This window comes from Silene latifolia, chromosome Y (genome assembly GCF_048544455.1).
Source record: "Silene latifolia isolate original U9 population chromosome Y, ASM4854445v1, whole genome shotgun sequence".
Lineage (NCBI taxonomy): Eukaryota > Viridiplantae > Streptophyta > Magnoliopsida > Caryophyllales > Caryophyllaceae > Silene > Silene latifolia.
In genome coordinates this window covers 144,439,729-144,511,817 of record NC_133538.1, presented here as the reverse complement: position 1 = coordinate 144,511,817, position 72,089 = coordinate 144,439,729, and the positions used below count along the sequence as shown (strand labels likewise).

The window sequence follows — 72,089 nt, the reverse complement described above, 5'->3', positions numbered from 1 at the left end:
TTGTTCTTGAGCTTTCCTTTTGGATGAACAAAGACCCAAGTGTAGGATCTCTCCCAAGGATTAATACCCAAAGCACACTCTTAATAAAATTAATATTATGTATACTAGATAATATTAATTTTGTGAGAAAAATTGACCCAAAATATTTGGTTTTTGCTCTCAAAACCGGTTGAGAGAGAGGAGAATGGAAGGTGATTTTTCTCTTTCTAAAAACTCTTGTTTTTGTGTGATGAATGAATAATGATCACTAGTCTCTATCTAAGTGAATATTAAGCAAAATAATAAGAAAAACCACAAGGGTTTTCTACCCCAAAACCGGTTGGGAGAGGAGGTACAAAAGAGCCAATGCATGCCCTAGTTGTTCTTCACAATGTAAACTAGGGTTGCATGGCTAGACTATTAGTGAATGATTATGTTTTCCACTAATTTAAACAACACAATATTAGCCTAATTCTTCCCCTTAATTTCGGTACATATAAAATGGAATCCATTTTATTTTTGTCAATTTGTCTTATGTCACATGTCATATGTTACATAAATTTGTTATGTATTTTTAACATATTAAAAATCAACGTATTAATAAAATACGTCATATACAAAAATCGACTTAGTAATTCATAATTACTTGTACCAAAATATTTTACCAATTTATAAATCACAATAAATTGTATTTATAATAATTCATTCAATTTCAATTGTTTCTTTAAACAATAATTTCATCTGAGTAATGATACAATTCAATTACTCAGACCGTATCTCATTTAATCAAATTTCAATGAGATACGTAAATTTTACTTCCAAAATCGTCCGTCAATTTTTCAAGTAATTTAATTAACTCGTAACGTTATACGATTAATTAAATGATCAATTAAGAGTGTTGCCCTATAGGTATGACCTAGAGGGTCAACTGATCACCACCGCCGCACGACGCAAGAATGTCAAACTCTAGTCACCAATCATTACCGATATATGTTGACCAGATGACAGTAAAAATTACTTCCCAATTGTATTCTTTAAAAATGAGATTTAAACATGTGATCATCATGATCAACAGTCGTGATCGCATTATTGTCGGAGGACACATATTCCAACAATCTCCCACTTGTCCTCGACAAGTGTGCGTCACCAATTCTCTTGTCCTATTACTAACTCCCACTCAATGCAAGGTGTCTTTCAGGTCGTACTTGCAAGTGATCATATCGAGAGTGGTTTCCTCGATCTGGGGAATAACTGATTGACCAGATTTATCTACCATGGATAGAATCCGAGCGTGGCCACGCATTTCCAGTTCATTACTCCTCGAGTGGCCCTGAGATATTGTTTTAACCCTGACAAGGGGGTGGACAATTCCTATCGCACTTATTCCCTTCGACTAGCCACAGCCATCATAACCCAAAATATGCCCATTTGACCCCATTTACGAAGGTCGTAGTAACACAAATCAAAGTTAATCTGAAACTGTGCCATCTTAGGCGAACAGTCTTTATCAAAAGAATCGACTCATTAGAATACTATAGCAGCTCTCGCCACGACCAGGCTATATAAATTGCCAGAACTCTATAAGCGGTCATAAGGCCCGACAAAGTGTTCCTAACAGTCTGCCTATGTGATCGACTAGTCATCTCACATGACTCTATGGCACTTGAACTTGCTATCAATCGCATCACACTCTAGTCACTTCGAGACGTCACCTCATACAAGCGACTATGGGCTAATACTATGTTAATCCGGGTTCACTTTAACGGGGTTCAACGTTGTCTCTACAACCCGTTTGGATGTAACAAAGTATAATAAAAGAGTTTTAAAGTAAAACTCGAACGACAAATGCGATTATCACATATGAATAGTCAATGCCTGATTACTATTTCATGTTCTATAATCTAATTTGATCTTGTACGTAGTTGTTCATTTCAATTCAATTGAAATGACATGACTCATCATGTTTAGCCTTTGAGAAGGTTTCGGTTAGTAGGTTTTATCAATTTCTTGTACCTTACTCAACCTTACTACATACTCGTTTTCCTTTGTAATGTATACATTTGCATTACAAAACTTTCTGAGCACGTTTCGAGATCCAATCCAGACATAGGCCCTCTAGCCTAAGAATAGCTCCCACTGTTTTCACAGTGTGCGGGACTCATCCTTCTTGCACATCTCATGATTGCAAGTGTACTCAATTTCCGTTATAAATATCTCTCATTGTTCTTTATTGCCTAGAACGATTCTAGAAAATCTACTTCTTAATTAACATTGCCACAATTGTATCTTAACCATCCTAATGTGTTTTGATTATGGTTTTGTTGGAAACCATGCGCAATCTCAATTGTCAATTGTCACTTGTGTAACTCCTTTACACAAAATTACATCATAAACACTTTGCATCATAGCCTTAATGCTTCTGCAAGCACTTAAGGGTAATCTTTATGGCTTATTTGGTAAAGATTACTTAAATTCGATTTTGAAAACAATTCATCATACTCAAAGTATATCAAGTGTTACACATCATTACTTATTTAATTGATCCGGCAGCGGAAGCAAATGTAATCAATCAAATATGTTCAATTTAATTGAACTAGTCATGAATCTTATCAACGTAAGACTTCTTATTGACGCTTATATCATGTGGATTTATCTTCATAAATCCGGATATTAAAGATGTATTATAATACTCCAAAAGTCTTACATCATTCGCAATGATCAATATGTCATCCACATATAAGACTAATAAAAATTTCCGTAACTTCCACTAAACTCCATGTATAAACACAACTTCTCGACTTATCGAGAAAAGTTTTATAACATGATCAAAACATTGATTCCAACTCATTGATGTCCTACTTAAGATTCTCTCTTAAGTTTCACATTATCTTAGGATTGCAAGAATCTACTAAACTCAAGACATTTATTGAATACATTCCTTCTAATTGAAGAAGTGGGTTTTAGATTCACTCGCTATGTATTTCATAATAATGAAACACAATCCCTAAGAAGATCCAAATAGACTTAAGCATTTCAACCAAAAAAACCCTTTGCAACCAATCTTGCTTAGAAATCTCTCTTTATTAGTTCAAAACCCTTTGTCACTAATCAAGCCTTTTTATTTCGGATTTTCATGGCTCTAAGCCTTGTATTGAGTTGTGACTTTAAACACTCTCATGTAAGTCATATGTTCATTACTTTCTAGAAGTAATCAACTTGAATCAAACGATTTCTTTTGTAAGTTATAAGCTCTTCACTTTCTTAAAAGTAGCATGAATTCATCATCTTTAACAAGTGACGAATTTTAACCTCCTAGGTTTTGAAGAAACAACGTTTTACACGAAACGTCTCATGTAGCCAAGAAAAACCGGTTTCTTGCGACATAACATTCTTTGTGGCTCTTGAATAATTTTCTCCCACTCTGTCTTCTAGAAATAAATTTGTATTTTAGAAAGACAACTTCATGAGCCACAAACCCGGTGTACTCGTGATAATTGAAAAGGGAAAAATGAGCATTTGTTTCTTGTGAAAACTTACAAACATGGTACCCTTACCATTTCATATCTCATATGATCCGATTTAGTGGAAAAATAATCTAGACAAAATGATAAAATCCCCAAAAGGATCAAGTAACTCAAAGTTACTTGATTGAAGTCCAAACCATATTGAATAGCGTTTGATTTCTTATCCAACCACACATTAATCCATAATGCATGCTAAGAGAGATTAACTTGTGATACTATATCACATTTCCTTTGGCTTATATCAAAGTCTTCACTTTGATAATCCCATCACGACTAAATCGTGATTCCTTGAACTCTTTAAACTTCTTCAAAGATTTTTCTATTTACCTTATTAAGTGAACATATTAGCGTCAACTTAAATCATTGGTAAAAGAAAACGATCAACCTATTTTGGATCGATGATTTACAACCTCGATCTCCTTTTCAACCAAAAAGGCACGAGACATCTTGCTTTGAATACAAGATACGCATATACCATTAACAATCTAATGGTTTCAAGAGTACTCGATAACTCTTTGCGTTCATCATTCCAAAATTTAAGGTTTAATCTTGGGTTACCAATTTGCATCTTACATCATCTACATGATATATATCATTCTAGTTTGGTTTAGAATATAATCACCTTGACAATGGGCTAGCCATACATCAAATCGTGGTGTATAGGGTCACAAAAGTGAAAACCTCTTTTGTCCCTTAACAAGTTTATATTCTTATTTAGAGTTTATGCACTTAATAGTCACAATTAAGTACAACTCCAAACCCGAAAACTAGATTTAGTACACAATGACTCTCTTTCTCGACTTCATTGTTGCTAGTCGTCATATTCTAATCATCCTATGTATCAAACATAATGATGAAAACCACCACCGGTTTCTAATATTGACGAAGTAGTACTAGCAAAATTTTATGTTTAATCAAAGAAACATTTAAAGAAGAAGGTCCAATTAGATGTCCCACGACTAACTTGTTGATTCTTCAATAATTTGGAGTAGTTTCCTTTCTCGTGTCCAACATTTAAGACAATGGAAACTTATCAGTCGGGATTGATAGGTTTAGTATCGTCATTCTCAAGAACTTTACCTTTAACATTACCTTGTATCAATTCCATTATAATCTTTACTTCTTGAACCTCGTCCTCATCTTAACGGTTTAAGAGAATGCTCCCACTTAATTCAATGAGTCTTTGCTTTGAGAAGCAAAATTGAATTCATGAAGATCACTCTTCATTTGTTCGTTTTAGTCTTAAAACTTTCATTGAAGTGGTTGCGTTATTTTGGTTAATTACGAATTCTTGACAAAACTAATTACCAAAACAATTTATCGCTTCAAGGTACTTAATTCATTTAAGTACATGGAAAATAATCCATTGTAAGTAGATGTGTTAGTCAAGAATCAAAAACTTGTTTGATAATGAATAACTTTAATCTATACTCTTTACAAGAGATCCTTAGCAATGGTTCATATGAGGTTTTAAAAGCAAATTCATATTTGTCTTCAGTTACGATGTTTTAATGGAGTTTTGAAAAAAAAAAACGAAATGATATCGTATATGAATTGTGGTAAAGAAATAGAACAATATAACAACGGAATAGTGGAAAACTTAACATTTATCGTTTTATTAATACTTGTAAACAACAAGTAAAGCATTTACATAGTGACCTCTACCCAACTATGATAAATGATTCCAAGACCCAAATTCATATCGACTTAGGCACGGTAGGGCCGATACATCCTTTATCAATATAACTCGGTGGATTAACGTTTAATCGATTCTACTTTTAGAACTCTTGGTCGATAATATTACATTAACAATTATCTTTAGCCCAAAACACATCCGACAAGGGCATGGTGTGGCCGATACATCCCTTATCAAAAACTTTTGTTGAGTTCAATCCAAATTTCGAATAAATGTGTCCATGATCCAAATCCACATCAACTTGGGCACGGTAGGGCCAATTCATCCCTTATCAACATGAATTCGGTGGATAGACATTTATCACCCACTTCCCCTACGTAACAAGGTTTGTACCCCGGTAGGGCCGAGTGCACTCCCTCGCAAAATAGGTTTTCATGGTTTCTACTATTTGGTAAGGCTATGTCTCAATTAATTGTTTTAGCGAGAGGTCATGTCAATTTATTATCTATCACGTTTTAAGTGAACTAAAGCGGTGAACTAAGATAACTCTAATTGACAAGGTCGATAAACTCGATGAGATGAGGATGCATGTTTTAGTTATGGCGATTTAGCGATGCATGTGACATATAAATAAAATGCAAACATAAAATAAATCCTAGTATGGCCTTCCTAAAATAGAAAAACTATTTAACTATTACATATTCGGAAACCAACTCCATTGGTCCCTTGAACTTCGATTGTGGCACGCATCTCGAGGTAACACCGTCTTTTTGTATCGCCATCTTGAAGAAATCCGTCTTTGGGAACTCCGAGATAAATTAAATCACATAGCAAATTGCATAATTTCCTACTATACATTTGTAACTAAAATAAAATAAATCTATTAAATTACAAGACGGTGATACGAGATCACAATAAAATTACAACCGAATCGATATTCCCATACATTTCGGGAAATACCAATTAAAATCTAAGGCCATACTAAGTAAAAATTACATAATTCAAAAATTACATAAATTAAAATTATGACAATCATAAAGAAAATGCAGCATTATAATATGTATGAACATGCCCAATTTTATACTAAATCGCCTTTAATTAGCCAATATCGTATATTACTCGGTTTCTACGGATTTGCGTGATTTCAACATTTTACAATCACAAAAATTACATAAATTCATATTTATGCATAAGTTAATTACCCCAACCTCTTAGGACTCAAAATTTAGTCTTAACTAATTAGTTGACCATAATTAACTCATATTTATAAAATTTGTTCATTAATGGACTTAAAATTACAAAAATAAGCTATAAACTTCAAATAAATCACAAAATTTCAAATAAATTTGAAATTTGAAATTTAAACTCATGAACATTCTGGAAAAATACCATGACACTCATAATGTTCAAAAACTTAGGTTAAAAATTTCGAATTTTATCCGGAAAAACAATGTTGCGGTTTATCAGTTTTAACTAAAATAATCATAAAAACATGAGAAAAATTATATTCATCAATTTTTCAATTTTAGATCTAAAAAAGATAATAAAATGCAACATTGGACGTTTTTCCTTAGTCATAGATTATGTTTTATCATTTTTTCACTAATAATGTCACTATTTATGCTATTTTACTTCAAAAATCCATAAATCATGCAAAAAGACTTCACTATAGCCTATTATTTTACACACATCTTGTAAAATTGCATGTGACAACATACTAAATTCCTATGACCAGATTCAAAATTTATCTCATATTAACCTATTTTTCACTTAAATCCGAATTTATCAATGAGAAATCCATTTTTCGAGCATAAGAAGTCCAAAAATTATGAAAATTTACAGGTTATCTCAAAATAATATATGTGACAACATATCCTAAAATCACTGGAAAATTCGAAGTTTAGCTAATTTTAGTCCGAAAATTACATTTTTACTCATAAAATCATATTTTAATGCCATTATAGTATAATATGAACAATAAAAATCCGTAAATTAACCAAAATATCCTAAAAACATTTTAGGACCAGAAATTTAACATGCATAAATTAATTTTGTGATATATCATAATAACACAAATTTTATAAGTTTTATATGTTAATCTTTATAACTCGGAAAAACTTTTAACCGATTTGCATGCAAACAACCATGGCTCTTGATACCGATTGAAGGAAAAGTAGATCTATATACTAACATATTCATATATGTTCCATTTTAATTTGTCATAAAATTAATAAGTGATCTTATGCATGCAAACTATTTAACAAAATAAAGAAGAAACATTCATCCTTACATTGGGATTTCGGTTCATATGGGCACAAAAGAGATCTCCTTCTCTTTTGTTCTTGAGCTTTCCTTTTGGATGAACAAAGACCCAAGTGTAGGATCTCTCCCAAGGATTAATACCCAAAGCACACTCTTAATAAAATTAATATTATGTATACTAGATAATATTGATTTTGTGAGAAAAATTGACCCAAAATATTTGGTTTTTGCTCTCAAAACCGGTTGAGAGAGAGGAGAATGGAAGGTTATTTTTCTCTTTCTAAAAAATCTTGTTTTTGTGTGATGAATGAATAATGATCACTAGTCTCTATCTAAGTGAATATTAAGCAAAATAATAAGAAAAACCACAAGGGTTTTCTTCCCCAAAACCGGTTGGGAGAGGAGTTACAAAAGAGCCAATGCATGCCCTAGTTGTTCTTCACAATGTAAACTAGGGTTGCATGGCTAGGCTATTAGTGAATGATTATGTTTTCCACTAATTTAAACAACACAATTTTAGCCTAATTCTTCCCCTTAATTTTGGTACATATAAAATGGAATCCATTTTATTTTTGTCAATTTGTCTTATGTCACATGTCATATGTTACATAAATTTGTTATGTATTCTTAACATATTAAAAATCAACGTATTAATAAAATACGTCATATACAAAAATCGACTTAGTAATTCATAATTACTTGTACCAAAATATTTTACCAATTTATAAATCACAATAAATTGTATTTATAATAATTCATTTAATTTCAATTGTTTCTTTAAACAATAATTTCATCTGAGTAATGATACAATTCAATTACTCAGACCGTATCTCATTTAATCAAATTTCAATGAGATACGTAAATTTTACTTCCAAAATCGTCCGTCAATTTTTCAAGTAATTTAATTAACTCGTAACGTTATACGATTAATTAAATGATCAATTACGAGTGTTGCCCTATAGGTATGACCTAGGGGGTCAACTGATCACCACCGTCGCACGACAGTAATGTCAAACTCTAGTCAGCCAATCATTACCGATATATGTTGACCAATTGACAGTAAAAATTACTTCCCAATTGTATTCTTTAAAAATGAGATTTAAAAATGTGATCATCATGATCAACAGTCGTGATCGCATTATTGTCAGAGGACACATATTCCAACAACCTTATCCCCTTGGAGTCCAACCGGAGCATTGTCATGCACCTCCTTACCTTTTAAGAAAGCTTTCTTGTTCCTTCTATGGATATGTCAATCCGGTAAGAAACATCTATGGCAATCAAACCAACTAATCTTTTTGGAATTAGGAAGATAAAATGCTTTACTCATATCCATACAATAAGGGCATGCCTTTCGCCCAGCGGTTGCCCATACTGATAGCATACCATATGCGGGAAAATCATTTATAGTCCATAACAGTGAAGCTCTTAGTTGGAAATTTTGCTTCGGACACATCAAATGATTCTACACCAACTTCCCACAAATGCTTCAGTTCTTCCACCAACGGTTGTAAATAAACATCCTGATGAATTTTTGGATTATCAGGACCGGGAATAAGTAGTGAGAGGAAAATAAATTGTCTTTTCAGACAAAGCCAAGGAGGTAAGTTGTACGGCGTGATCATTACAGGCAACACGAGTAACATCTACCAAACTGACCAAAAGGGTCAAACCCATCCGTACACAAGCCAAGTCTCACATTGTGAGGTTCCTCTGCAAAATCAGGATATAACCTATCGAAACACTTCCACTCCTCTCCGTCACTCGGATGACACATCTTTCCAGGTGTACGAGGATTTTCTTTGTGCCATCTCATTTGGTTGGCAATATTTTCGTGGCATACATTCTTTGAAGTCTTGGAGCTAAGAGAAAATAAATTAATGTGTTTAATGATATTGGTTTCTTTCTCTTTCCACTCCTCTTATTACCCTTCTTCCCCTTCAAAACAATATTTCCCTCACTTGTCTCATATCTATCCCTTTGACATTTCTTACATTTGTCAAGCAAAACACCATCTTTCCAAAAAAGCATACATCATTTAGGACATGCATCAATCTTTTCATGTGGAAGCTGAAGACCTTTAACCACTTTCTTTGTATTGTTGAAATTTCGGGTCATAACATTATTATCGGGTATAACATCCTCAACCAACGTAGCAATACTATCAATGACTTTAAATAGCATATTATACTCACATTTTAAAGTAACTATCCTGGATGCAACTTGTAACAATGTCATTTTGGTCCCCTAATATAAGGTTTTTTCGGAAGCTTAGTATGTCAAAAAAGGCTTTTGCTTTTGGGTTTGGTAGTTCTTCATCAATCATTGGTACACGGCCGTCATTAATGAAAGCATTAGACTCAAAGGAATCAAGTACCATATATCTATATGGGTTCTCATTTTGATGGATTTGAGGCTGTTCAGGATCGGGAGAATATTTTTCTCCATGGGAGATCCAATTGTAGTAGTTTGGAAAAAAACAATTTGTAATAAGATGCTCTTCTACTTCAATGTCAAATAAATATTTTAAGTTTTTGCATTTAGTACAAGGACACCTAAGTTTATGATGTTCCAAATCATATGAATCTTGACATCTAACAAATTCAATAAATCCACGAACTCCCTTTACAAATCTAACGATAGGACGTTTATTCTTATCTACTCTTTCTTCGTACATCCAGCTACGTTCAGATCTCTTCATTTTAATCTAGATAATATATAGCAAACTTAACCATTTTAAATAATATTTAATTTCAACAAAAAATACTAACTTTAAAATTGTACTAACTTATCACATTATATTACTTCAACAATAGTTATCTCATTCTCCATATTATATTAACTTCAAGATTTCAATTGGGTCCTTATCACTCCAACCTAAACCCATCAATATACGTTTCAAGTCACTAGCAAACACACATTTGTGATTTATTAATGAGAAAAAAAATTAGGCAGCAATTCCCCTTAGTTCTCCAAATACACAATGTGGAATAGATTTATATTCTACATATGTATTCAGAAAACATTAAAGGAATTGCCACCAAACTATTTTTTCATTAATAAAATCACAACTATGTGTTTACTACCTAAGTGACTTGAAACGTACAAAGACAGTCCCAAAATGGGGACTATTCAAGAATTGCCCCTAATGAAAAATTCTTGAACGGGTACTAGGTCATTATTAAACAAGTTGTCAAAAATGTAAATAAAATTTTGAAAAGTGCAATTTATACGTCATGCTCATTCTAACTTAATTCCGTCAATTGTAAGGCAAATTTGCGTTATAACTAAAGTATGAAAAAATTTGACAATACTAACATTATTCTAATTAGCAACTAACTAAACTCTATTCCAAGATCATAATCAATAACATTGATGAACTACACTAACATTAACAATAAATTACTACCTTCAACAATACTAACACTATACTACCTTCAACAATACTAACACTATACTACCTTCAATATTACTAAAACTAAGTTACTACCTTCAATAATACTAATATTATCAAGATAACCTTCAATTACATCCCCTAATCATATGACATTAGCAATTTAACAAAACCTCCAATTTCTAACCCTTACTACAATTAATTAAAAAAAATGCTAATTAAATTACAACTACATACATAATAGGCATCACTAATGTCTAAATTACAACTACATACTTAATAGGCATCACAAATTAAACAAAAAAATTAAGGATTGAAGTAATTAAATCAATTTGAGTCAAAAACAAACCTTTAGAAAAAAAGAAGAATAGTGAAGGAAACTGTTAGAAATCTATATCTCATTACTTAACATATTCATATATGTATCATTTTAATTTAGTCATAAAATTAAAACTAGATCTTATGCATGCAAACTAAAACAAAAAGATAAGAAAATCAATTTCTCACCAAATAAATTTCGGTCAAATGGCACCAACAAGATCTCCTTCTTGTTAGTTCTTGAGCTATCCATTTATAAGGATGAACATTCAAAAATCCCAAAGTAGAGATTCTTCTCTTGATTGCACCCAAGACTATCCCTTATCCCCACTAAATAATATTAACTAGATATTAGTTTAGTAGTTTACCTTAAAATTGATTACTAACACTCATATATTACATTAATAATTTTAGTAATCCTTTTGGAACAGGTAGAATCAAAAATCTCAAGTTTTTGAGAAAGATGATGAAGATAGAGAGAAGAATGCATGTGTAGATTTTTCATGCATGAAGAGAATGAATTAGTAATAAAAAATGAGAACAAAAGTTCTCATTTCTAATGCATGCCACCGGTGGGAAGGAGACAAGGAAAGCATCTTTTTCTTTCTTTTTGTCTTCACAATGTGTAGGTGTGTAAGACAAAGTAGGATAGGTGTAAGGCTACAAAAGCAAGGCCTATGATTATTTATCATAAAACAAATCAATCTTACACCATCACAACTCCCTCCATTCGGTTCATCCTCCATAATATGGACTACCATTTTATTTTTTCAATTTGTCATTTGTCACTCTTTATATCTCATGTAATATATTACATGTTATTAATTAATTTAATGCATATTTATCACATAAATATCATTTCATGAATTAATTAAATTACATCCAATAAATTGACTAGTGATAGTTGATCACATAAACAAAATGGGTCATGTAATTATAATTCACAATATCTTGTAATTATAATCAACCATTCATTCTTATCTTTATTGTTTCTCAAACAATAAACAATTTTAGTAATAAAGCATTTTATTACTAAAATAAATCTTATTTAATCCCATTACAATAAGATATCAATATTCTCTCTCACAAATTGAATTGTTCAATTTTAAGGAATTGATTAACTTGTATCGTCATACAATCAATCACTTTTTACGGATAAGGGCATCATCCTTTAGGTGTGACCTTAAGGGATCAATCGACCACCACCGTCCCACGACGATGAACGCCAAACTCTAGCAAGCCAATCGTTACCGATTTATGTTGATCAGTTGACAATATAATGAATCATCCCTTACGTATTCTTTATATGAGATTTAATAATAATATTTAAATCATGTGATCGCACTATTGTTGAGGACACATTTCCCAACAATCTCCCACTTGTCCTCGACAAGTGTGCGTCACCAATTCTCTTGTCCCATTACTATCTCCCACTCAATGCAAGGTGTCTTTCGGGTCGTACTTGCAAGTGATCATATCGAGAGTGGTTTCCTCGATCTGGAGAATAACTGATTGACCGGATTTATCTATCATAGATACCTTCCGAGCGTGGCCACGCATTTCCAGTTTATTACTCCTCGAGTGGCCCTGAGATATTGTTTTAACCCTGACAAGGGGGTGGAGAATTTCTATCGCACTTATTCCCTTCGACTAGCCACAGCCATCATAACCCAAAATATGCCCATTTGACCCCATTTACGAAGGTCGTAGTAACACAAATCAAAGTTAATCTGAAACTGTGCCATCTTAGGCGAACAGTCTTTAGTCAAAAGAATCGACTCATTAGAATACTATAGTATCTCTCGCCACGACCAGGCTTTATAAATTTGTCAGAACTCTATAAGCGGTCACTGCCCGACAAAGTGTTCCTAACAGTCTGCCTATGTGATCGACTAGTCATCTCACATGACTCAATGGCACTTGAACTTACCATCAATCGCATCACACTCTAGTCACTTCGAGACGTCACCTCATACAAGTGACTACGGGCGAATACAATGTTAATCCGTGTTCACTTTAACGGGGTTCAATGTTGTTTCTATAACCCGTTTGGATGTAACAAAGTATAACAAAAGAGTTTTAAAGTAAAACTCGAACGACAAATTCGATTATCACATATGAATAGTCAATGCCTGATTACTATTTCATGTTCTATAATCTAATTTGATCTTGTACGTAGTTGTTCATTTCAATTCAATTGAAATGACATGACTCATCATGTTTAGCCTTTGAGAAGGCTTTGGTTAGTAGGTTTTATCAATTTCTTGTACCTTACTCAACCTTACTACATACTCGTTTTCCTTTGTAATGTATACATTTGCATTACAAAACTTTCTGAGTACGTGTCGAGATCCAATCAAGACATAGGCCCTCTAGCCTAAGAATAGCTCCCACCATTTTCACAGTGTGCGGGACTCATCCTTCTTGCACATCTCATGATTGCAAGTGTACTCAATTTCCGTTGTAAACATTTCTCATTGTTCTTTATTGCCTAGAACGATTCTAGAAAATCTATTTCTTAAATATCATAGCCACAATGGTATCTTAACCATCCTAATGTGTTTTGATTATGGTTTTGTCGGAAACCATGCGCAATCTCAATTGTCAATTGTCACTTGTGTAACACCCTTACACAAAATTGCATCATAAACACTTTGCTTTACTTCCTTAATGGTTCTGCAAGCACTTAAGGGTAATCTTTATGGCTTACTTGGTAAAGATTACTTAAATTCGATTTTGAAAACAACTCATCATACTCAAAGTATATGAAGTGTTATACATCATTACTCATTTAATTGATCCGGCAGCAGAAGCAAATGAAATCAATCAAATATGTTCAATTTAATTGAACTAGTCATGAATCTTATCAACATAAGACTTCTTATTGACGCTAATATCATGTGGATTTATCTTCATAAAACCGGATATTCAGGATGTATTATAATACTCCAAAAGTCTTAAATCATTCGCAATGATCAATATGTCATCCACATATAAGACTAATAAAAAATTTCCGTAACTCCCACTAAACTCCATGTATAAACACAACTTCTCGACTTATCGAGAAATGTTTTATAACATGATCAAAACATTAATTCTAACTCATTGATGTCCTACTTAAGACCATCTCTTAAGTTGCACATTATCTTAGGATTGTAACAATCTATACAACTCATGACATGTATTGAATACATTCCTTCTTTTGAAGAAGTAGGTTTTAGATTCACATGCTGTATGCGTATCCTCACAATGAAACACAATCCCTAAGAAGATCCAAATAGACTTAAGCATTTCAATTTGTGCAAAACCCTTTGCAACCAATCTTGCTTTGAAATCTCTCTTTATTAGTGCAAAACCCTTTGTCACTAATCAAGCCCTTTTGTTTCGGATTTTCATGGCTCTAAGCCTTGTATTGAGTTGTGACTTAAACACTCTTATGTAAGTCATATGTTCATTACTTTCTAGAAGTAATCAACTTGAATCAAACAATTTCTTTTGTAAGTTATAAGCTCTTTACTTTCTTAAAAGTAGCATGAATTCATCATTTTTAACAAGTGACGAATTTAACCTCCTAGGTTTTGAAGAAACAATGTCTTACACAAAATGTCTCATGTAGGCAAGAAAGACCAGTTTCTTGCGACATAACATTCTCTGTGGCATTCTTTGTGGCTCTTGAATAATTTCTCCCACTCTGTCTTCTAGAAATAAACTTGTATTTTAGAAAGACAGCTTCACAAGCCGCAAACCCGTCGTACTCGTGATAATTGAAAAGGGAAAAATGAGCATTTGTTTCTTGTGAAAACTTACAAACATGGTACCCTTACCATTTCATATCTCATATGATTCTATTTAGTGGAAAAATAATTTAGACAAAAAATGATAAAATCCCCAAAAGGATCAAGTAACTCAAAGTAACTTGATTGAAGTTCAAACCATATCGAATAGCGTTTGAATTCTTATTCAATCACACATTATTCCATAATGCGTGCTAAGAGAGATTAACTTGAGATACTATATCACATTTCCTTTGGCTTATATCAAAGTCTTCACTTTGATAATCCCATCACGACTAAATCGTGATTCCTTGAACTCTTTAAACTTCTTCAAAGATTTTTCTATTTACCTTATTAAGTGAACACATTAGCGTCAACTTAAATCGTTGGTAAAAGAAAATGATCAACCTATTTTGCATCGATGATTTACAACCTCGATCTCCTTTTCAACCAAAAGGCACGAGACATCTTGCTTTGAATACAAGATACGCATATACCATTAACAATCTAATGGTTTCAAGAGTACTCGATAACTCTTTGCGTTCATCATTCCAAAATTTAAGGTTTAATCTTGGGTTACCAATTTGAATCTTACATCATCTACATGATATATCATTCTAGTTTGGTTTAGAATATAATCACCTTGATAATGGGCTAGCCATACATCAAATCGTGGTGTATAGGGTCACAAATGTGAAAATCTCTTTTGTATCTTAACAAGTTTATATTCTTATTTAGAGTTTATGTACTTAATAGTCAAAATTAAGTACAACTTTAAATCCAAAAAGTAGATTGAGTACACAATTACTCTATCTCTCGATATTATTGTTGCTAGTCGTCATATTCTAATCATCTTATGTGTCGAATACAATGATGAAAACCTCTACTGGTTTCTAATATTGACGAAGTGGTACTAGCAAAATTTATGTTTAATCAACTAAACATTTAGAGAAGAAGGTCCCATTAGATGTCCCACAACTAACTTGTTGATTCTTCAATTATTTGGGGTAGTTTCCTTTCTTGTGTCCAACATTTAAGACAATGGAAACTTTATTGGTCGGGATTGATAGGTTTAGTATCGTCATTTCTCAATAACTTTACTTTTAACATTACGTTGTATCAATTCCATTATTATCTTTACTTCTTGAACCTCGTCCTCATCTTAACGGTTTAAGAGAATGCTCCCACTCATTTCAATGAGTCTTTGCTTTGAGAAGCAAAATTGAATTCATGAAGATTACTCTTCATTTGTTCGTTTTAGTTTTAAAAACATTCATTGAAGTGGTTGCGTTATTTTGGTCAATTTTGATTTCCAACAAATCTAGTTACCAAAATTAGAAACAATTCATTGTCAGTAGATGTGTTAGTCAAGAATCAAAAACCTGTTTGATAATGAATAACTTTAATCTATACTCTTTACAAGAGATCCTTAGCAATGGTTCATTTGAGGTTTTTAGAAGAAAATTCAAATTTTGTCTTTAGTTACGATGTTTTAATGGAGATTTGAATCAAAATCGAAATGATATCGTATATGAATTGTGGTAAAGAAATAGAACAATATGATAACGGAATAGTGGAAAACTTAACATTTATCGTTTTATTAATACTTGTAAGCAATAAGTAAAGCATTTACATAGTGACCTCTACCCAACTATGAAAATGATTCCAAGACCCAAATTCATATCGACTTAGGCACGGTGGGGCCGATTCATCCTTTATCAATATAACTCGGTGGATTAACGTTTAATCGATTCTACTTTTAGAACTCTTGGTCGATAATATTACATTAACATTTATCTTTATCCCAAAACACATTCAACAAGGGGACGGTGTGGCCGATAAAACCCTTATCGAAAAACTTTTGTTGAGTTCAATCCAAATTTCGAATAAATGTGTCCATGATCCAAACCCACATTAACTTGGGCACGGTGTGGCCGATTCATCCCTTATCAACATGAATTCGGTGGATAGACATTTATCACCCACTTCCCCTACGTAACAAGGTTTGTACCCCGGTGTGGCCGAGTGCACTCCCTCACGAAATAGGTTTTCATGGTTTCTACTATTTGGTAAGGCTATGTCTCAATTGATTGTTTTAGCGAGAGGTCATGTCAATTTATTATCTATCACGTTTTAAGTGAACTATAGCGGGGAACTACGATAATTGTAATTGACACGGTCGATGAACTCGATTAGATAAAGATGCATGTTTTAGTTATGGCGATTTAGCGATGCATGCGACATATAAATAAAATGCAGAGCATAAAAATAAATCATAGTATGGCCTTCCTAAAATAGAAAACTATTTAACTATTACATATTCAGAAACCAACTCTATTGGTCCCTTGAACTTCGGTTGTGGCACGCATCTCGAGGTAACACTGTCTGTATGTGTCACCATCTTGAAGAAATCCGTCTTTGGGAACTCCGAAATGAATAAAATTACATAATAAATTACATAATTTCCTATTATACATTTGTAACTATAATAAAATAAATCTATTAAATTACAAAAAAGTGACACGAGATCACAATAAATTACAACCGAATCGATATTCCCATACATTACGGGTAATACCAATTAAAACTAAGGCCATACTAAGTAAAAATTACATAATTCAAAATTACATAAATAAAATTATGACAATCACAAAGAAAATGCAGCATTATAATATGTATGAACATGCCCAATTTTATGCTAAATTGCCTTTAAGGAGCCAATATCGTATGTTACACGGTTTTTACGGATTTGCGTGATTCAACGTTTTATAATCACAAAAATTACATAAATTCATATTTATGCACAAGTTAATTACCCTAACTTCTTAGGACTCAAAATTAGTCTCCACTAACTATTTGACCATAATTAACTCATATTTCTTAATATTGTTCATAAAAGGACTCAAAATTACAATAAAATGCTATAAACTTCAAATAAATCACAAAAATTTCAAATAAATTCAAAATTTGAAATTTAAACTCATGAACATTCTGGAAAAATACCATGACACTCATAATGTTCAAAAACTTAGGTTAAAAATTTCGAAAGTTATCGGGAAAAACAATGTTGCGGTTTATGGGATTTATCAATAAAAATCATAAAAACATGAGAAAAATTATATTCATCAACTTTTCAATTTTAGATCAGAAAAAGATAATAAAATGCAATATGTGACGTTTTTCCTTAGTCATGAAGTATGTTTTAGCAATTTTTCACTAATTAAGTCACTATTTATGCTATTTTTCATCAAAAATCCATAAATTATGCATGAAGACTTCATTATAGCCTATTATTTTACACACATCTTGTAAAATTGCATGTGACAACATATGAAATTTCTGTGACCAGATTCGAAATATTTCTCATATTAACCTATTTTTCATCTAAATCCGATTTTTATCATGAAAAATCCATTTTTCGAGCATAATAACTCATAAAATTATGAAAATTTCCAGATCATCTAAAAATAATATATATGAAAACATATCCAAAAACCACTGGAAAATTCGAAGTTTAGCTAATTTTCGTCCAAAAATGACATTTTTATCATAAAAATCATATTTTAATGCCAATATTATATAAAATGAACAATAAAATCCATAAATTAACCAAAATATCCTAAATACATTTTAGGATAAGAAACTTTAACATGCATAAATTATTTTCGTGATATATCATAATATCACAAATTTACAAATTTTGTTTGTTAATCATATAACTCGGAAAAACAATAACCGATTTGCATGCAAACAACCTTGTGCTCATGATACCGCTTGTTAGAAATCTATATCTCATTACTTAACATATTCATATATGTATCATTTTAATTTAGTCATAAAATTAAAACTACATCTTATGCATGCAAACTAAAACAAAAAGATAAGAAAATCAATTTCTCACCAAATAAATTTCGGTCAAATGGGCACCAACAAGATCTCCTTCTTGTTAGTTCTTGAGCTATCCATTTATAAGGATGAACATTCAAAAATCCCAAAGTAGAGATTCTCCTCTTGATTGCACCCAAGACTATCCCTTATCCCCACTAAATAATATTAACTAGATATTAGTTTAGTAGTTTACCTTAAAATTGATTACTAACACTCATTTATTACATTAATAATTTTAGTAATCCTTTTGTAACAATTAGAATCAAAAATCTCAAGTTTTTGAGAAAGATGATGAAGATAGAGAGAATAATGCATGTTGATACGTGCCTAATGTATAGTCTTTTTGGCCTATTTCAGCACGTATTTCTATACATTTCTATACTGTTTTTATAGTATTTTGCCCCGAATTGGCTACTTTGGTGTATTTGGTCCTTTTTGTAGGAATGATCGCGGAAGTAGCGGAACCATACTCCTTTTCGTTCTTTTTGCATGCATTTAGAGGAGACGGGATTGTCCCAGAGTAAGACATTGCATTTGGAAGTGTCGTTGCACGCCTTACGAGGCATTTGGGTGAAGACGTGAGCTGAATTGAAGACCCAAGTGGTCTATCGAGCTGTTTGGTGGTCGATCGAGTGGTTCCCAGGCTCCCTGAGGCTCGATCGAGCTATTCCTTACTCGATCGAGTAAGATGCACATGACCCAGCCTCGATCGAGTAACCTTTGGTCGATCGAGGGCCTTCTCGCGAGATGATGGTCGATCGAGTGGTCTAATCTACTCGATCGAGAGGTTTTCACAGGCGTGGGCTTTTAATTAGTCCGTGGATGTTTTATTTCGCAAGTTTTCAGTTTTACTTTCTATTTAAACCTAAGTGAATTAGGTTAATAGACATCTTATTATCTATTATTCACTTTTTACTCTCTAAGTTTTCACGGTAGAACTTTGCTACGTTGCTTTGAACTTTCTCTCTCACATTTTTTGTTGTGGGATTATTTCTCTCGGACTCGGTTGTTCTTTGCCGAATCGCTTAGATTGTAATCTCCTCTCTTCCTTTAATAATAATTAACCTTCTTGTTGCGTTAATTCGCTGTTTGCTTATTTATTCTCTTGCCCTAATTTATCATTATTGCTTTTTATTATTATTTCGTTATGTCATCTGTTGGGAAATTGTTTCTTTGTTAGTTTTATTAGGAATATGAGTAGCTAAACCCCTTCATGTTGGGATTAGGGAATCTGCGGTAGGATAATGACGACGTAGTGAATGAATTGGACGAATTGATTAAGAGACTCTGTCACTATAGCAATTTAACTGTAATTCCCGACCTAGTTGAGTGCACGCTTCTATGTCACCTATTAAATCTACAATTAATCCTGGATCGAAAGATTGGACTAAATAGGCCTGCTATAAATAGTAGACTACCCTAATGAGGACGAAAGTTAAGTTAGTGGTATTTTAGGGTGGGAAGTGGACCGAAAGGACCTTCTAATATCCGTCTCGCATTAGTTCGTCTGAGTCATTTACTGCTAAGTTGTTGAACTACCGTAGTGAACCGAACTCCCGACATGTCCCCCTCTTATTGATAGTTTTAATTCATTTTCCCGCTTTACGCTTCCTCGCTTTATTTCTCTTCCCTTTCAACTCCCTAGTTTAGAACCAAAATTCAATCAACACCAATTGTTACCATAGGATTAGAAATAGATAGTCAGTAGTTGCATTACCTCCCCGTGGATTCGATACTCGACTGCCTCTACTACATTTTTAGTTGAGACCGTTAGGTTTTATTTTTGACAGTCACGCGACAGACGTGTCAAATTTTTGGCGCCGTTTCTTGGAGGCAATTGTTCAATTTACTAGCTGTTTTATTTTTAATTCTTCTCTTAGTTTAAGGAACATCGTTGCTTAGACTATTCTTATATCTTGTCTGTAGTTTCTTCATATGCGCAGGTCGCAAGGTGGTCCACTACTACCTTTTGATCCCGAGATTGAGAGATCTCTGCATGTAAAAAGAAGACTATTTCAAGAACAACAGGCAGAGGAAGAGCCTAGTTCGCGTGGTAGCTTTTACGAGAACGAGCTTTTCGAAGACAATCCACCGTCTTCTCCGCTTTCCAATTCATCGATTGAATCTATTACTTTCCCATATTTTCCCGAAATGGCTGAGGAAGCAACCATTGCTAGTCACTCCGAGCCCACGGTGACAATCTCTATAAAGGGTTCGAATTACGGAGATGCTAGGAAGTTCGAGCCAAAGCCTCGCATACATCAATATGGTCGAGAAAAATCAGTTCGGGAGCTGCAAATCAAGATGCAGCTCAAAGATATGGAGACCTTCATTGATTATCACTGTTCCATACCTCCTCCACCGGCGTGACAATGGATCGATAAAAGAAACCATGTTCATCTTCTCACTCCGCGATGCTGCAAGGGAGTGGTACAAGGATTTAGACCGAGCTGCTCACGGCATAACAGATTGGAATTCGCTAGCATTAGCGTTTTATAAGAAGTATTTCTCCGCTTCGAGAACCATCGCCATTAGAGCTCAGATAACAAGTTTCAAACAAGGGCCTGACGAGAACTTCCACGAGGCATGGCTTCGTTTTAAGAAACTAGTGGGACCATACCACATCATGGTTTCGAAAAATGGAGTTTGTGCAACCATTTTTTACAATGGTCTATATGATGATCGAGGGGCTATCTTAGATGCAGCAGCCCAATGGTCGATTTGTCGACAACTTGGGGGCGACCAAGGGATGGAAAATCATAGATGATTTAGCCACTCATAGGGCTGAATATGGGAATTCAAGAGGAAACCAAAGGAGAGCCGCCGAGTCCTCCTCGCAGCCGCATTAGAAGCCCTTACCGCGAGGTTTGATAAGTATGAATTAGGGGAGCTCTCAAGGGAGGGATGTACCAGGTTAATGCTATGACAGACGGTCCTTTCGTCCTGTATACAAGGTGTGGGGGAGATGGACATGTCTCCGATTATTGTCCTAGTCCTTATGAGCAATGTGCTGCCTTTCAACATTACAGGCAAAACAACACCCATTACGAGCCGAATATCCACCCCAATTTGAGGTGGAGTAACCAAAACGTACTCAACCCCACCGCCCCTCCAAATCAGCCGCAATGACCTATATTCCTCCACACCAGAAGCAACAAGGCTATTCGAAGCCTCCGTCTTTCAACCCTCCTAACCAAGGTGCTTCGTCATCTAGTGGGGTGAGTGAGATAGGTGAGTTAAAGTCCATGATGCAGTCCATTGCAAAGCAATTACAACAGAAGGACACGGCATTCAAGGCACTCGAGACTCAAGTTGCCCAACTGGCTGAAAATCAATCTTCAAGGAAGCCTGGTCATCTACCGACTCAAAATGACAAGAACCCAAATGAGACGGTACATCCGATAGAGTTGAGAAGCGGTCTTTCTTATGAAGGACCTAAGAATCAGTAAATCGACCCGGGAAGTCATGCCGATGATGAACAAGTGTTCGTAAGAGAAAAGGACCCACGACACGAGTTACTCGATCGATCAAATCGATGCTCGATCGAGTGAAAATGGTGAAGAAGCTGGTCGATCGAGTAGCATCCCCGCCGATCGAGTGAAACAGAAGATGAGGTTGGTCGATCGAGTGGTAAGTTTGCTCGATCGATTGACGCTGTGAAGAAACGCTTTCGATCGAGTGAGCACATTGCTCGATCGAGTGATGTTCTTGACGGGAAGCTTATTCGAGAGCCTGCTAGTGCTCGTTTAAGCGAGGAATTACCAGAAAGGCCTCGTTCGAGAGGTAAGAAGCGTCCAAAGGATACCGAACTTGCTCCGGAAGACACTTTGGAAGCGAGAAACAAGGGGCTCGAAATACCAATTACGGTTCCCTTCCCGAGGCGACTGCAGAATACCAAGGTTAATCAACAGTTTGGCAAATTTGTTGAGCTTTTGAAGAGTTTGGAAGTTTCCGTGCCGTTCACTGAATTGCTGACCAAGGTACCCTCTTATTTTATGAAAGAGATTTTAGCACGTAAGAGGACTATTAATGATAATGAGACCGTAGCTTTGTCGGAGGTGGGGTCAGCCCTATCTCAAAATAAGCTACCTCCTAAGCAATCAGACCCGGGTAGTTTTTCGATCCCTTGTCACATCGGTATGCGATTGATTGATAATGCGCTATGCGATTTAGGCGCTAGCGTAAGTGTTCTACCTTTATCTCTAGCTAAGAGACTTGGTGTGACAAAACGAGTTGCACCAACATGATCGTCCCGGATGGCCGACCGTAGTTTATCACGGCCGCTAGGTGTAGCGAAGACGTACTGTTCGGATCGGGAAGTTCTTTATTCCCGTTGATTTTGTCGTCTTAGATATCCCCGAAGATGTGCACACCCCTATCATTTTAGGGAGACCATTTTTGTCCACCGCCCGTGCGAATAATAGACGTCGGGGAAAGACTTTGACCTTTCGGGTAGGGGACGAGGAGCCGACTTTCCATCACCCAAGTTCCGGAGGGCTCCCATGCAAGCTCGCCCTTGCAATGCCCTCTCTTCTGTTGACCCTATTATTGACACTCCAGATGAAAATTTGGAGAATATTGTTGTTATTGCTAACCCTCCGCCTCATACCGAGAGCAAAAAGGAGGAAAATTGCGTCTTTTTCCTTACTGCAGTACGATGAAGGCAAGAAAGGAGCTGTCAAGGGACATGGTGCAACCATTATCAATCAAACTGGAGCCAAGGATGCCAAAGAAGATGACAGAGGGGCGAGAACGAAGACGGTTCGAACCTACATAGATTGGAACTATGTTCCTCCTCCTCTTGCAAACAAGATAATTCAAGCTCATGGAAATCAAAGAGGACGGCCGTCGCCATCGTGATGACGTCCTCCATCGAAGCCCACGAAGGGGCTACGAAAGTCGATGGGAATTAAACGGGGAAATGCCCCGTGTAACAACTTGTAATAGATATTCGTTTGAATTTCTTTTGAATTTCTTTATTACGTTTTTAATTAGGACAATTAGTTTAGACAATCCTTTAGCTTAGACTGAGACTATAGACTGTGTTTTCTGCGTTTTTGGTATTTTGGGATACGTTTGGATATGTTTTACGCAGGTTTGGGGAAGATGCACGCAATTCGAGGAAGAAGGGACGAAATTCAAGGAGTCCACACGAGGAATTCCTCGATCGAGTACTTTCTGTACTCGATCGAGTGGAAAATGGGTCGATCGAGCCGTCTGGTTACTCGATCGAGGAAGGCCACAAGGGAAATGATCGATCGAGAGGGTTCCTACTCGATCGAGCAAAGGGGACAGCAAAAGTCCTCGATCGAGTAATTAAAATCACTCGATCGAGTGAAATGAACAGTGGACGGGAGTTTTCTATACTTAACTCCTTATTTCAGTTTTCATTTCTATTTTATCCCTAATTTCTTCTAACCCCTTCCTAATTGCGATTTCCATCTCCCCCAAATCCCCATTTCTTGCCCAAAATTATCAAATCCATCACCTACATTCTATTGCTAGCTAATTAATCTTCAATAACCCCTTATTTTCCCCCTCTTTTGTGCTCGTTTTCGCGGTTTTTAAAGGGGATTAGGGTTTGCGGTTTTTCAATCGAAAATCCGCCTTTGTTGCTTGTTATTTGAGGTTTAATTGCTTATTGTAGGTTAATCATCATCAAGTAAGTGTTCCTTTCATACTCTTTGCATTTTCTCTTCATTTAATTAGAATTTCTTGAGGTGATTTGAATTAGGGTTCGAAAATCCATGTCTAGTCGATTTTATTTCGATTTAATTGTGTTTATATACCCTTAAATAGCTTGTTGATGATCTTTTCGCAATTCCTCACTGTTTTTGCATGTTTAATTCGAATTTTGCGCGAGATTCCGCGATTAGGGTTCCTGTAAGTCGAAATTTATCGACTGTCTGACGGTTTTTCTGTTGCCTTGCTTGCTTAACTTCAGCTCTTGCTTACTTATCGCTGTTGTTAACTGCCGTTACCGTCCCCTATCGCCATTACTTGATGTGAATTATTGGGAAATCCCGTGCTGTGAGTAGAAATCTTCGACTGCTAGGAGTCATACATGCTCCCATTTTTGGTTTTCATGCTGTATTCGCCTTTAGCAGTCATTATTTTATCATATCACCACCACTCACATCCTGTATTTCGAAGTTTGAGGAATTGTTGGGTTTTGCATTCTGGAAGTCGATTTTTTCGACTAATAGGGCCATTCCTTTTCTTTGTCACATGCTTTGGTTAACGCTTCATTTTAGCCACGGTTAGCGCTATCTTCTCTTATCATGCCCTTGATACCTTGCGGATGGATATTAGTTCCCCGCCTTCTACCAGTACCACTTCCACCCATCCGTGAGCGAGCCAGTGGTCCCCGCTTTGTTGCCACTAACTCCGCCTTGGTCACCACCGCAAAGACCAGCCTCCTTGTCTCAACAGTGCAGAACAGTTTACTCCGCGCTAGCTCGGCCGGGAGCTCGGTTCGAGCTACACCACCCACTACTCCTACTGTGCCCTTCTCCTTGCTAGACGCGCGGATTCACCCCTCGTCTCCCTCGGCTGGTATGGTGCCACCGAGGCCGAACCAAAGAGGCTAGCCGATTAGCCATCACCTCCACCTTCCGAGGCCGATGTTACGGAGAGGGCGCTCTCACACCTTTACCGAAGATGCCCACGTGCGTTTCACTTCGAGGCTCACCGGAAACGGTTAGCCGCTTTACTTCGTTGCCCTCTCTCCCCCACCCGTTTCCTTGCGCGGACCGACCTAGAGACCTTAGGCATTTATGAGGAGGTCCGTAGTTTGTTGAACGGACGGGTATGTCGGTCCGATCACCATGCGAGAAGCTACTATTCGTACCCTTACATACGAGTTTTTTAGCTCCTATTCTTTTGACACCGACTCTTATGATGCTGATCACTCCAGCTCTTGCATTCACTTTCGACTCCGCAACGAGTCGCACCACCGGACTTTGGCCAAGTTTGGACAGTCTTAGGCCTAGTTAGTGACGGTCCCACCGCCCCACCTCGAGACCTCCTTCACCACTTTGGGTCAAGCGCTTACCCACACTCCCTTCCCCTCACGGAAGGGAGCTCATGTTCACTTACCCGCGCCCGCCCGTTACTTACTTGCGTCATTAGGAGAGACCATCTTTGGGCGACCTGAGCCCAATAACGTGACCAACACCGAGCTAGCGATTCTCGCGGGTACCTCAACATTGACTACGGTACCCGTTTGTTCTAAACATTGCTTATCTAGTAGCTCAAAGATTGAACGGGATTGGGACTCGGGTCAAGACCGCCGTTGTCTGTGGCGGGCTAGTGACTAGGATTGCCCGCCACCTTTACCCCACTGACCCCAGGCTCACTGCATCAGAGGTGGCTTACCTTGACCTGGGAGCCATGACCGACTTCGCCTGGTTCCCAAAGGCGAAGGGGAGCGCGAGGACGTGGAAGATTTGTGGTTCCACGTCTGTTACCTTGCCGTGCTCTACCCTTACGCCGCTTTTACCGCTCCCTACTGCTGCTGCGGGAGCGAGGCCACCTCCACCCACCTCCACCCACCTACCACCTTACACTTACCCCTCCTTCTTCTTCTAGGAAGAGGAGGCGGGAGCCCGGAGCATCTTCTAGCTCTCAGGCCCAGGCTGGACCGACCCCCACGCCTCAGCCTACACCCACTCAGACTCCCACGCCTCCACCCTCACTCACTCCACCTCCTTCTGATCCGGCCTTTCCGGCCAATTTTGTCTGCCCTCCTGCCTTAGAGGCGCCCGAGGTCATGGACCAAGGGCGTCGTGATGCCGTGCTTTCGGATATGTGCAGGTACATTACTGAGATGCGACGGGATATGGCTTTGGCTTTATTCCCGCTCTACGAGTTCCATATCCGAGCCCGGCGACCGATTCCAGAGGGGTGGCCGCATCCCTCCTTCTACCGATACCCAGTGGACGGGTACCCTCCACTACCTTCTGACTCAGAGGAGGAGCCGGAGGAGACAGCGGTAGCACGAGAGGTGCGGTTGCGGGCTGAGCAGGCGGCGCAGCGAGCTTCCAGAGAGGAGGAGAGTGACCCTCCGTTCGTACCCGGTCCGGAGGATCAGCCTGGAGATGACGACTGAGTCTCCCCTTTGTTTGTTGCTGGTTTGGGGAGACCGTTTTGTTGAGTCGGAGTACCTGGGAGACGGCGTGCCGACGACGAGTAGCTCTTCGGTCTACTCACTTCCCGCCTGGGCCGCTGGTTTTGGGGAAGTTCGTGTTTTGTATGTTTTCTTACTCTTTTTATTTCGTCTCCTTTATTTTTCTTTTATTGGTTGTATACTCCCATCCCCCATTTTTCTGCGGGTGTATGCTGGAGGACAACGAGGGCGTTGTCCGTTTTGGTTTGGGGAGGGTATTGCATCCTTTTGAGTCTGCATCTGCATTTGTTTTGCATTCACGTTTAATTTTTCAGTTTGCATTTGTTGTTTATTTTCATAAAAAAAAAAAAAAAAATAGAAAAATAGAAAATTCCAAAAATTCAAAAAAATTTCACGTTTATTTCTGCATTTAGGTTGAGTCGGAACGGTAGATTTCCATGATGACAATGCACTATAACTTGTCAATTTACTTGAGCCTTGCACCTTTTTGATAGTTTTTAGCCTTGTCATACGCATAATCTAGGAATTTCTGTTCAAATAATAGCTGACTGTCTAGACTTGACCTATAAACTGGCAAACTACTTAAAAATTCTGAGTTTTAGAGCCATAACTGGTGACATTCATGACCAGTTCATTAGGAATTTTGAGAGTAGTACTCCTTGCATAGCATGTTTGTCTCATTTGCACATTTATGACATTCAATTTCTCGTCAGATGCACATATTCGGGTTTGTGGTTGGTGTCACATGCAGGGAGGGTCTTGCAAATTTCCCTTTCTTTACATCTTTCACCCATTTAGCTCCACATTGACCAAAACTTGCCTTTTTGACCCATTAGCTACATTCCAAACTAAGCCTGCCTAGTCAAGCTAGTTAGTCTGTCCTCGTGTGGTATGTTTTCCATTGCAGTTTGGTCTGTCATCTTGTTTGGAGTTGGTGTTTGTATTAAGGAAGGAAGGAGGAAAGAGAAAAAAAGAAGTATTGAAAAAAAAGGAAGGAAAACGTGAAAGAAAAAGAAAAAAAAAAGGAGAAAGAAAAAAATGAAAAATGAAAAAAAAATAATATGAAAAAACAGAAAAAGAGCTGATATGCAAAAGAAAGAAATAGAGATTGTGAAAAAAGTTGTCCCCTCTTGTCAGAGTTGAGAAGATGTTTGAAGATGTACAATCGACAAGAGGGATGGTTGTTTCAGTTAGTTGTTTCAGACGATGTGTTTAAAAAAGGGAACTTTGTGACCGTCTGACTCCTCCACTCTTATTCTATATTTTTTGAGGAGATTGTGCTTTGAGTCTAGTGAGTTTTGTGCCAAGTGAAGGGCACTAGTACTTAGTTTTTCGGTCACTACTTTGAGATCCGGATGGTTTATTATGGTCCTGTTAGGAACTAGCTTGACGCTTTTACCCCCACATTTCCATAACTTGTTTTGCCTTTTCTCACCCGAACCTCACTATTCCCATATTATTTGCATACCCTCTACCGTGACGGACATCATTGGTTGGAATGTGTGCATTAGTACTTGAATTGTCTTTCATTTTTGTTGCATGCATGCTATGTAGGTCGCAGTTAGGTGAGTGACTGTCTTTTCTTCTCTCTTCTACATATAACATTTGCCCTTTGCTTCATGAGAGAAGAGTGACCACGTGAGAGTCCAGTTTTGTTGATCTTGCAAGGTCGATAGGTCAACTTTATTTCTGAACAGCTTATAATTCGTTTGCGTATTGACTGCCTAGCTTTAACTGTTGATTTCTGTTGCACTAAATCGGTTCAAGTAGACAAGTTGAGCTAGCTCTGAGTTATCATTTCCGTTCCATTAGTTTCGTTTGAGTTTACTCGAGGGCGAGTAAAGGTTTGGTTTGGGGAGATTTGATACGTGCCTAATGTATAGTCTTTTTGGCCTATTTCAGCACGTATTTCTATACATTTCTATACTGTTTTTATAGTATTTTGCCCCGAATTGGCTACTTTGGTGTATTTGGTCCTTTTTGTAGGAATGATCGCGGAAGTAGCGGAACCATACTCCTTTTCGTTCTTTTTGCATGCATTTAGAGGAGACGGGATTGTCCCAGAGTAAGACATTGCATTTGGAAGTGTCGTTGCACGCCTTACGAGGCATTTGGGTGAAGACGTGAGCTGAATTGAAGACCCAAGTGGTCTATCGAGCTGTTTGGTGGTCGATCGAGTGGTTCCCAGGCTCCCTGAGGCTCGATCGAGCTATTCCTTACTCGATCGAGTAAGATGCACATGACCCAGGCCTCGATCGAGTAACCTGCTGGTCGATCGAGGGCCTTCTGCTGAGATGATGGTCGATCGAGTGGTCTAATCTACTCGATCGAGAGGTTTTCACAGGCGTGGGCTTTTAATTAGTCCGTGGATGTTTTATTTCGCAAGTTTTCAGTTTTACTTTCTATTTAAACCTAAGTGAATTAGGTTAATAGACATCTTATTATCTATTATTCACTTTTTACTCTCTAAGTTTTCACGGTAGAACTTTGCTACGTTGCTTTGAACTTTCTCTACTGTTACTTTTGTTGTGGGATTATTTCTCTCGGACTCGGTTGTTCTTTACGCCGGAATCGCTTAGATTGTAATCTCCTCTCTTCCTTTAATAATAATTAACCTTCTTGTTGCGTTAATTCGCTGTTTGCTTATTTATTCTCTTGCCCTAATTTATCATTATTGCTTTTTATTATTATTTCGTTATGTCATCTGTTGGGAAATTGTTTGCTGTTAGTTTTATTAGGAATATGAGTAGCTAAACCCCTTCATGTTGGGATTAGGGAATCTGCGGTAGGATAATGACGACGTAGTGAATGAATTGGACGAATTGATTAAGAGACTCTGTCACTATAGCAATTTAACTGTAATTCCCGACCTAGTTGAGTGCACGCTTCTATGTCACCTATTAAACTGGCTACAATTAATCCTGGATCGAAAGATTGGACTAAATAGGCCTGCTATAAATAGTAGACTACCCTAATGAGGACGAAAGTTAAGTTAGTGGTATTTTAGGGTGGGAAGTGGACCGAAAGGACCTTCTAATATCCGTCTCGCATTAGTTCGTCTGAGTCATTTACTGCTAAGTTGTTGAACTACCGTAGTGAACCGAACTCCCGACATGTCCCCCTCTTATTGATAGTTTTAATTCATTTTCCTGCTTTACTGCCTCTGCTTTATTTCTCTTCCCTTTCAACTCCCTAGTTTAGAACCAAAATTCAATCAACACCAATTGTTACCATAGGATTAGAAATAGATAGCTGTAGTTGCATTACCTCCCTGTGGATTCGATACTCGACTGCCTCTACTACATTTTTAGTTGAGACCGTTAGGTTTTATTTTTGACAGGTATGCGACAGACGTGTCACATGTGTAGCTTTTTCATGCATGAAGAGAATAAATTAGTAATAAAAAATGAGAACAAAAGTTCTCATTTCTAATGCATGCCACCGGTGGGAAGGAGACAAGGAAAGCATCTTTTCCTTTCTTTTTGTCTTCACAATGTGTAGGTGTGTAAGACAAAGTAGGATAGGTGTAAGGCTACAAAAGTAAGGCCTATGATTATTTATCATAAAATAAATCAATCTTACACCATCACAACTCCCTCCATTCGGTCCATCCTCCATAATATGGACTACCATTTTATTTTGTCAATTTGTCATTTGTCACACTTTATGTCTCATATAATATATTACATGTTATTAATTAATTTAATGCATATTTATCACATAAATATCATTTCATGAATTAATTAAATTACATCCAATAAATTGACTAGTGATAGTTGATCACATAAACAAAATGGGTCATGTAATTATAATTCACAATATCTTGTAATTATAATCAACCATTCATTCTTATCTGTATTGTTTCTCAAACAATAAACAATTTTAGTAATAAAGCATTTTGTTACTAAAATAAATCTTATTTAATCCCATTACAATAAAATATCAATATTCTCTCTCACAAATTGAATTGTTCAATTTTAAGGAATTGATTAATTTGTATCGTCATACAATCAATCAGCTTTACGGATAAGGGCATCATCCTTTAGGTGTGACCTTAAGGGTTCAACTGACCACCACCGTCCCACGACAGTAACGTCAAACTCTAGCAAGCCAATCGTTACCGATTTATGTTGATCAGTTGACAATATAATGAATCATCCCTTACGTATTCTTTATATGAGATTTAATAATAATATTTAAATCATGTGATCGCACTATTGTTGAGGACACATTTCCCAACAGAAACATCGGTGGTCGGTGGTGATGTGGTGCCTACGGTGGATGGATTGCCTCTCTGGTGGTGGTGGTGGTGGATGGTGGTGGCGTCGGGTGTGTGTGCTGCGTTTTTTTTTGTTTTGGGTAGAATGCAAATGACGGGCGAAGTGAAGGAAGGAGGTGAAAAAAAACATAATCAGACAATTGGCGACCGTCATCAGTCGCCAAATTGGCGACCGTTTTTAGTCGCCAATTTGGCGGTTGTGTTTTAGTCGCCAATTTGGATATTATTTCGTCGCCCTTGGATTTCATACGGATTTTGGGACAATATTCTATAGTCGCCAATTTGGCGACTGTTTTCGGTCGCCCGCTTTTTTTTTTTGCCTATCGCCAAACTGGCGACTGGACTTACAGTCGCCTACTTTAGACGCCTTTAACGAGTATTCTTGTAGTGGTCGGGAATAGCTTATGATATGCGTGTAAATGAGTATAAACAAGGGAGTGTTTTCTAGTAAGGTTGTATATAATATTAAAGTAAATAATAATATAAAAATATGACTAATATATAAATAAGCAATTTTCTAGAACTTTCCTAAGACTACCTTTACTACTATATATACCATGCTAGCCTATTCATAAATCACTTATTCACCTTACAACATCACATAAAAGTTAGAGAGAAAAGAGGGAAAAGGGAATTGGGCAATTAATTAGAGGATTTTGCATCTACTTCCGTTGGATTCAATCTTTTATTTTTTAAGTTGCCTTTAATCTTTCTAAGATTAAATTGTTCATCTTTAAGACTTAAATTATAGTAGGATTATGGTAGAAGTCGTGCTTAATTACATAAAGATTAGGTTAAACATGATTAGGTTAAAGAAAGAAAGTTACAGCAATTCTGTAAATTTGTAAGTTGTCTTGAACGAATTATATGACCGTTTTAATGATTTTTTCTTCGAAAACGTAAAGAATAGACTTAGGTTATTTTAAAGTCTAGTTTATACCTATAAAATTTCGTAGCAATTAGCCTTGTAGATGTTTCAGAATAAATTCGTTATGAACATGTCGACTGAGAATCCGCGTATGCACTAGTAGTCTAAAGTGTATTTCGTAAAACTAATTTATAAATTGAAACTTATTTGGATATTTTGCATACATTAAATTTTAAGAGTCTATATAATTATAGGCATTCGAATTTCTCAAAAATCATATGTTAAATTTGTTTTAAGAATCGATACTTTTTATGTGATGGAATTCGTCTGTATTTATAAATCTTTAAAGAAAACCTTGATAATATGGAATTTGATGAAAGTCTGTTTCAAAGGAACTGTAGATATGTGTCTTAGAGTTCCAACCCCACTGGTCTTGCATCGTTTGGATTTTTAGTGAATTAATTATGAATTTAAAAGTGAGACTGAACTGTGATGTAAAATTGTAGAATTAGAGATTTAGTTTTGAAGTTGTCAAAAGGATTAGGCCGTGATGGGCATAGAATAAGTGCATGATTAGTTGGTTAGTTATGTAGTTATGTAGTAATTGTACATAATTATGTTATGTAGGTTATGGATTTATAAATGATCGATTTTATTGCTTGTGTTACTCGTGTGACTCAAAGATTTGCTATCAGGTAGGATAACTACTCACCTGATTGCTTTATAGTACTTATGTCATTCATTTAGCATGTGTGATTGGTTAAATTATAGCCTTTAGCTGAATTTTTATCGTGGATTGTATCTTGTGGATTGTTATCATTATTGTATACTTTGGCATAGCATATGCATTTGGTTATCAATTATTGTGATTAAGGCTCAGGCTGGTTCTGTAAATGCAGACTTCTCTCTGGTGTCCTCAGATTTATTCTGGTTTATGGCTCAAGCTCAGTTTGTAGACTGTCTCTGGTGTCCTCAGGTTTATCCTCGTTGACTCAACTTCGAGTTGAGGGTTTCCCCAGGCCAGGGATTGGCTGTATGAACGGGTGTTTCGGGTGCTAAGCATAGTTGCATTGCATTGCATTTGCATATGATGCATATTTATTGTTTCATCTTATAATTGTTATTTATTTATCCTACTCAACCTTTTGGTTGACATGTGTTTGTTGTGTCAAAATAAAATGAAGCTTACTTTAATTGATGGTGTTATGTGGTGAACCAATTAATATTTCCGGTTAATAGGGGAGCATATTATATAACAGGTACTTGAGTAAGCTGACTTGGGAGCATGGGGTTGCGTGAGGACTTGGACGACATTACCTAGTAGTCGAGATCACTTAGTTTCGGACAATTACTATTTCTGTTATTCATTTTATTTAATTCCACAGCGAGATGTATTAAATTACTTTTCGGTTATTTAGTTTGGATAAGTTGTAATAAGACCATTATTCGTTTAAATTATTTAAAGTACTTTGGCTTCGTCTACTTTCGTAATCACTGCCTTAGGAAAATGAGATGGTAAGTGTAATACTACGGATTTTCTTTGGTGACTACTCGACCGAGTAGAGCCTACTCGGCCGAGTAGTGCTGTTGTTGTGGGTTGTTTTGGTTCTGCCGATGAATATTCGGCCGAGTATAGTGAATACTCGACCGAGTAGAGGATACTCGGCCGAATATAACTTTACTCGACCGAGTATTCGGACTGGCGAGTGTTATTTTGACGGTTTGATTAGGGAGTGTTTAAGATTATTTTTATATCCCGCGTCAGTTTTTAAAACATCATTTCAACTTCATCATTTCTACGTTAACCCTAATCTCTCTCTAATCACTCCCTAATCATCCCATAGCATTGTTGTGTGTGTAATCTTCGGAGTTCTTGGGTATAATTCCTCATTCCACTGTTGGTAAGTTCTATTTCTATGTTATTCGTATTCATTGGGGTTACTGTGTCCATTTGCGGAATTGGGAATATGGGGGTTGTGCAATGTGTAATTGTGTTATATGATTATGGTATAGGAGAAGACTTCGTAGAAGAGCCTTTCTGATTGTTCGAGTTCATTCCACTGTTGATAGCTAAGGTAGGGTTTCCCTACTCAGTTACTGTTCTTTGTTATGATATGTTTGTTGTGTGATTATTGTTATCTGTTGATCATCGGAGTATGGAGATTGTCGTGACGATGTTGGTGTGAGGGTGTTGTGACGGCTGTGATGTCGTGTGATTGTGATTGTGGTGGAGTCACTTGCGGGAGTGGCTTCACACCCTAGTTCGCCCTCCGTGGAACCCGCCACGGGAGGGGATGCGCACATTAAGGGACAGGGATTGTTTGTCGCTCGTTGAGGAGTTGGACTCGATGGGATCGGCTGCGGTCACCCACTGGCGGCGAGGATAACCTGTTGCGATGGGTAATCTGGCAGGGCTACACACTTCGGTGTGTAGTCGGTTACAGTGTGAGAACGGAAGATTGGGATTGGACGATGATCAGTTGATTACTTCGTTTGTTGTCTTATATTGATTGAGTAATACTGACCCCGTTGTTGTTTGTGGAATCTGCGGTGATCCATTCGGGGATGGTGAGCAGGCTTGGAAGGTATTGCTAGTGGGAGCTTGGGGACAGTCATAGGAGTGTTGTCATCACCAGTCATAGCATTATCGTCTGAGTCTTAGTTTGATTTCCTTTATTGCCAGACATTGGAGTTGTATTTTGTTGAATCAGTATTTGGATTTGAATGTTGTAAACTTTATACTTTACAGTACTTTAATAAATGTGCTCAGTTCAGACGCTTTTGATATGTATTAACCTCGGGCAACCGAGACGGTAACACACTTTCATGGTAGGGTGGTCATGGTAAGGCACCTTGGTATGAGGGGGTGTTACAAAGTGGTATCAGAGCCGAAGATTCCGGCACCTAAACAAATGAATTTAATGAACCTAGGGAGTCTAAATAAATTGAACCCGGGGAGAGTTGTTTGGAGCTACCGAAAAGACTTGGGAGACGTCCCGGAGTTGCAAATTGGCCCTCATTAACTCGAGCCGGTAACATGGGGGAAGTGTGATGAGAGTTGGGTTTTATATGTACATGTATGTGAAGATGCATGCTGGTAATAGTTGATAATTGAAAGGGTATGTGTTGAAATTTGTAAGTGTGGTGATTGGAGAAATGGTGGAGGTGACGGGTTTGTGAATGTTTGTTCTGTTGGATTTAGAATATGCATGAATTGTATGTTGGTATGATTATAACGTGGCATTTAAGTTCTTGATGTTATGTGTTTGCTGCGGGAATAGTGAGCATGATAGAGGACTTTGTACTGTATACCCGTCTATTGCGTGACTCGGCCGAGCAGGGCAGGTACCCGGCCGAGTAGGGAGCACTCGGCCGAGTAACCAAGCACTCGACCGAGTATTGTTGGGCGATGAGTAGCGAAGTGGCTATCGTATGTGATAACTCGACCGAGTAAGTAAGTATACTCGACCGAGTAGTCACTACTCGGCCGAGTGTTGTTTTACTCGACCGAGTGTTGTTTCTGAGTTTTTGACGTTTGCTTCTGGAGTCGAATACTCGACCAAGTATCTAGGATACTCGACCGAGTAGTCGTTACTCGACCGAGTATGGTTGTATACTCGGCCGAGTGTTCCTTTGGCGGAAGGTTGTTACATTTTGAGCCGTAGGCTTTTGTGTTTACGTTTCCTTGTTTCTTGTCAGCTTAAAATGCCGCCCAAAAGAACTCCCGCGCAGATCCAAGCTTCTGAGATGACTCTTGATGAGGTTGCTCGCATGATTGAGCAACAAGAGGCTCTCCTTGAAGCTCTAAAAAATGTGGGAAAGGGGAACGAGAAGTCGATGGATTCTACTCAGCTCAGCATCATCATTGCTCGCTCCAACCCTCCCACATATGATGGGGTAGATGAACCAAAGCTAGTCGAGAAGTGGCACCGTGAGATCGAAGCTCTCATGGAAATGGTTAAGTGCCCCGAAGACATGATCGTCGAGCAGGTAGTGTACTACCTAAGAGGTGAAGCTGCAGTTTGGTGGCAAAACGTAAAGGAAGATGCTAGAGCTTTTTACAAGGCTGAAGGAGTTATTCCTTGGTCTGGGTTGAAGAGTGCTATGAGGGAGCAGTTTGTGCCGGAGCATATCCGACACAAGATGAGATCCGACTTTGATTCTTTCACCATGACTGATGAGATGACAGTCACTGACTACTATCATCGGTTCCTGGAGCTATCTCGTTATGTTGAGGACATGCAGCTAGGACATAGAGGTTTGGCTCTCCGTTTTGAGAGGGGTTTATCTGCTAAGATCGTGAGTCGTATGCCAGCCGGGGTTGCTACTGACCTCAAGGAAGTGTATCTGAGAGCGAGTTAAGGTGAGAGAATGGTAGATCTCTCAAGAGAGATCGATGAAAGGACTGCCGCGGAAAAGAGGAAGGCTGACAGTGGAAGCAACAGTCAGTCGACCAAGAAGAAGGGGAACTTCAACCATGCTAAGGCTTTTTCTGGTGGAGCTGGTTTCTCGGGAGGATCTCGTGGCTGGGGAAAGAATGGAGGTCGGAGTGTGAGTGACAACTCTAACCTTACATGCTTCAACTGTGGTGGAATAGGCCACAAAATACGGGAATGCACGAGCTACAAGCCCGGCACTGGTTCAGGAGCTCGGTTAGGGAATTTTTCTCAGGGGCCGACTCAGAGTTTTGCTAGTAACCGACCGGGAGGTTCATGGGGCAACAGAGGTGGACAGGGTAACCAGGGCGGTTATAACCGCAGTGGTGGTGGATCATATATGCGCCAGAACAACAGCACCACCCAGGATTCGGCAGCCAAGCCAAGTACCTCCAATGCTTCATTCAGTGGAGGACGAAAAAAAAGCAAAGGGGAAGCTTTTCATGATGGACAAGCAGGAAGCACATGATGATGCTCATGTAGTTACCGGTACCTTTCTTGTTCATAACGTACCGTCCTTTGTTTTGTTTGATCCAGGGGCTACACACTCTTTTGTGTCTAAGAGTCATGCTGTGTCTATGGGTTTTAGAAGGTTTGAGGTTGTAATAGATGATGTGTTCATACCTTCGGGGGAGTCTGTGTCGTGTCTGAAGTTGTATAAGGGAGTATCCATGGTAGTTGGAGGGGTAGATTTACCAGTAGACCTGTTAGAGTTTCCTATGGGTGGGTTCGAGGTGATTGTCGGGATGGATTAGCTGGGGTAAGTATGATCCCAGGATAGATTGTCGGCAAAAGAGGGTGTCCTTAAAGGGTCCCAAGGGTGTTAGGGTGTCCTATAGAGGGTTTGTGGTAAAGCCTAAGTGTAGGTTTATAGCTGTGATGACTTTATAGTCCTGTTTGAGGAAGAAGTGTCCCTTGATTCTCTGTCATGTGAGAGACCACCGAGTAGAGCCGCCGACAGCTTTTGAGATATCTCTGGTGAGAGAGTTCGAAGATGTTTTTCCTGAGGAGATACCGAGTTTGCCTCCCAAGAGGGATGATGATTTCAGCGAGGAGCTTAAGTCGGGAACGGGTCCTATATCTAAAGCACCTTACCGTATGGCACCTAAAGAGTTAGCAGAGTTGAAAAAGCAGATACATGAGTTGCTTGGCAAGGGTTACATCAGGCTTAGTGTGTCACCGTGGGGAGCTCCAGTTCTTTTTGTAAAGAAGAAAGATGGGAGTATGAGACTGTGCATTGATTACAGAGAGCTCAATCGTGTCACAGTGAAGAACAAGTATCTGTTGCCTAGGATTGATGATTTGTTTGATCAGCTAAGTGAAGCAGGTGTGTTTTCCAAGATTGATCTGAGGTCGGGATATCACCAGCTGAGGATAGCAGATGAGGATATTCCTAAGACAGCATTCCGATCTCGATATGGTCATTACGAGTACGTGGTGATGCCTTTTGGGTTGACCAATGCACTAGCAGCTTTCATGGATTTGATGAATCGGATCTTTACACCATTTTTGGACAGGTTTGTGGTTGTTTTCATCGACGAAATCTTAGTCTATTCTAAGACTAAGGAAGAGCATGAGGAGCACTTGAGGATAGTCTTGCAGACTTTGAGAGAGAATCAACTATATGCCAAGCTATCTAAGTGCGAGTTCTGGTTAGAGGAAGTGGCTTTTCTAGGCCATGTGATATCTAAGAAGGGGGTCTCTGTGGATCGTATTAAGATTGAGGCCATAACCAAGTGGGAATCGCCGAAGAATGTTGCTGAGATTCGGAGTTTCTTAGGCCTTGCTGGCTACTACAGGGGATTCGTGAAAGATTTCTCTACCATAGCGCGGCCTATGACATCTTTGATGAGGAAGGAAGTCAGATTTGTTTGGGATGAGAGTTGTGAGACGCCGTTTCAGACCTTAAAGGAACGCTTGACCACGCCCTATCCTAGCCTTGCCAGGGGATGTGAGAACTTTGAGGTATATACCGATGCTTCAAAGAATGGTCTTGGTTGTGTTTTGATGCAGGAAGGAAAGTCATAGCTTATGCTTCGAGGCACCAAGCAATATGAGGAGAACTACCCTACTCATGACCTCGAACCGGTGCGATTGTTTTCGCTCTTAAGATTTGGAGGCACTACCTTTATGGAGCAACTTTTAAGGTGTTCTCTGATCATAAGAGTCTAAAATATATCTACACTCAGAAGGAGCTTAACATGCGACAGAGACGGTGGATGGAGCTGATCGGAGATTATGATATGAAGATCATCTATCACGAGGGTAAGGCTAATGTTGTTGCAGATGCACTGAGTAGGAAGAGCGTCCATTCGCTATGTACAGCCATATCCTTGGTGAAGTTGAGGGATGAGATGTCTAGGATGGGGTTCTTAATAATACGAAAGGGAGATACCATCGGGGATTTGACGATCGAGCCAGAGTTGTATGAGAATATCAAGAGTAAGCAAGAGCTTGATCCTAAGATTCAGGAGTGGAAGTCAAGGGTAGAGAGTGGAACGGTTTCCAGGTTTTCTATCCATACAGATGGGAGTGTTCGTTTTGATGGGAGATGGTTTGTTCCTGAGGATGCAGAGTTGCGAAGAGTGATCTTGACGGAGGCTCATTGCACTCCCTATTCAGTTCACCCGGGTGGTGACAAGCTTTACAAAGACCTTAAGAAGACTTTTTGGTGGCCAAACATGAAGAGAGATGTAGCTGAGTTTGTAGCCAGATGTTTGACCTGTCAAAGGGTCAAGGGTGAACAAAGGAGACCACCAGGTAAGATACAGTCTTTGGAAGTACCCGAGTGGAAGTGGGAGTCGATCTCCATGGACTTCATTGTGGGGTTGCCTAGGTCACAACAAGGTAACAACATGATTTGGGTGATTGTTGATTGGTTAACCAAGTCAGCCTATTTCGTTCCCATGAAAGATACTTGGTCTAAGATGCAGCTGGCATTGGGTTACAAGAGGCATGTGGTTCGGTTACATGGTATACCTAAAGATATCGTTTCTGATCGTGATGCGAGGTTCATATCCAAGTTTTCGCAAGAACTGCAAGAGTTGATGGGTACAACTTTGAAGATGAGTACAACCTTTCATCCGGAAACCGATGGTCAGACGGAACGGACCATCAAGGCCTTAGAGAACATGTTGAGGGCATGTGTTATGGAGTTTGGGCGAAGTTGGGAAGACAGGCTTGATCTGATCGAGTTTTCATACAATAACAATTATCATACGAGCATCGGGATGGCACCTTTTGAAGCTTTGTATGGCCGAAAATGCCGAAGTCCAGTTTGTTGGGATGATATTTCTGAGACAGTGGTTCTAGGGCCACAGCTGGTAGAAGATATGGTTGAGCAAGTCCAGTTAATTCGGCAAAAGATGTGAGTAGCTCAAGATCGTCAAAAGAGCTATGCCGATTTACACCGCAGGGACATTGAGTTTGCAGTAGGTGACAAGGTCCTTTTTAAAGTGTCACCTATGCGAGGTGTTATGAGGTTTGGAAAAAAGGGTAAGCTAAGCCAAAAGTTTATAGGTCCTTATGAGATTTTGGACCGTGTTGGCGAGGTAGCTTACAGGTTAGCGTTACCACCAGCTTTGGATAGGGTACACAATGTTTTTCATGTATCTCAACTTCGGAAGTATGTGAGCGATCCGTCGCATATCCTTGAGATGGAGAACATCGAGCTTGATGAATCCTTGTCCTACGCCGAGATTCCCAAGGAGGTTCTTGATCGCAAGGTTCGTAAGACCCGGAATGGTGAGACGGTCTTAATCAAGGTCCTTTGGTCTAATCATAATGTGGAGGAAGCCACATGGGAACCCGAGGAAGCTATGCGAGAACGTTTTCCTACCCTTTTTGATCAGGTATGTTTGGTTACGGGGACGTAACCGTTGTCTTTTTAGGGGCGTAGGAGATGGTCGCGGTCGTGTGTTGTCTTGTTTTGTTGTTTTGTTTTGAGTCGGGGTAGAGAATTTTATGGTGACTTGTGTAGTTCTTTGGCGTTGTTACATGTGGTTAGTATGTTGCGTTGTGTTGTGCCGTGTTTTAGAGTGGAGTGTGAACTTCGGGACGAAGTTCTTTTTAAGGGGGGAAGACTGTAATACTACGGATTTTCTTTGGTGACTACTCGACCGAGTAGAGCCTACTCGGCCGAGTAGTGCTGTTGTTGTGGTTTGTGTTGGTTCTGCCGATGAATACTCGGCCGAGTATAGTGAATACTCGACCGAGTAGAGGATACTCGGCCGAGTATAACTTTACTCGACCGAGTGTTCGGTCTGGCGAGTGTTATTTTGAAGGTTTGATTATGGAGTGTTTAAGATTATTTTTATATCCCGCGTCAGTTTTTAAAACATCATTTCAACTTCATCATTTCTACGTTAACCCTAATCTCTCCCTAATCACTCCCTAATCATCCCATAGCATTGTTGTGTGTGTAATCTTCGGAGTTCTTGCGTATAATTCCTCATTCTACTGTTGGTAAGTTCTATTTCTATGTTATTCGTATTCGTTGAGGTTACTGTGTACATTTGCGGAATTGGGAATATGGGGGTTGTGCAATGTGTAATTGTGTTATACTCCCTCCATACCAATCCAAAGGTAACATTGACTTTTTCACACTTGCCGAGATACATTTTATAACGTGAATATTTTTAGTTACACATTATTAAAACTTATAAAAAATTGATATTCTTGTAGCATTCATGACGATAAATCAAACAAGATCTCACATGACTATATTTTGTCTTATAGATTAAGAATAATATCGAAGATTCCCTACGACCATGAATAGTGTCATTTTGGTCAATGTTACCTTTGGATTGGTATGGAGGGAGTATGATTATGGTATAGGAGAAGACTTCGTAGAAGAGCCTTTCTGATTGTTCGAGTTCATTCCACTGTTGATTGCTAAGGTAGGGTTTCCCTACTCAGTTACTGTTCTTTGTTATGATATGTTTGTTGTGTGATTATTGTTATTTGTTGATCATCGGAGTATGGAGATTGTCGTGACGATGTTGGTGTGAGGGTGTTGTGACGGCTGTGATGTCGTGTGATTGTGATTGTGGTGGAGTCACTTGCGGGAGTGGCTTCACACCCTAGTTCGCCCTCCGTGGAACCCGCCACGGGAGGGGATACGCACATTAAGGGACAGGGATTGTTTGTCACTCGTTGAGGAGCTGGACTCGGTGGGATCGACTGCGGTCACCCACTGGCGGCGAGGATTACCTGTTGCGATGGGTAATCTGGCAAGGCTACACACTTTGGTGTGTAGTCGGTTACAGTGTGAGAACGGAAGATTGGGATTGGACGATGATCAGTTGATTACTTCGTTTGTTGTCTTATATTGATTGAGTAATACTGACCCCGTTGTTGTTTGTGGAATCTGCGGTGATCCATTCAGGGATGGTGAGCAGGCTTGGCAAGTATTGCTAGTGTGAGCTTGGGGACAGTCATGGGAGTGTTGTCATCACCAGTCATAGCATCACCGTCTGAGTCTTAGTTTGATTTCCTTTATTGTCAGACATTGGAATTGTATTTTGTTGAATCGCATTTTGGATTTGGATGTTGTAAACTTTATACTTTACAAGATTTTAATAAATGTGCTCGGTTCCCGTACGCTTTTGATATGTACTAACCTCGGGCAACCGAGATGGTATCACACTTTCATGGTACGGTGGTCCTGGTAAGGCACCTTGGTATGAGGGGGTGTTACAGTAAGAGTCCCTTTTTTCTAGGAATGCCTAGTTAAGGCTTTTGGATAAATGAGGGTGTTCCAATAAGGGAGGGTACACAAGATGTGAGACATTGACTCTATAAAAATATATGTTATTCTAGTGACCATTCATGGGAAACATGCCACAAATGAGTCAAACAACAAAATTCCATAACTAATCATGTAAATGAGACATAACAAGTTATTCCAATGATAAACATGTGTTAATACGTCATACACAAGCATTAGAACAAAGGTTTAAAGGTATATCAACAAGACAAGGCAAGGAAAGAAGTAACATACTACCCAAACATGGATTTATGGTCATTCGGGGCAAACATGACATATATGGGTGAAACATCCAAAAACCGCCATTAAAAATGTAAATGAGACTTATTCAAGGTGTTCGAATGTTAAACAAGCGTTAACATACCATACATAATCATTATAACCAAGGATAAGAAGCATAATTAATAAGAAACATAAAACCTAATTAAGTAAAACCAGTTAGAGGTGATAGATTATCCTCTTACGGTTCTAACGATAGGTCATAAGCCTAAAATCGACAAGAAACGAGGACGTTATGGCCATTTTACAAAATATGGTCCATGCTATAGCGCAGCCTGCGCAATAGTCTGTTTCCCACGACACAACAAGCTTCATCTTCATCCCCAAATCAGTTTTATCTTATCATTACAATCCCAATTCCATCATATATTACCCGAGTAACTTATGCAAGTCTTAAGGGTGAAATCAAAGCATAAAAGATGGATTAAAACACAAGATTTGATTCTATCTCAATCAATTAAATCATCCAACATCATAACTTTACCCAATTGATATTATTTACAATACACCAACTCAATAACATAAAAACACAATTAAAGCATCATATTACAATAATATTTTAATAAAAACACGATTTTAATAAAATAAGCTTGAGAAAATAATTAGTTAATAAGAAAAAATATTAAAATCTTAAATTAAAATTTCGCGGGTGTTACAATATGCCATGGCCAAACACAAAGGCCAACAAATTGATTACTAATTAAATTTAAATTAGAAACAAAAAAATCATAACTGAAATTAAATGTTTAATCAAAGTGAATTAACTAAGGTGAAGACTCGAATCCCGTCTCACTCGTCCTGTCCCAAGCATCATCCATCAGCTATACTTGCTTATTATCTGCTTCCGTAACAGAAACAGTAATTTAAAGACACATATAAACACACATAACAAGTGAACCCATGATCATAAAATAATATAAACGAAACATTATGTAAATATAAACAAGATAAATAGATGGAAATATATGTCAAGGCACACGGCCTTAACCAATGTCATACTGCCACTGTCTCAAAGCCGCGAATACGCAAGTAGTCTATTGCCAACGCTCATGGCCCAAGCTAAACCACACCATATGGACTTGGTACGTCAGGTCCAGGGCCAACTCTGAATACCACGCCCTGCATGTCCTGTACAATCCATGGTCCACGACTCTTCCACATCCCCGTGCCTGGCCTATACAAATCACAATCCATCTTGCAACCTCGTTGCCAAATAACCCAAGTGCCAATGCAATAACCAATAACAATATAAATGCCAAATAGATAAAGTCTTTGCCACATTGCCAAATTTCCATTTTACGTATGCCATGAACAAGACAATGTCGGATGCAACATGATTAAATGCCAAGGGATTAAATAACAATGCCAATCAATTATAACAACAACCAATGAAAATTCCTCAACAATAAAATGCCACAACCAAAAGCCCATACACAAGCTCATTAACTCAATTAGCGATAATTAAGGCAACTTATCCAACAATTAAGGCATCTAGGGAAGCAAATACAGCAGCTAAACACATAATAAACCCCGCAAGTAATCGTTGAGTAGCTAGCCTACCTTTTAGCAAATCCAAGCTGAGCAATCACAAAGAGACTAGAATGCTTCCAAAATAAAACCGTCACATAAACCAAATAAACAGTATACGCCATTACTAACTAAGACAATTAAATAATATAATATAATAATCCCCTAATTAATGAACCCAAAAAGGTCAGTCCCCAGCACGCTAATAGTCGATCGACATACTCACCTTGTCGATCGACTGCCAGACCTAGCGCCCAAAAGTCGATTGACTGGTCGATTGATTTACCAGTGTTCGTCACCACAACAAGACACATAACACACAACCCACACACGTGCAACTGACTAACAACAGTAGCCTAACACCAACAACAACAATAACAACCACATGCCCATAATACATAACCTGTCTAACCCGTTTTGTAACATCCCAGATTATAAAACGTAATATAAAGTAAATATCAGAGTATAATACTGATAAAAGGGTCAAGGTGGAGGAAACACCTGATTAATCCGGTTCGCTACTAAAACCAAAATCAAATTTAATACATTATTAAGGGTTCTTAAAACATAAAAACAAACACCTAATTTATTATTCGTCTCGCCCTTCGATGTATCCCAAACAACATCTTCCAAACAGCGACGAGCATTCAACCTGAGAATGGGGGTCGACAATCAGTCGGGAGTAACTAGATGCTCTCCGAGTCATGTTTACAACAATTGAATATAACCAACAATCATTAACAATTGAAATGCAAGACCAGTAAACATGTGAGATCGTCTATAGTCAAAATCAAACTCAGACTTACTACTCATGATATTATCAACACTAGACGATTGAGACTATATGAACTTAGACCATATGAAACCACTAGACCATGACTCAAAAACTAAAGTAGACATGATCCACAGCACATAAGCCACAAAGCTAGCAACAAAGCATAGCGAATAGAGCGAACGCCGCCAGAACATTTAACTGACGAACCATCGGTTGTGAAGTATTTAACTGATAGTCCACGGTACTATGTATAGCATATCACCACTGCCTCTATGCCTAAGTCCTGGCCAGACCTCTCGATGCATTAACTGTACACTGAACGACACTCGGGACCCAGAACGTTTAACTGACGAATCTGGCCACCCCGAACAAAGACCAATAAACCTCTGAAGAGAAGCTCTTGATTCATTCCGATAGTATTTAACTGATACGATCGTCATCTATTCGACCAGCCAACAAATAAATGCACAATTTTACTGACTAGACACGACATGCGTGAACCACATCACGACTCAACTCAGAAGAACAGTTTAACTGACTGTCCAACTCATGCGTGAATAAGATCACGATCCAACACAGTAGAACAGTTTAACTAACTCTCTGACTTATCCCATTTTGCATATTCTTTGAGGTTTTATCTACTTGGTAGGAAAGAATTGCTAACATTGCATTTATGAGGCAAAATGGAGATAAATTGATCGTATCTAATGACCAAGCATCAAAGAGAAGACCAACACTAGAGGCCTAGGTAGATAATAAAGTGAAATAGGCAACGATGAAAGGATCCTTGCATCCCCGACATGATCCTTACGGATTGTTAAGGAGCAAAAGAAGGGAAGCTCTTTGCCCAGAAAACCGAGCGAATCAAGCATAATCCGAGCGTCCCAGAACACCAGGATTCGAGCGAATCATTCCCAGGACGAGCGGCTTGCAGCGCCAGAACCCGAGCGTCTTCCCCAGGATCCGAGCAGATCACAAGGCAGAACAGCCCGTGCCATACCACGGGACGAGCGGGCTGAGGCAGGACTAGCAAGGAGGATCCGCTCATTTCCCTCGGGAGTAGCATTTCCTCAACTTTTCTTAGGGTCTTAATAGTCATTTAAGCCCTTAGTAACCGTAATCCTTGTACTTAATCTTTAGTATAAATACCCCTTTGTACTACCTAGATTATCACCATCCCTTAATCAATTCTTACGATCTCTTAATCAATTCTTACCAATCCTTAATCAATTCTTATGCTCTCTTAGTCAATTCTTAATCATCTTAATTTAGTTGCAATACAGTTTCTCAATATTAATCACATCTTAATCTTTTCTTAATTTCTCTATTATTCTTCCTTTATTTTGGGTAATTAGAATATTATTTGGGTTTATTTGGAGGATTGACAACCTTCCATCAATAATCAAGTACTTCTATTATTCTTCGCTTTATTATTTGGAATCATCTTCATAGGTATAATTCTCTCTTAATCTTGTTTAATTATTATTAATGACTTTCATTTATTCATCATGTTTTGCTTTGTTAGTATGATTGACAACCACATTAGCATGCTAAACTTGATCATGAGTGAGCAGTTTTCATAGCTAGGGTTAATAGGGAATTAGGGGAAACAAACATGGGGATTGATCTATAATTAACCTAATATGTTTTCATAATTAAATTGCTTGCTTGTTGTGATTTAATCTTATGCACATGTAATGTTTGATGAAATGCGAGCCTATGAATCCTTGCATTTTTTTATCCATCACCTATCTTTTCAATGTGGCTTGTAAGCTTATACATCAACTCGAGCCTCATTAGACTATGCATATAGTTGGATAGGAAGGATTAAGTCGACTTGTAGGTGTTGTACAATCTAATCGATTTGGCTCCGGGACCCAAACCTTCTTAGGGATTGTAAGATATACACTAACTCGATCCCATCACAACAATAAGTGCTTGCTATATAATTGAGAACATGTTTGTATGATCAACTCCCATGAATCCCCTATGAACCCTTGACACCCTAGTGCTTTTAATCAATTGTTTACAACTCCTTTTAATTGCCTTGCTTTGCTTTCATTACTTTACTTTTATTTTGTTAATTAGTTTAGACCAACTTCATCTCAACCCAAATTATGACACCCTTAGACATAGCTACTTGCAATTGAGAATCCTACATCAATACCCGTCCCTTGTGATCCGACCTTTACTTACCTCTTTACTAAGAGTAGTTTTTAAAGTTATAAATATTGTTTTGGTTGGTAGCTTTTGACGACGAGTTTTAACCGGACCAAAAATGGCGCCGTTGCCGGGGACGGTGTTAAATTGATTTGATTTTCATTAATTGGTTTTAGTTGTGTCTTTCTTTACCTTGGGGTAGTAAAACTCCTCACGATTGTTCTAATTGTTTTCAATTTGTTTGATATTTTGCATGACTAGGAGATCACAAGGTAATTTATTACCTATTGATTTCGAGATTGAAAGAACCTTAACCAACAATCGAAGAGTTGCTAGAAGTACTTCAAGAGTTGTAGGTGTTGGAGAGATTGTGGACATTCAACCAAATAACATTGAGTTTACCAACCCTTTTGCAAGAGAAGGCGAGGATAACCCAATACAAAACCCACCACAAAATCAACCCACAATGCCTAAATTTTCATCACATTCCGTACCAACCGAGGAGAACCTGCCAAATGGTACTCCTACATAACCACATTTAACAGGTAATTTCATTGCCGAATACGCATTTATACAACTAGTTGGGAGAAGTCAATTTGGAGGGATGCCTAGTAAAGATCCTCATTCACATATGGAGACTTTTTGTGACTATTGTGATGCGATTTCTCAAACCGGAGTTACTCAAGACCAAATCCGATGGCTATTATTTCCTTTTTCTTTGATTGGTACCGCAAAGTAATGGTTGAACAGCCTAGATCGACAAGGCTACCCTTGGTATTGATTCATGGAAGAAGTTAACACTTGCTTTTTATAATAAATTTTATCCTCTGGAGAAGACTAACATGTTAAGAGCCCAAATCACCGGGTTCAAGCAAGGAGATGAGGAATCATTGTATGAAGCATGGGAGAGATTTAAGGACACTTGTCGTTCTTGTCCACATCATGGACTTAGCGAGTGGTTCCTTGTGCAACAATTTTAGAATGGTCTATATGAAGACTCCCGCAACATTCTCAATATGGGATCCAATGGAATGCTCACCGAAGTTGATGACAATCAAACATGAGCCAAAATCGAAGAGATGGCGGTTCATAATTCACAATATAGTAGGCCTCTAAAGGCTAATAGAGGAGGAAAGCAAGACGTAGATTCCATCACTCAATTGGGTGCTCAACTAAGTGCTCATATTGACACCATCAATTTAAAGTTTGAGAAGGCGATGGATAAGCTTGATGAAGCTTCCAAATCACCCAAACAACATGTTAATGCTATGGTGGCATCATCCTCAATTCCAAGTGGCCGAGTATGTGAGAGTTGTGGAACTTTGGTAAATGACCAAAGTGAATGTAGGGGAACAAGTAAATGCTTTCCAAACATACAAGAGTGGCACCCCTTATTCCAACTATTACAATGAGAATACCAAATTCCATCCAAACCTTTCATACAAGAGCCAAAATGTTCAAAACCCTCAACAACCATACGCCCCACCTCCAATGAGAAATCAAGCTCAAAGACCCTTTTACAAGCAAAGCCAAGGTAATCAAAATCAACCCTCTTACAATCAATCCAATGACCAAGGCTTTGATGTTCAAAAAGCGGTCCTCTAAATGCAAAAGAATCAACAAGAATTTTTCATCTAAATGCAAAAATATAGCCAAGCCAAAGACATCACCATCAACAACATACTAGCCCACACCAAGATGTTGGAAACCCAAATGACTCAATTAGCATCTTATATCTCTCAAAGACAAAAGGGGCAATTACCACCTCAAAGTAATCCCCCAAGATATGAGTGGGTTAGCGCCATCCATTTGAGGAGTGGTACACGGTATGAAGGGCCGAAGAAGCCAATTGATGAAGATATTGTGGATGTTAGTGACAAGCAAAGAGTTGTGGAGAACTCTAAGGAAGAAGAACCCACCACCAATGAAGTTTCAAATAAGTAGAGTGAAGAAAAGGCTAAGGAAAAAGAGCCTATTGTGATTAGACTTCCATTCCCAAGTCGTCAAGCTAAGCCTAAGTTTGATGAACTACTTGGAAAGTTCATGGAGATTGTGAAGAACTTAGAAGTCTCAATCCCATTCACGGAATTGATCAATCATGTTCCGGCCTATGCAAAGTACATGAAAGACATTCTTACCAAGAAAAAATCCATCCGGAAGCTAGAGACTATTGCCTTTACCAAAGTGAGTAGTGTTATTCTACAAGGGAGTTCCCCTCCAAAACTCAAAGATCCGGGAAGTTTCTGTATTCCATGCACCATTGGCGACACTACAATCAACAAAGCACTATGTTACCTTGGAGCAAGTGTAAGTGTCATGCCATACTCGGTGTGCAAGAGGCTAGGAATGGGAGAACTCAAGTGCACCAACATTACGCTTCAAATGGTGGATCGATCAACAAAGATACCTTTAGGAGTATGGGAGGATGTGCCCGTGATAATTGGCAAATTCTTCATCCCGGTAGACTTTGTCATTGTAGACATGGAGGAGGATTCCCACATTCCTATCATTTTAGGAAGACCTTTCTTGCATACCGCGGGAGCGGTGATTGATGTGAAACATGGAGAGCTCACGCTTGAAGTAGGGGATGAGACAATCACTTTTAATCTTAACAAAACAATGAGAGCTCCCCGACTACAGGAGCCATGGTTCAATATCGATCACTATTGCCGAGAAAGTGATAGGAAGAAGCTAGCATCTCTATGCAAAGATTAAGATATGGGTAAAGAATCACCATCCATATGGAAGAAGAAAGTGGATAACATTCAGGATGCTCTATCTGAGGAGCAAGGAAATTTCCTCAACAATGAGGGCTTGAATAGCTCAACCATGATAAGCAATGAAGAAGGCCTCATTGGCCATGACAACAAGAAAGAAGAGTTTCTCTTGTCAACTCATGATACCAATGGGAAGCAAGTTGATGAAATTTGTGGTCTATGGGCTGACGAATTCGATGGATTAGTCAATCCCTTCATTGACAATGCTATAACCTTAGACCAAGGCTTTGGTGACCATCTTGACTCGAGTCACCAGCATGAAGAACACAATGTGGAAAGGTCTATCTAAGATCTTTACAATGAAAATGAACAAGCCTTCGACTACTTCTACAAGGTGTTGAGCAACATCAACAACACCTTGGCTATGTTCCCTTGACATCTCATTTAAGAATGAGAGTTTGGTGGAGTCCTCCCTAAACAACCATTTGTAAATGTTCTAACCCTTTAACTAGCATTTTATTTTATTTATTACATTTTTGTCCCTTTTGGATTTGCAATTTCATACTTTGATCAAGATTTTCATTATGTGAGAAAGTGAGGGAGGTATTTTAATGTGTTTTGATGTGTAGTGTTTGATACAGTGTGGGGATAGCAAATGCCTAGGCAAACCGAGCCTTCATAGTGCACCCACAATGTTGAACAAAGGAATGAAGAAAGAATGATACGGGAAATGAAGATCCCTACGGGTGGAACTGAACTCGTAGGTGCAAAGGAGAACCCGAGCATCCCAGGCGGAATCCACTCGAGCTGGCTCTGATTCGAGCATCCTGGCTATAGGACGTGGGTTTTGGAGTGCTGGAATTAAAGAAAATGGTCTGCTGCAAAATCTGAGAAGATCACATTTAGGATGCCCGTCCCAGACACGGAGCCGCTCGTCTGAAGAGAAATCGGCGCGTCCTAGCTGCTTCAAAAATTTAAGGTTCACATTGACTATGAATCCGAGCGTCCTCTGAAAAATCCGAGCGTCCCCAGAGAAAAGATCCGCTCGTCTCCAGTAGAATGCACGCGTCCAAGCACAGGTTAGAAAAACAGACTGCACTGACTGAGGATCCGCGCATCCCCAGTCCAAGACGCTCGTCCCCTGCTTCTACTTAGCCAAGAACACGGGATTCACCCTCCTTCCCCAATTCATTTCTATCTTATACAAACACAAACACACACCCTTTCTCCCTCAAAACCCTCAATTCCCTCATCAACAAAACTCAAATTCCTCAACCAAATTCACCCAAATCAAAACAAATCTTCCTCAAATCAAGATTAAACTACTCCTTTATCAAAAAAAGGCCATCCAAACATCAAAATCCTCACAAATTGAATTGATTTTCTAGGGTTTGAGCACAATTTCGAAAATCCTAAAATCGATTGGGAATTAATTGAAGCTTCAAGAAACAAGGAGCATACAAGAACAATATTGGTTTGTTGAAACAAATTTGACAAGGAGAACAACATGGCAAGAACAAAAGGTGGAAACAAGGCACCCAAAACCTCAAATCTATCCAAAAGGCAACAAGCTCTTTTTGTCTCAAAGGCTATGGTCGTGCATCAACCAAGGGTGGAGATTCAAAAAAATTGCTACTCCTATGGTGGAAGCTACACCCACTCCGGTTATAGAACAATTACAAGATTATCCGGAGGTAACTTTCATAAACGATTCTTATAAGAAAGCATTTGTATCCCATAGTAAGAAGACCATTATTGCTACGGAGTTTATATGTCAAGATGCCATAGACAAATTCGGTGTTCTTGGGAGAACTAAGACATTTTTCGAGTCCATGAAATTTCTTACCTTCTTTGAAATGCAAGAATTGACTTACCCTTCCCTTACCATGGAGTTCATAAGCTCCTTAAAGGTGACTAAGGTAGATACTTGGAAAAATGTTGAATTCCGCCTTGAGAACAGGGATAGACAAATGTCTATGAATGAGTTTGGCAAAGTGTTTGGTCTTGAAGAACATTATCATTATGAGAAAAAGCCTTCAAAATATGATGCCGCACCTCTGTGGAAAGCAATCACCGGGCGAAAACTTGAGTCTTTCCGGGAGTGCCATGTTCTATATATCCACCATCCGGGTAAAAGGGTATGGCACAAGTTTGTGGGCAACACTTTCATTGCAAGAAAAGGCACCAATCACCTTACCGAGCTCGATTTTGTATACCTTGAATCTACCATGAATATCAATAAAAAGTTCACCAAGGAATACAACATACTTCAACTCTTACTTGATCGGTGGCTTGAAATTGATAATGGTAAAGAAGGAGCGGTTTTTATTGTCAACGGAGGCTTAGTAACATGGTTAGCCAAACACTTTAACTCGGATTTCAACAAAGACAAGACATATAAACCGGTTAAAGGAGGCAACCTTCTTGATTTGGCCACCATGATCAACATGTTCCAATGGGTCAAGAATGATAATCTTGACAACAAGTATGAGTGGCTCACTAAAGAATCTAAGTCCTTCATCTTGCCTAGCAAGATATGCCGCATCAATGTCTGAAGTCCAAGCTACCTACTACCCGTCTCCGATGAAGCCGAGATGATTATGAAGCAACATAGGGAATCGCATGCCAAGCCCTCCTCCTCCCCCATTGTGACTCCACCATATCCATTTGCCTATCAAGAATTCACACCAATTGGCACTAATGTCGTGGTAGGCAAAGACTACTTGACTCAACTATTGCAAGACATGCATAAGGAAGCTCATGAGGATCGGGTCAATGCTTACCGAGCTCTATATCCGCCCCTCCTTCATTTAGCTAGGCAAGGACTACTTGATCCTACATGTCCTTTGCCTAGTTGGGCGGATAGGGAGGAGTTCTTCCCAAATACTTCTAGAGATACCACCATGGATAGTGAAGTTTCTAAAGGGAAGGAGATTGTTGTTGATGACGGGGGAGGTAGTAACTCTTGCAATGAGGAAGAAGAGGAAGAAGTGCAAAGTTCAAGTGATGATGAAGATGGTGAAGCCTCCGGGTCCATGGAGGTAGATGATGATGATGATAATGAGGAAGTTGATGACGATAGCAATGATAGTGATGAGGATGCCGCAATGAGCGCCAATTGAGGATTGACAAGCTTTTGGAGGATGCCACAATCCATTGTGAGTTTTCTACACCTCCTCTTGCTTTGTTTATGTCTCTTGTTTACAATTTTTAATCTTGATCATTGGTTTTGAGTCCTAGTAACACTTAGAGGACTCCCACCTCGGTCTCATTGAGGTGTCTCATATTGTTCCTGTTGGGAAATGTGTCCTCAACAATAGTGCGATCACATGATTTAAATATCATTATTAAATCTCATTTTAAGAATACATATGGGATGTAATATTTTACAGTCAACTGGTCCACACATATCGGTAATGGTTGGCTGACTAGAGTTTGACATTACTGTCGTGCGACGATGGTGATCAGTTGATCCCCTTAGGTCATACCTATAGGGAAATACTCTTAATTGATTATTTAATTAATCGTATACCGATACGAGTTAATTAAATTGCTTAAAATTGACGAGTGATTTTGTGAGTATAATTTACGTATCTTATTGTAAATATGATTAAATGAGACACGGTCTAAGTAATCGAATTATTTTATTACTTAGATGAAATTATTGTTTAAAGAAACAATTGAAATAGAATGAATAAATTATTATAAATACAGAATGTTGTAGTTTATAATTTGGAAATATTTTTGGTACAAGTAATTACGAATTACTAGTCGATTTTGTAAATGACATATTTTATGAGTATGTTGATTTTTAATATGTCAAAAATACATTACATTGTGACATGTCATGTAACATGTTACATGTGACAAATTTGACAAATTACAAAATAAAATGGATTCTCCATTTTATGCTTAAAAACCGAAAATGAGGAGGTAGTGTAAGATATGTATTGTGTTTTTATCTTGAGTGGAAAACACAATCATGATATCTAAGTACTAGCCTTGCAAGCCTAAGCTTTTGAGAAGAGAAAAAACAAAAGGCATTGGGCATACTACCCAATGCTCTCTTTTTCGGCCTCCCACAAGAAAGAGAGGAGAGCTCTTCTCTTTATCATCATTATTCATTCTTCCCATCTTTTTCTAGTGTAAGAAAATCCTCCAAAAACTCTCTACAATTTATGATAATTCTAGAGAAATAAAATCTCACAAAACATCACCTCTTGACCGAAATTTTCAAGAGCCAAAATACAATTTATTTTTGGTCATTTTTATGGTAAAACTAATATTATTACTAGATCTAAATAGTATTGGTTTATTAAGATGTATTCCTTGGGTATATGCTTTTGGGAGGGATTCTACCTTTGAGTCCTTGTTCTTCCATTTGGAGAGCTCAAGAACAAGTGAGTAGGTGAACTCACTTGTGCCCATAAATCCGATTTTTATGGTGAGAAAATTATTTTTCTTCCTTATATTGTTTATTTGTTTGCATGCATAAAATCCGTATTTAATTTTATGACAAATTAATTTAAACATATATGAGTATGTTAGTATGTATAAAGATCTACATTTCCTTCAATCGGTATCAGAGCCAAGGTTGTTTGCATGCAAATCGGTTAAAAGTTTTTCCGAGTTATAAGAATAACAAATAAAACTTGTAAAATTTGTGTTATTATGATATATCACGAAATTAATCCATACATGTTAATATTTCTGGTCCTAAAATGTTTTAGGATATTTTGGTTAATTTTACGGATTTTTATTGTTCATATTTTACAATAATGGCATTTAAATATGATTTTATGAGTAAAAATGTCATTTTTGGTCTAAAATTAGCTATACTTCGAATTTTCAGTTGGTTCTTGGATATGTTGTTACATATATTATTTTGAGATAACCTGTAACTTTTCATAATTTTTGGACTTGTTATGCTCGAAAAATGAATTTTTCATTATTAAATTCGGATTTAGGTGAAAAATAGGTTAATATGAGTTAAATTTCGAATCTGGTCATAGAAAATTAATATGTTGTCACATGCAATTTTACAAGATGTGTGTAAAATAATTGGCTATAAAGAAGTCTTTTTGCATGATTTATGGATTTTTGAAGAAAAATAGCATAAATAGTGACATTATTAGTGGAAAATTAATAAAACATAATCTATGACTTAGGAAAAACGTCTAATGTTGCATTTTATTATATTTTTCAGATATAAAATTGAAAAGTTATTGAAAGTAATTTTTTCATGTTTTTATGATTATTTTATTAAAAATCGATAAACCGCAACATTGTTTTTCCGGTAAATTTTCGAAATTTTTTAACCTAAGATTTTGAACATTATGAGTGTCATGGAAATTTTCCAGAATGTTCATGAGTTTAAATTTCAAATTTTGAATTTATTTGAAATTTTGTGATTTATTTGAAGTTTAATAGCTTATTTTTGTAATTTTTGGTCCATTTATGAACAATTTTATAAAATATTGGTTAATTATGGTCAAATTATTAGTGAAGACTAAATTTTGAGTCCTAAGAGGTTAGGGTAATTAACTTATGCATAAATATGAGTTTATGTATTTTTGTGATTATAAAATGTTGAAATCACGCAAATCCGTAAAAACCAAGTAATGTACGATATTGGCTAATTAAAGGCGATTTAGCATAAAATTGAGCATGTTCATACATATTATAATGCTGCATTTTCTTTATGATTGTCATAATTTTAATTTATGTAATTTTGAATTATGTAATTTTACTTAGTATGGCCTTAGTTTTTAATTGGTATTTCCTAAAAGTATGGGAATATCGATTCGGTTGTAATTTTTATTGTGATCTCGTATCACCGTTTTGTAATTTAATAGATTTATTTTATTTTAAGTTACAAATGTATAATAGGAAATTATGTAATTTATTATGTAATTTTATTCATTCCGGAGTTCCCAAAGACGAATTTCTTCAAGAATGGCGATACATAAAGACGGTGTTACCTCGAGATGCGTGCCACAATCGAAGTTCAAGGGACCAATGGAGTTGGTTTCCGAATATGTAATAGATAAATAGTTTTTCTATTTTAGGAAAGGCCATACTAGGATTTATTTATCTTTATGCTTGCATTTTATTTTATGTCACATGCATCGCTAAATCGCCATAACTAAATCATGCATCCTTATTTTATCGAGTTTATCGACCGTGTCAATTAAAATTATCGTAGTTAACCGCTTTAGTTCACTTAAAACGTGATAGATAATAAATTGACATGACCTCTCGCTAAAACAATCAATTGAGACATAGCCTTACCAAATAGTAGAAACCATGAAAACCTATTTCGCGAGGGAGTGCGCTCGGCTACCCCGGGGTACAAACCTTGTTACGTAGGGGAAGTGGGTGATAAATGTCTATCCACCGAATTCATGTTGATAAGGGATGTATCGGCCAACCCGTGCCCAAGTTAATGTGGGTTTGGATAATGGACACATTTATTCGAAATTTGGATTGAACTCAACAAAAGTTTTTTGATAAGGGATGTATCGGCTACCCCGTGCCCTTGTCGGATGTGTTTTGGGCTAAAGATAAATGTTAATGTAATTTTATCGACCGAGAGTTCTAAAAGTAGAATCGATTAAAGTGTTAATCCACCGAGTTATATTGATAAGGGTTGCATCGGCTACCCCGTGCCCAAGTTGATATGAATTTGGATCTCGGAATCATTTTTATAGTTGGGTAGAGGTCACTATATAAATGCTCATATCTTGTTAATTTATTTACAAGTATGATTTAAAACGATAAATGTTAAGTCTTTCCACTATTCCGTTATTATATTGTTCTATTTCTTTACCACAATTCATATACGATATCATTTCGATTTTTCAAAATCTCCATTAAAACATCGTAACTAGAGACAAATTTGAATTTTGCTTCTAAAAACCTCAAATGAACCATTGCTAAGGATCTCTTGTAAAGAGTATAGATTAAAGTTATTCATTATCAAACAGGTTTTGATTCTTGACTAACACATCTACTTAGAATGGATTGTTATTCATATACTTAATTGAATTAAGTACCTTGAAGCGATAAATTATTTTGGTAATTAGTTTTGTCAAGAATTCGTAATTGACCAAAATAACGCAACCACCTCAATGAAAGTTTTTAAGACTAAAACGAACAAATGAAGAGTGTTCTTCATGAATTCAATTTTGCTACTCAAAGCAAAGACTCATTGAAATGAGTGGGAGCATTCTCTTAAACCGATAAGATGAGGACGAGGTTCAAGAAGTAAAGATTATAATGGAATTGATACAAGGTAATGTTAAAAGTAAAGTTGTTGAGAATGACGATACTAAACCTATCAATCCCGACCGATAAAGTTTCCATTGTCTCAAATGTTGGACACGAGAAAGGAAACTACCCCAAATTATTGAAGAATCAACAAGTTAGTTGTAGGACATCTAATGGGACCTTCTTCTTTAAATGTTTATTTGATTAAACATAAATTTTGCTAGTACCACTTCGTCAATATTAGAAACCAATGGAGGTTTTCATCATTGTACTTGATACATAGGATGATTAGAATATGACGACTAGCAACAATCATATTGAGAGATAGAGTCATTGTGTAATCAATCTAGTTTTAGGTTTATAGTTGTACTTAATTGTGACTATTAAGTGCATAAACTCTAAATAAGAATATAAACTTGTTAAGTTACAAAAGAGGTTTCACTTTTGTGACCCTATACACCACGATTTGATATATGGCTAGCCCATTATCAAGGTGATTATATTCTAAACCAAACTAGAATGATAAATCATGAAGATGATGCAAGACTCAAAATTGGTAACCCAAGATTAAACCTTAAGTTTTGGAATAATGAACGCAAAGAGTTATCGAGTAGTCTTGAAACCATTAGATTGTTAATGGTATATGCGTATCTTGTATTCAAAGCAAGATGTCTCGTGCCTTTTGGTTGAAAACGAGATCGATGTTGTAAATCATTGATCCAAAATAGGTTGATCATTTTCTTTTACCAACGATTTAAGTTGATGAGGTAAATAGAAAAATCTTTTGAAGAAATTCAAAGAGTTCAAGGAATCACGATTTAGTCGTGATGGGATTATCAAAGTGAAGACTTTGATATAAGCCAAAGGAAATGTGATATAGTATCACAAGTTAATCTCTCTTAGCACGCATTATGGAGTAATGTGTGGTTGGATAAGAAATCAAACGCTATTCGATATGGTTTGGACTTCAATCAAGTTACTTTCAGTTACTTGATACTTTTGGGGATTTTATCATTTTTGTCTAAATTATTTTTTCCACTAAATAGAATCATATGAGATATGAAATGGTAAGGGTACCATGTTTGTAAGTTTTCACAAGAAACAAATGCTCATTTTTATTATTATAATCACGAGTACACCGGGTTTGTGGCTCGTGAAGCTGTCTTTCTGAAATACAAGTTTATTTCTAGAAGACAGAGTGGGAGAAAATTATACTAGAGCCACAAAGAATGTTATGTCGCAAGAAACTGGTCTTTCTTGGCTACATGAGACGTTTTGTGTAAGACGTTGTTTCTTTAAAACCTAGGAGGTTAAATTCGTCACTTGTTAAAGATGATGAATTCATGCTACTTTTAAGAAAGTAAAGAGCTTATAACTTACAAAAGAAATTGGTTGATTCAAGTTGATTACTTCTAGAAAGTAATGAACATATGACTTACATAAGAGTGTTTAAGTCACAACTCAATACAAGGCTTAGAGCCATGAAAATCCGAAACAAAGGGCTTGATTAGTGACAAAGGGTTTTGCACTAATAAAGAGATATTTCAAAGCAAGATTGGTTGCAAAGGGTTTTGCACTAATTGAAATGATTAAGTCTATTTGGATCTTCTTAGGGATTGTGTTTCATCATGAGGTTATGAAATACATAGCGAGTGAATCTAAAACCCACTTCTTCAATAGAAGGAATGTATTCAATACATGTCTTGAGTTTAGTAGATTCTTGCAATCCTAAGATAATGTAAAACTTAAGAGAGGGTCTTAAGTAGGACATCAATGAGTTAGAATCAACATTTTGATCATGTGGTAAAACATTTCTCGATAAGTCGAGAAGTTGTGTTTACACATGGAGTTTAGTGGGAGTTACGGAAGTTTTAATTAGTCTTATATGTGGATGACATATTGATCATTGCGAATGATTTAAGACTTTTGGAGTATTATAATACATCTTTAATATACGGATTTATGAAGATAAATCCACGTGATATTAGCGTCAATAAGAAGTCTTATGTTGATAAGATTCATGATCAGTTCAATTAAATTGAACATATTTGATTGATTCCATTTGCTTCCGCTGCTGAATCAATTAAAAGGAAATGATGTATAACACTTCATATGCTTTGAGTATGATGAGTTGTTTTCAAAATCGAATTTAAGTAATCTTTACCAAGTAAGCTATAAAGATTACCCTTAAGTGCTTGCAGAAGCATTAAGGAAGTAAAGCAAAGTGTTTATGATGCAATTTTGTGTAAAGGGTGTTACACAAGTGACAATTGACAATTGAGATTGCGCATGGTTTCCGACAAAACCATAATCAAAACAAATTAGGATGGTTAAGATACCATTGTGGCTATGATAATTAAGAAGTAGATTTTCTAGAATCTTTCTAGGCAATAAAGAACAATGAGAGATATTTATAACGGAAATTGAGTACACTTGCAATCATGAGATGTGCAAGAATGATGAGTCCCGCACACCGTGAAAACAGTGGGAGCTATTCTAAGGCTAGAGGGCCTATGTCTTGATTAGATCTCGACACGTACTCGTAAAAGTTTTGTAATGCAAATGTATACATTACAAAGGAAAACGAGTATGTAGTAAGGTTGAGTAAGGTACAAGAAGTTGATAAAACCTACTAACCAAAGCCTTCTAAAAGGCTAAACATGATGAGTCATGTCATTTCAATTGAGTTGAAATGAACAAACTACGTACAAGATCAAATTAGATTATAGAACATGAAATAGTAATCGGCATTGACTATTCATATGTGATAATCGCATTTGTCGTTCGAGTTTTACTTTAAAACTCTTATATTATACTTTGTTACATCCAAACGGGTTGTAAAGACAATTGAACCCCGTTAAAGTGAACGCGGATTAGCATGGTATTCGCCCCATAGTCACTTGTATGAGGTGACGTCTCGAAGTGACTAGAGTGTGATGCGATTGATGGCAAGTTCAAGTGCCATACAATCATGTGAGATGACTAGTCGATCACATAGGCAGATTGTTAGGAACACTTTGTCGGGCCTTATGACCGCTTATAGAGTTCTCGCAAATTTATATAGCCTGGTCGTGGCGAGAGCTGCTATAGTATTCAAATGAGTCGATTCTTTTGACTAAAGACTATTCACCTAAGATGGCTCGGTTTCGATTAACTTTGATTTGTGTTACTACGACCTTCGTAAATGGGGTCAAATGGGCATATTTTGGGTTATGATGGTTGTGGCTAGTCGAAGGAATGAGTGCGATAGAATTGTCCATCCCCTTGTCGGGTTAAAACAATATCTCAGGGCCACTCGAGGAGTAATGAACTCGAAATGCGTGGCCACGCTCGGAAGGTATCCAGAGTGGATAAATCCGCCAATCGCTTATTCTCCGGATCGAGGAAACCACTCTCGATATGATCACTTGCAAGTACGACCCAAAGACACCTTGCATTGAGTGGGAGATAGTAATAGGACAAGAGAATTGGTGACGCACACTTGTCGAGGACAAGTGGGAGATTGTTGGGAAATGTGTCCTCAACAATAGTGCGATCACATGATTTAAATATCATTATTAAATCTCATTTTAAGAATACGTATGGGATATAATATTTTACAAATCAACCAACTGGTCCACACATATCGGTAATGATTGGTTGACTAGAGTTTGACATTACTGTCGTGCGACGGTGGTGATCAGTTGATCCCCTTAGGTCATACCTATAGGGAAATACTCTTAATTGATTATTTAATTAATCGTATACCGATACGAGTTAATTAAATTGCTTAAAATTGACGACTGATTTTGTGAGTATAATTTACGTATCTTATTGTAAATATGATTAAATGAGACACGGTCTAAGTAATCGAATTATTTTATTACTTAGATGAAATTATTGTTTAAAGAAACAATTGAAATGGAATGAATAAATTATTATAAATACAGAATGTTGTAGTTTATAATTTGGAAACATTTTTGGTACAAGTAATTACGAATTACTAGTCGATTTTGTAAATGACATATTTTATGAGTATGTTGATTTTTAATATGTTAAAAATACATTACATTGTGACATGTCATGTAACATGTTACATGTGACAAATTTGACAAATTACCAAATAAAATGGATTCTCCATTTTATGCTTAAAAACCGAAAATGAGGAGGTAATGTAAGATATGTATTGTGTTTTTATCTTGAGTGGAAAATAGAATCATGATATCTAAGTACTAGCCTTGCAAGCCTAAGCTTTTGAGAAGAGAAAAAACAAAAGGCATTGGGCATACTACCCAATGCTCTCTTTTTCGGCCTCCCACAAGAAAGAGAGGAGAGCTCTTCTCTTTATCATCATTATTCATTCTTCCCATCTTTTTCTAGTGTAAGAAAATCCTCCAAAAACTCTCTACAATTTATGATAATTCTTGAGAAATAAAATCTCACAAAACATCACCTCTTGACCGAAATTTTCAAGAGCCAAAATACAATTTATTTTTGGTCATTTTTATGGTAAAACTAATATTATTACTAGATCTAAATAGTATTGGTTTATTAAGATGTATTCCTTGGGTATATGCTTTTGGGAGGGATTCTACCTTTGAGTCCTTGTTCTTCCATTTGGAAAGCTCAAGAACAAGTGAGTAGGTGAACTCACTTGTGCCCATAAATCCGATTTTTATGGTGAGAAAATTATTTTTCTTCCTTATATTGTTTATTTGTTTGCATGCATAAAATCCGTATTTAATTTTATGACAAATTAATTTAAACATATATGAGTATGTTAGTATGTATAAAGATCTACATTTCCTTCAGTTCCCGCTTTTGAAAATCCAAAATGACTATTAGTTTCATGCATTGCATACTTGTGCATGAACTCCCCCATTTTTACACTAGAAATAGTGTATTACTTGGTTTGGGGAAGTTCAAACACAAGCATTGGGAGTTAATCTAAATTAGCTCTCCAAGCAATAAATTCATGCATCATATAGTGTAGCTTAGAATGCATCACTTGTGTATATCTCATATAGTTTGCATCTTAGTGTAGAAATCATCCATTATCATTTAGCTTGCATAATTTCCTATGGTTTTAACCATTGAGGACAATGCCCATATTAGTGTGGGGATGGGAAATTCTAACTTGACTTTTAAAATCAAAAATTATAAAAATTGAAAATTTTTGAAAAATACAAAAACATGTTCCTTCATTTCACAAAAATAAAAACCATAAAAACTTGAAAAATTTGGAAAAAAAAACCAAAAACATGTTCATCCTTTATAGTGTAATATTGTATATTTTGTATATACTTGTTTGTTTGTTTGTTTATCCTTCTATCACATTGATCGACTACGCCACATCCGAGGCATGAGGATTATGAAGACCGCATGGTATGATCTTTCCAATCTCCTTTTTCCTCTCTATGTTAATGACTATGTGGCTTTATTTTGATTGGTGCGGTATACTCTAGTGTGATTTTAGGAGATCCATTTAGCTTATATGGCATAATAGTTGGTAGAAGCATATGCATTAGGTTGTATAAATGAGAGTTTCATCATGGCATTTAGTTGTATTTTAGGAAAATTTTGTGAAAACATCTATTTGGGAAGCTTGACAAGTGTATATAAGGCCCTTGTAGATACTTTTTCTTCTTAAGACTTTGCTCACTAGAATGCTTCTAAAACACGCTAGGATGTGTCATGCTAGTATCCTTTGACCCATGGAGTAAGGCCTAGTCAAGAGTACCTTGTGATACGATAACTCCTTGTCTATCGTTTATTCCAAGGTGACCCTTGAAACCATGCAACCATCTTCCACATCCATCACATTTTGTCAACAAAAAGGGAATGGGCACAAAAATTTATCAAATTGAGTTCAAGCATTGAAATGAAAGTCAAGAAGTTTGCAAAATGCATCAAAGAAAAGAGGAGTACAAAAATAAGAACTCCTATGCTTCATATATAAAGCACCCTCCTTAAAAATTAGGGTGACTTTGAAAATGTTCAAAAATGCAAAAAGTTGAAATTGTCAAGCATCAAATGCCAAACATCAAGAAATGGGAAAAAAGAAAGTTTTCTCAAAAATGTCAAATGCCACAAGGAATTAGGGGGAATAACAACAACATCAAAGCAAACTCCCATATGAAACTCAAAACAGATTGATCCCTTTATCCATCGAATCCACTTTTGTGCATGGTAGAGAGGAGACCACCCTTCTTCTTGTCTAGGCAAAAAGGAGAATTCCGCGATCCTCCGGTGTTTCTAACACCATAAGGAGACTACTCTTGGTGAAACCATTTAACGATTGAGGACAAAGGTACCCTAGCTTGACACAACTTGGAGGTGATTTATTGGTATCCTTCTAGGCTTAGTATTTTGAAGAAACTGTATCTATAATGGAATGTGTACCCTTAGATTGCTTCTCTTTTAGATAATTTCCACCACTTAGATGAGGAAAGTGGCTATTCATTTTTGTAGATGTATCCATTACGTACTTTTTTGTGCCTAATGCTTGGATGTATCGCCATTTTGGCAAGCCCCACCTTGCCTTGCAAGAAGGCATCCTACCTTATGGTTGTCTTGTTGTGAGTTGAAGGGGTGAAGTAAGACCCGCTAATTGTCTCATATCGGCTATATTAGTAGGTTAGTTTAAATAAAGGTCCTAGTCTTAGTCACCTCTTTACTCGGGACGAGCAAAAGTTCGGTTTGGGGATGTTTGATGTGACTCATATTTAAGCACATTTAGTCCCCGAATTAACCTCGTTCCCATGCTTTATAGCACATAATTAGGTCATTTACTATCTTTAGTTTCCCATTTTGCATATTATTTGAGGTTTTGTCTCCTTGGTAGGAAAGGATAGCTAACCTTGCATTTACGAGGCGAAATGGAGCTAAATTGATCGCATTTAATTACCAAGCATCAAAGAGAAGACCAACACTAGAGGCCTAAGTAGATAATAAAGTGAAATGGTCAATGATGAAAGGATCCTTTCATCCCCGACATGATCCTTGCGGATTGTTAAGGAGCAAAAGAAGAGAAGCTCTATGCCCAGAAAACCGAGCTGATCAAGCACGAATAGAGCGTCCCAGAACAACAGGATCCGAGCGGATCATTCGGATCATTCCCAGGACGAGCGGCTTGCAGCGCCCGAACTTGAGCTTCTTCCCCAGGATCCGAGCGGATCACAAGGCAGAACAGCCCGTGTCATATCACAGGACGAGCGGACCGAGGCGGGACTAGCAAGGAAGATCCGCTCATTTCCCTCGGGAGTAGCATTTCCTCAACTTTTCTTACGGTCTTAGTAGTCATTTAAGCCCTTAGTAACCCTAATCCTTTTACCTAATCTTTAGTATAAATACCCCTTTGTACTACCTAGATTATCACCATCCCTTAATCAATTCTTACCATCTCTTAATCAATTCTTACCATCCCTTAATCAATTCTTATGCTCTCTTAGTCAATTCTTAATCATCTTAATTTAGTTGTAATATAATTTCTCAATATTAATCACATCTTAATCTTTCCTTAATTTCTATATTGTTCTTCCTTTATTTTGGGTAATTAAACATTATTTGGGATTATTTGGAGGATTGACAACCTTCCATCAATCATCAAGTCCTTCTATTATTCTTTGCTTTATTATTTGGAATCATCTTCATAGGTATAATTCTCTCTTAATCTTGTTTAATTATTGTTAATCACTTTCATTTATTCATCATGTTTTGCTTTCGAAGTATGATTGACTACCTCATTAGAATGCTAAACTTGATCATGAGTGAGTAGTTTCCTTAGCTAGGGTTAATGGGGAATTAGGGGAAACAAACATGGGGATCGATCTATGCTTAATCTAATATGTTTTCATAATTAAATATGCTTATTGTGATGTAAACATATGCACATGTTATGTTTGATGAAATGCGAGCCTATGAATCCTTGCATTTTTGGATCCATCACCTATCTTTTCAATGAGGCTTGTAAGCTTATACACCAACTCCAGCCTCATTAGACCATGCATATAGTTGGATAGGAAGGATTAAGTCGACTTGTAGGTGTTGTACAATCTAATCGATTCGGCTCCGAGACCCAAACCTTCTTAGGGATTGTAAGATATACACTAACTCAATCCCATCAGAACAATAAGTGCTTGCTATATAATTGAGAACATCTTTGTATGATCAACTCCTATGAATCCCCTATGAACCCATGACACCCTAGTGCTTTCAATTAATTGTTTACAACTCCTTTTAATTGCCTTGCTTTGCTTTCATTACTTTACTTTTATTCTGTTAATTAGTTTAGACCAACTTCAACTCAACCCAAATTGTGACACCCTTAGACATAGCTACTTGCAATTGAGAATCCTACATCAATACCCGTCCATTGGGATCCGACCTTTACTTACCTCTTTACTAAGAGTAGTTTGTGAATTTATAAATATTGTTTTGGTTGGTAGCTTTTGATGACGAGTTTTAACCGGACCACCAGTTATAACATTGAGCCACAATCTCAAGGTTATTCTAGTTTAGCTATAACTCTAGGCCTTCTCATAACACCCACTAAGCCGCCACTAGGGTTTCCATTGGGAACCCTAGCCGCGCACCATACGCCCAAAAACGAGGCATAAGCAAAATACGTTATGCAAATTTAACGGTAAAAACACATACGTAAACACACAAACAAAATTAACATGATAGTAAACAATCAAACACGTACTAATTATACAAATCAATTATTAAATCATGTAAATTAAATCAAATTGGCATAAACACGATTAAAGGAAAACACCTAGTTACCTTTTTAGAAGAAAACCCCTAGATATCATCTTCAACGATGTAGATGTCCTCTCCCGGTGTAGTCTCTACGCATTTATTGAATAATCCAACGTGCCAATGGGAAACGTTCCCAATTAAAACGCTAACGGTAGATATAAAACTATAAAACTATAAAAAAAACAATGCGGAAGACGTAAAACTTACAACGAGGAAAGTAAGATCCAAGAGGTAGGATCGATCTAGGCACGATAGATGATGAAGGAAGGAGGAAGAAGCACACAAAAAACCCTAAAAGAGGGGTAGGGCGTGCGGCACAAAGAGGGAGATAAGAAGGAAGCGATTAGGTTTAGGGTTTGAGAGAAAATTATGAGAAAAGAAGTTAGGGTTTAAGTTAGCTCTCATATATATAGAAGATGTCATGGATTTATATCAAGTCTGGGCCCAAAACCACCCTTCCTTCTCCAAACCACACGTAAAATGTAATACCCGTCCTTTTAGGGACCCGTTGACCAACGTTGACCGACCTTGGGGGCATTTGATAGCGCCTTTAGGATTGTGTGCAAGAGTTTCCTTGTGTCATGTTTGACTTTGGGGGATGTGTGGTACTCGATAGAGTAGAGGCTACTCGATCGAGTAGCTTGGGTACTCGATCGAGTAGAGGCCACTCGATCGAGTAAGTTAGTTACTCGATCGAGTAGCGTCTTTCTAGCGAGGGTTTGTAATCGTGTTTTGATAGAATCGCAAATCATTTCCGCCTCTCCCCTTCAGACCTAGATGTCACCTCCCTCCTTTCCCTTCACCATAATTCCTTCCATGGGAGCCTTTGAGGATGCTAGTGCCTTGAGGATGAGTTGCTTGAGTCGGGTAGCGGTCTTAACGCCGATATGCTATGTGTAGGTATGTCATCATCATCGTCTTTGTCATTGTTGTTCCTTGTAGGATTGTGTTGGTAGTAATAGGCTGTTAGGCGGTTTGTATAGGGGTTGCTCGCTTGGTTGATGTCATATGATTGATCAAGGAATTACTGCGGTTGGCTAAAGGTAAGCTCGCCTACTCAGTTTCTGTTGGATGTTTAGTATGACAGTTGTTGTATTGTTGTTGTGTCAGTGTGGCCGATTGTGTATGGTAATCGGATGGTGTTTGCTGTTTCATTGGTTGTTATTGTGGTGCAGCTGTTTGTGATTGATTGTCTATTGTTCTCGAGGTGTGTCCTCGGCTGAGTGAGTCACTTGCAGGAGTGGCTTCACGCCCTAGTTTCGCCCTCCGTGGAACCCGCAACGGGAGATGATGTGTACATTAATGGGACAGGGTTATCGCTCAGTGTGATGAGCGGGGCTTAGGTGGGAACCGCTGAGGTCCCCCACTAGTAGGGCTGGTCCAGTGGACAGTCGGTGACAGTGATTGATTGGAGGAGGTGTGGCTTGTGTGTTTATTGTTGTTTCCGTATTGCTATGCTAGTGGTTGGTGTATTTCTCCAGTTACTGTCCTTGTGTGGTTGTTCTTGTTTGTTTCTGTTGTGTCTGCCATGATCCCTTATGGTGAGCAGTCACTCTTAGCAGGTGATGTCTTGGATGGTAGCTGGAGTCTTGGCGGGATGAGTCTTCACAAGTCATGACAGGAGTAGTCTTCATAGTGTTTGATGAGTTGTATCATGTATATCAGTAGCTTGGTTAATCCCTTGTAAAGTTATTATAAATGTTCTTTTATCGACTTTTGATGATTGCTTTCCTCAGGCAACTAAGATGGTAACACCTTTATATGCTAGGGAAGGTCTTGTTAAGGCTCCTTGGTATATGGGGGTGTTACAAAGTGGTATCAGAGCGACGATTTTGGAACCTGTAACAAATGAGCCTAATGAACGTAGTAAGTCTAATAAAATGAACCTGGTGTATGTGTATTAGGAGCCCTAGCTGATGCTAGATTTTGGGTGAGTAGGCGCCCTCATTTCAAAATCATGGCCCCATTATGCTTAAGCCAGTCACTGGGTATGGGGATGTTGAGTCAGTAATTATGTGTCTAATGTGTGTAATGGTTATGCTAGAAACGTTTATGATGAAGTTTTTGTTGGAGTTAATATATGCGTGATGATAATGAGAAATGTGGAAGTTGGTACACGAATAGGAGTGTGTGTGAAAAGATTAGAAGTGCGGGATAGAGTATAAAATGTGGTAGTGGTCGTGTTTGCATCAAATAGTTGGTAATAGTAGTTCGTATAAGAGTTTACAAGTCTTATAAGCAGTAATAATAATAATTAAAGAGTTGTGGATTCGTGATGGTGGTGAACAAGTCATCTTTGCCGTCGCCGCCGTCATTAATCTTTATAGCTGAAAAAAGGTAATCTCATTTTCATAGCTACTGGCTTATATAAGGGTCGTACATGGATGATTGACGGTGAAATTGGTGACCCCATTTGTAATGATTAAATTGCTGAATTTTACAATTTCGTTAGTAAAAATTTTCATCTCTACTCATCAATCCCCTGCCCTTGTAATAGATGTGGTAATATTAGGGTTTTGCCTATCCCAGAGGTCAAAATACACTTAGAAAAGAATAGTTTCAGTAGAGATTATAGGCGTTGGACTTTTCATGGGGAATTAGAAGATGAGGATGGGGAATCTGATGTAGAGGTAAATAATCATACACCTGAAGCTGCTGGTTTAGATATAGGGGATGAGGGATATGATGTCTGTGTAAACAATCGTTCACCTACACCTGAAGTTATGTTAGGTGAGAAGTTTGCTGAAGATGATGGATTCGATGATTTTGAAGCTACCGGTGATGGGGAAATAAATGCTGATGATTTAATTGAGAAGTTGAGTTAATCTAAAATGCCTTTATTTACCGGTTGTAAGAAGTATACCAAATTGTCCGCGGTGGTAAAGTTATATAACTTGAAGGGGACAAAGAGGTGGAGTGATAAAAATTTTACAGATCTTGTAGCTTGCTATGTGACATGCTTCCTGACGGTAATGTTCTTCCGAGTCGGACATATGGGGATAAAAAAATGATTAGAGAATTGGGTATGGAATATGAAAAAATACATGCTTGTCCTAATGACTGCATATTGTACAGTAAAGATTATGAGAAATTATCATATTGTCCGTGCTGCTCTGTATGGCGTTATAAGACTAAGGAAGGGATCCCAGCTAAGGTGTTGTGGTATTTTCCAATAATACCAAGATTCATAAGGATTTATTTGAATAAAGAAGATGCAAGAATGTTGACTTGGCATAATAGTGGAAGGATTGAAAATGGAAAGTTAAGACACCCAGCGGATGGTCAACAGTGGAAAGAGTTTGACGCTAAATATCCTGACTTCGCCAAAGAAGCAAGGAATTGGCATTTAGCGCTCTCCACAGATGGAACAAAACCTCATGGAAACATGAGTACCCAACATATTACTTGGCCAGTTGTGTTGGCCATCTATAATTTGCCCCCATGGGTTTGCATTAAAAGGAAGTATCTGAAGTTTTCTTTGTTGATATCTGGCCCTCGACAACCAGGAAATTACATAGATGGGTATTTGGAAACACTTCTAGATGATCTGAAGATTCTGTGGGAAAGAGCGATACCAGTGTTTGATGGTTATAAGAAGGAAAGTTTCAATCTGAGAGCTATGTTATTGTGTACAATAACTGACTTTCCGGCGTACGAAGATCTTTCTGGACATACTGTACATGGGAAAGAGGCTTGCCCATTATGTTGGGGGGATGTTGAATTAGAATATTTGAAGCATTCTCGTAAGTATGTGTATAGGGGAAATCGTTGATGGTTGTGCCCTTATCATCATTATCGTAAGCTTCAGAAAGCGTTTAATGGGTGTCCAAGCAACGTGGGAGTCCTCAGATTTTGAATGGTCATGAAGTGTATGAGAAAGTGAAAGATATTGAGATAACGTACGGGAAGAAGGGACCTAAGTTGTCTACTCGTGGTTATAAAAAAAACCATATTTTTTACCAAACTTCCGTATTGGCGTGACCTCCCGGTTAGACATTGCCTAGATTTTATGCACATTGAAAAGAACGTTTGTGATAATATAATCAATACTCTACTGAATGTTCCGGGTAGGACAAAAGACAACAAGGCAGCTGATGCGTGTCAATTATATGATGTTTTACACCCTATTTTACACGCATTTTAGAGCTCATTTATGTGGTTTAAGGCTACTATTTGCCCCATTTCGTCTTCTTTTGTATTTTTATGTAATATTGCATATTTATGCGAAAATGAGTGGATATTGAACCAAATCCGTCCCCGAGTATCTTGCATTGCATTTGACGTGAAGTATTTGCTCAAGGAACGAGCTTGGTGCGCATTTCGAGGCCCGAAGGACAAATCCACGAGGATTTAGAAGTCAAGTATCAGCTAATCGACTGGTAAGCTCTGAACAGTGGCTCCTGGAAGTCGAGTTATGGTCGATCGACCACACCGCTACTTTGACGTGAATTAAAAGATCGAGGAATAGCAAGCCCATAGTAGTTAGGTTTTGGCAATAAGAACTACGTTGTATTCTATATAACGTATGCTAGGTTTTGAGAACGATTATTCAGTTTTTATCAAGCTTTAATCTCGTTTTATTATCAGAAATTCTTTAGGGTTCTTTAGTTTATAATCTTTTCCATTCAATAAAAGTTACTTTGGCATTCGGGTTCTTGGATCTTTATTCTCTGCAAATTCCGTTCGGTATTCTCCTGCTCTTATTCAGTTTCATTGCTTATATTTCGTTAATAGTATACAATTTCTAGTTAGTTTCCCGAAGCCGATTATCGTTTATTGTTATTTGTTATTTAACTATTTCAAGCATGAATCCAGTAGTTTTATTCATTAATATTGTTGTTGTTTTTATCAATACCATGATTAGCTAAATAGCTTGTACTAGAATGTAGGGGAACTGTAGCTTAGGCGGCATTAGAATAGGGTATCCTGAATCGCGCCATGGTCGATCGACTGGGTACCCTGGTCGATCGACTGGCCTCGTGAGATATGCTTCGTTTTAATTAATTTAATTGCTTTGTTTTACGAATCTAGTGCACGCGACTAGTTGAATGTTTAGGATTTGACCGACCCAATAAAGATCGAAAGATAGGGAAGGGAGATAGCCTACCTAATTAAGATGACTAGATTAACGAGATCGAAAGATAAGTTAGTTTAGCCTTTTAGTCACTTTTCAGGACGAAAGTTAGTATTAGTAATATTAGGGACCTATAGCGAGATCGAAAGATGCTACTTATGAGAGTGGACCGAGAGGACCTCTTATTTTCCCGTCTCACGCGTTTGATTTAGACCTACCTAGTATGCTGCCGCCGAAACTATAGTGAACCGACCATCTTAGCACCCTTTTAATCCTTTATTTCATCTACTCTTTAGTTTATTTTACTTTTATTGCCTTAGCTATAGATCACTCAAATCAATCAACCCCCACATACTGTTACCTTAAGACTAGAAATAGACAATTATTAAATACATTCGCCTCCCTGTGGTTCGACCCTGTTACCACTAGCTTATGTTAGTTTTAATAGGTATTATAAATATTATTTTTGGTACTCACAACGACGGGTATCAAATTTTGGCGCCGTTGCCGGGGAGGCAATTGTTCTAATTTTTAGTTGTTTTATTTTAGTCTGTTTCTTAGTTTAAGGGACATTCGTTCCTTAAACTATTCTCATATTCTTTTTGTAGTTTCCTCTTATGCGTAGGTCACAGGGTGGTGAATTAGTACCGTTCAATCCTGAGATTGAGAAGCCTTTGCGCGAATTGAGACGATCATCTAGGATATTGCCGATGGAGGAAGAGCTGAGTACTCTGTCTAGTTACTACGAGAACGAGCTGTTCGAGGAGGATCCACCTTCATCTCCTATTTCTACTTCATCAGCTGAGACCGTCACTTCTCCAGATTTTCTAAAGATGGCTTAAGAAGCGACTATAGCAAGTCACTCTGAGCCGACATCTGCAAATCTATACAAGGGGTTCGAATTACGGGGAGCTGATAGGAAATTCGAATCGAAGCCTTCTTATATCAACTTGGTTGAGATAAACCAATTAGGTATGATCTGCAAATGAAGATGCAGCCAAGCATATGGAGATATTTATTGATTATTGCTGCTCTATACCCCCGCCGACCGGTGTGACCCAGGACTAGGTGAAGGAGACAATGTTTATATTCTCACTCCGCGATGGTGCAAGGGAGTGGTATAGAGACCTGGATCGAGCTGCTAATGGGATCACCGACTGGAATTCTTTGGCCTTGGCATTCTACAAGAAATATTTCTCTGCCTCGAAGACAAATGCTATTAGAGCTCAGATCACGAGCTTTAAACAGGGTCCGGATGAGAACTTTCATGAGGCATGGGTCCGTTTCAAGAAGC

General features: G+C 37.6%; 1 non-coding gene across 1 annotated transcript; it reads right to left on the bottom strand.

Annotated features, from left to right (window-relative positions):
- Positions 1 to 47,835: 47,835 nt before the first annotated feature.
- Positions 47,836 to 47,942, bottom strand: LOC141636004 (small nucleolar RNA R71). Its single transcript, XR_012540650.1, has one exon. It is a non-coding gene; the product is annotated as a small nucleolar RNA R71 (small nucleolar RNA).
- Positions 47,943 to 72,089: the final 24,147 nt, after the last annotated feature.